The 72,089-nt window shown below is 39.0% G+C and overlaps 1 protein-coding gene across 1 annotated transcript; it reads left to right on the top strand.

The window, feature by feature from the left end:
* The first annotated feature begins 34,841 nt into the window (after window positions 1–34,841).
* LOC149312698 (uncharacterized) lies at window positions 34,842–38,256 on the top strand. The gene is made up of 2 exons (XM_089526959.1): window positions 34,842–35,381; window positions 38,133–38,256. Exons 1-2 carry the CDS (start codon window positions 34,844–34,846, stop codon window positions 38,198–38,200), a joined length of 606 nt encoding a protein of 201 aa, XP_089383085.1. The 5' UTR covers window positions 34,842–34,843; the 3' UTR covers window positions 38,201–38,256.
* Window positions 38,257–72,089: the final 33,833 nt, after the last annotated feature.

Here is a 72,089-nt window from a genome sequence, read left to right as displayed (position 1 = left end):
GCCTTGTGGATCACTAGATTTGTTGGACCATGGCTCTAATAATATATGGCGGTCCTTTATTGTATGTGCTGTTGGAAAACTGATAAGCAAAATTATAGATTTCCTATTGATTAAATCCTCATATTTCCTGCACAATTGATTTGCTGCTTGGTTTAGTTCATGCAAGATTAATTTGCTATATAGGAAGTTAGCAGTAAATCTGACTGGTTAATGATATGCTAGAATAAATGCCATGTCTTGCAACTGATCATTTGCAGAGATAGTAAGAAACTTTAAAAAAGAATTATTGTTGCCTGGCCAAGATTGTGGACAGAGATGGGGGGGGGGGGATTCAATCACAATTCCTAGAATGCCACTGGTCATGCTGACTGGGGAATTCTGTGCTGGTCTATGACTGTAATAAAGATGAACTGAACTGAACGGAACTGACTGGGGAATTCAGGCAACTGTAATAATAATAAAAAGGCCTCTGACTATTCTAAGCTCTGGCCATGGAAAGCAAGTCATGGGCTATTTCTCTGTTTCTCTTTGTAGTATTTGTTCTTTTCCTCACATCCAGTCAAGGTTTATTGATTCTCAGGTTTTTGTCATTTGACTAGAAGGCAGGACGAGAGAACATGGCAACAACTTGGACCCAAGAACAAGATATGCCAAGAGTAAGAATTCAAGTAAACGATATTGCTTATTCAAAGTTCCACGAAACAGGAAGTATGAATATTGCAAACACAGTCCTAATGTTGTAACCAATTTACAATTTTATGTACATTTTTGGGTGGGGGGAAACTAGCAGCAGTGCAACATATTATACATAGTATATACTAAACTGAACACATGTCATTTGTCCCTAACTTCCATGCATCAGGTGTTATGCCAGTGCAGGACTGAACTAAATGAGTCTTTTATATATGCTGCTCTGCAGTAATACAATCTTAAAGTCCTGAATAAAGATACAAAATAAGTATAAATATATAATAGAAATTCCAATATAAGGAATTTACCCCTTTTATCTCCTCCTGAATTTGTTGCTGTGGGCCTTCATGTTGTTACCAACTGTTGGTAGCACTAAGTTGAATCTATCATTGGGTTTTCTTGTGAAAATTTGTTTAGGGGGATTTGCCATTGCCTTCCTCTGAAGCTGAGAGAGTGTGATTTCCCCAAGATCACACAGTGGATTTTCATGGCTGAGCAAGTATTCAACTCTTGTCTTCAGAGTTGTAGTCTAATACTCAACCCACTACACCATATTGACTCCTCCTAAATACATAACTAAAGTTCCTACTACCTAAATCAAGGTGGCAAGGGCCTAATCCTTATCCACAGTTGTAGTTTCTCTACTTGTCAGTTTTTCCTTTCTCTCTGAATTTAACTAGTAAGTACAACCTCTTCTTTAGGGTATTCCCAAACACCGGATCAAACCAATAACTCATAGTCGTTAGATCTTCTTATATATAAATCTACAGTGCTATATAAATAAAGCATAATAATAATAATAATAATAATAATAATAATAATATATCTTTCTGTCTCCATATAACTTTGACTGAGAAGAGACTCAAGATTGACTCAGTCTGAAACGTTCTTAACTGAGATGCTGTAGTAACATGGCTCACCACATGCAACAATTTATGATATATTACAGAGAAATTGTAATGATAAATCTTATCATATGGGATAGCAGCCAGCAAATCTAATCACATGCTCTCCAACTCTCCTAAACAAATCAGTGGGTTTGAGTAAATGCCATTGCTGATCCATACTGCCTGTTCCTATTCATTGTCAAGGCCAAATCTCTTTACATTCAAAAACATATAGAGAAGACCATGTAGCAGCTACCCCTGACGCAAGTGTTGAAGGACAGGTAAGTATTTGAAATGGGGAGGAGATGAAAAACCTGACCCCTCTTACTCACAATGATCACCCTTCATATAACTTTGACCCATACCCATGTTAACATGCTCCAGTTCAAAATGAATATATATCTCATTTCTTCCTCCAGTCATTATCTTTGCCCCAAACAACCAAAAAGAACTCTTACCATGAAATAAAAATCTTCCTTGTGCAAAGGGGTAACACTAATCGAGTCTCGAGCAGACAAAAAGAGCTACAGGGTTTTTTCTGACTATTACCGCCAGCAAGAAATGACACACAGAGTCTGCAGCTTTTAAACTTATCAGGATGATGACCCTCATCTTGTAATTAAGTTTCTCTCCTATGTGTAGCCATCCTTCATGGTGCACAGAACAGGTGATCTTTCAGCAACTAAATCACTTAGCATAGAACACAGCAGGACATAGTGAATGGAGTGTGTCATTTACAGCAAAAGAAAGGTTATGTGTAGCCTCTACTGACCTCTTCTCATGCCATTCACTGAGTGACTCATTCTCCTGTCTTCACTGACCCTTCCCCTCCTCCTAGTTAAGGATATTTTTCTTCCCTCTTGGGATTGTGACAGGGACAGGGAAGAGGACTGCTAGAAAAAACTAGAGAGCAGAGTACTCAAACATTTTGTAGAAGCATTTTCTCTGTGATTGCATATAAATGAAACTTTACATACAGCAGCACTGCTCAATAGCTGAGAATAACTATATAGTCTGCAAATCAGATATAGCCATTTCCAAAATATCTTGCCATGTTTGTTGTACTTTTACAAAGCTGTATTAGAGATAGAAAAAAATTAGTCTGACATTTTCAGTGTTGGAACTATAATGTATTGTCTTACAGTTTGATAGTGTCCAACATTTGATTTTTAAATGCTCACTCAATTCAGTTGATAATGATTTTTACATCCATCAGTATACACTAAAATGTGGGGAGTTGGGTGTTCAAGCTAAACCAGACACAAGAAGAATATAACTGGTCTCTGTACACTTGGCTTTTGTCAGGACTGACTTCTAAGGAGATTGAAATAAGATTCCCCTGCAATTTGAACAGGGTCCATAATTCTTGGGACATGCTGTTTAATGTTTTGGTTTCATTATAGTCCCAATCTGTGCATGTTTGCCTGTGAGAAAATGCCCCATCAACATCAGTGGTGGCTTTCATCCCAGGGGAAATGGCATACTAGTAACAGTTGATAGGGGGCATCAGGATCAGGATCACAAACTTCTCTCCCTTCATAATTCAGTCTTTGTTTAAAATTGATATTGTAATAAATAGTGGAAGACTGCACAATTGGTTTACATCATAGACAGGATACAGGGATCATGAGTTCATGAAATCTATATTCACCAAATCTATATTTCCTTTAATGGATAATAAATAAAATTGATTGTTCCTTCAAAATGGTTACATCCTTCAATCTCTCTCATACACACACACACACACACACACACACACACGTAATATACAAAGACAAGTGGCATACTTAACTTCATATCTAGTTTGTTCCTTAAAGGTAAAAGGTAAAGGTAAAGGTATTCCCCATTGACAAGGTTGTCAAGTTGTGTCCAATCATAGTGGGTGGTGCTCATCTCCATTACTAAGCCGAAGAGCAGCATTGTCAGAAACTACTCTGTGATCATGTGGGCACCTTCCCACTAGAGTGGTACCTATATATCTACTTGCATTTGCATGCTTTCGAATTGCTAGGTTGGCAGTTTTTTTTCCTTAGTTGTCCATTAACTGTCCATTATGGGACAAATGTCTGAACCAAACCATCAATCTCACTTTTTCCAATACAAAGGACTGAAATTGAAAACACTGAATGAAGTAGGTGACCATCAAAGCATTCCCTCCCCACAGAAATGTGACTGAAAGTGACACAAGCCCTGCAAGTGATTAGATATTTATATGCAAATATCCTATTTTATTTCCACAGAGAAATCACCACCATTATATTTTTTAGATTAAACAATTTATCTCTAATTACAGTTCCCAACGGTGACAAAGCTGGGCTTGTTTTACTTCTATATTCATCCTAGAAAGTGTATTGCATAGGACATCTGGGCAGCAATCATTTGGTTCCCTGGAGGATGTGCCAGGGAACATAAGATCTAGCGTCATTCCTTATCCTGCTCCCAAAGTAGCATGCCCATGGTTAGAGAAAAAGGTTCACTCTTGGAATATTCTATGCAGCCTCCCACATCCCTGATGTGATCTCCAAGCATACCTTCACTTTTCCCAACATTACCCCATCCACCAAACACATTAATTCCTCCCTAAATGGCCAGTCAGGCTCCCAGTAGTAATTCACCATGTAAACTTACTGTTCCCCATGTCAGACCTATTTTATCCCTTAAAAGACATCTTAGGAAGGAAGGAAGGAAGGAAGGAAGGAAGGAAGGAAGGAAGGAAGGAAGGAAGGAATTGTGAGTGGCTAGTATATTTCTTAAAATGGCTCTCTATGGCCTAAAATAGTCAAAATAGGCAAAATTATGTTTAAATGGCACTTTGTTTCCTCTGAGGTTCTGGGAGGTTTCTGGACATTTTAGATGCAAACCCAGGGCCCCCGCTTCCTTACTTGAATCAGTCCACCTGTAATACAGTTCCCCCACCACCACCATTATTATCTTTGCATACTTTTTTTAAAATGTGAAACCTATTGACACATTGTCTTGTAGAGCTGCTTCCCTACATCTATGAATTCTGCAACCATGGATTCAGCCATCTAAACGGTGAAATTTTTGTTTAAAAAATCCAAAAAACAAACTTAGAGTTTACCATTTTCTGTAAGAGACACCATTTTATTATGTCGTTGTACATAATGGGGCTTGAATATCCACTGATTTTGATTTCCATGGAGACTCCTGGAACCAAACCTCAGTGGATGCCAAGAGCTTGCTATAAAAAAGAAAATTTATTGCAAGATATGAACCACAGACAGAACAAGAAAGTAGTTGAGATTCAGAGTAATGTGAAGACATCATGAATGAAGGAGATTTACATCTCTAGTGAAAGTCAGGTCTGCTACCATTGCCTTTTCACTGCTCTAAAGGGAGGGTGCCACAAGCAGAATTCCTTCCCTCTTTTGAAGTCTCCCTGGGCCATCTCTGGATCCATGATAGAAGGTGGAAGGAGAATCACTTTTTAAATCAAGGGAAATGAAGATTCTTTTTTAAAAAAGATGAACTACTAAATTGTTTATTGTATTTAAGATAGGATATAGTGGAACAGCTATACCTAGAACTAGGTACCCATTCTTTTATTTTTAAAGCTATTACTATATCTTTTTCCCTATCCAAATAAAGTGCATGGTACACCTGTCTGCTTCTTAAGATTTTGTCCTAATATTGATTAAAGGAACTTAAAGGGAAAAGGAAAACCTCTGTAAACTGGAATTTTAATTGCAGAAATTCTTTCAACTGGGAAATGTTAATTTATTCCAACTTTTTAAAAATCCTTCTAGTTAGGTGGCATAATTGTCTGATATATTTGATTTACATGAGCTAACTGACCAAGCCCTAAATAATTGGTTGGTTTTATAGTCTATTTTCATTTCAGTTGTACAGAAATGTTTAAATTATTATCTCATGTACTGAATGTGAGTAATTCTTATTTATCTTTATTTAATTTAGAACCCAAGTTTTGACCATCATGACCTATAGTTCTCATAAATTGAACTAGTCATTTCATGAGCTCTGAATAACAGAGTATCAATGGGAGATCACAGAGCCCCAGTGGGAGAAAAGGAGGAGCTGAATGATTTTTGAATACCAAAAGATCACAGTTTGATTTGGAAAAGTATAACTCTTTCTGATCGTTGTTTTCAGGAAATGGATTAATGCAAGAAATAAGGCGAACTGTTTCTGACTTTTTGGAAGATGGATTGGCCGAAGAGAATAAGCTGAGCTATTTCTGGCTTTTAAATAAACCCAGCTATTTCCAGCTGTTTGGCTGATTTGTAAGTCAATCCAGTTTGTTCTGAGGAGGACTCATTCAGTGGCTTTCACAAGACACTTTGTTCTAAAAGCAAATGGAATTGTTCCATTGCAAAAGATATTAATGGTGGAAAAGAGTGCAATCTGGGATGATACCAAAGTTTGCATGCTGCACTGTCAAATGCTTTAGCACCATTTAAAAAGAGAAAACCTGAAGAAGTTCTAATAAGTCAGGGTTGGGCAACATAGGGCCTTCCGGATGTTGTTGGACTGTAATTCCCACCAACCCTAAAAAGCATAGCCAATGGTGTGGGGTAATGTTAATCTCATTTCCACAAAACCTGGAAGTCTGCAGGTTGCCCACACTTGTGTGTTGTCAGTAATATTAATCCTCAGGTTGAGCACGCTTTTCCTTTTCTGTGAACACTGAGGCAAAGAAGGTGTTGAGTAATTCTGCCTTTTCTCTATCCCGTTAGCATTTTGCCATCTTCTCCACACAGTGGCCCTACCATTTCTTTATTTTTCCTTTTGCTGCGGACATATCCAAAAAAGCCCTTTTTATTGTTCTTAACCTCTCTAGCAAGCCTGAGTTCATTCTGTGCTTTAATTTTTCTGACTTTACTCCTACACATGCTCGCTATTTGTTTGAATTCCTCTTTGGTGATTTCCTCGTTTTTCCATTTCTTATACATGTGCTCTTCCTCATTCTCCTTGATAAGGGAAAGAGCTTCAAATCGATTCTGTAGCTGCATGCTCCCAGAACGATCCCTGGTTTCCCTACTTCTCTGTGTGACATTCTTCCAGCTGTCTGCTTCCTTTGTATGTGAAGTGACCTTCTCCTCCCCAGCAACTTACTCTGTGTGGTCCCCGTCCAAGACTGTTCATTCCGTTCTGTCCACGAAAACCTCTTGCTCCCTAATATGCTGAAGTGTAGCTACTCTGGACTCCAGCTGCTGGACTTTCTCCTCCAAGAGGGCTACCAACCTGCACTTGTTGCATGTGAAGTTCCCCACATCTGTAGGCAAGAAGACAAACATCCCACAAGTGTTTCAGGTGACTGCAACATCCCTCATTGTCCATGCTGAGAAGTCTTAAGTAATCACTGAAACAGGACAGTGGGCTTCCTCCTCAAAAAATCCTCCAGTAAACACCAACGTTAAAGGCCCATGATGACCTGGCCTTATCACCAATCTCTGCAAGTAAGATCAATCTACTGGGCATATAAATTTATAGAGATGTCCAGGCTGCTAGCTCGTTCTGAAGGCAAGTTTCTGACTCACTTCCTCTGAGCAAGAAACCTTCAAAAATTCTTTTTTAAAAAAGGGAAAAATTTAAAAGAGAACCTCTAAAAACAAAGTTTGCTGGTCCCCTACTGCCTCTGCTACACTTTTCCTTGGTTGAAAAAATTCCCTCCCAAGTTTTTTTTGAAAAAATTCAAAATCTCATCCACTCAAAATGGCTGCCCATAAACTGCTCCCCTTCTCCTCTCTGGCAGGGACTAACCTGGAAAGGCTCTGAGAGGAATTATATAGAGCTAGGCTCTTAGCTCCATCCCCTAGTGACTCACAGATGTGACTCACAGAAGCTCCACCCCTTCAGCAACAAACACACTCTCCCAGGAGTTTTTTTTTTTTAAATTCAAACACTTACCCATGCAAAATGGCTGCCCAGAAACTGCTCCCCTTCCCCTTTCTGGCAGGGACTAGTCCCTGGCCCTCAGCATAATCAACTACTCTAAGGCTGCTGTAAAGACAATATGGGATGGGAAGTCTGAACTATTCCACTGTGAGTTTCTTAAGCATAATCGATTGTAAAGAGGTCCTCCTGAAAACTATCCTTGACCCTATCTGCTTAATGTTCTGGCTCACGCTCGGCAGGTGAACTACCTGCTGGTATATTTTGATTTGATTATCTTATTCATGAGATTCTTCAGGCAGAAACCTCTATCAGTTCAAAACGGAGCTTTTTGCCACCAAAGGTTTGTGCTCATAAGTTCACAGAAGTGTCTTGTTCTCAGAAGGATAGATAAAAGAGCTGTGCTAGACCCCATTTATGTGTTAGGCCATAAGCAACTAAGGAAGGAGAGCTGCCCTTGAATATTTGATGGATCAGAAACCAGGCTTGCCAGAGAGACCCAGAAGCTCTTGACCCAAAGCTCAAGGCACCACTCAGAAAGGATCTGTACAAAGCACTTCAGTGGAAGAAATGAAAGCCTCTGTATTCATTGGGAGGAAGCAGGGAAGGAAGACCCAGGAGGCAGAGAAACAAACAGCCCAAATGTGGAATTCAAAAACATAGGAACCCAGGCAGGACTGCTGCAAAGGCAAAAGACCCCATATGAGCCTTTGAAGCTTTCATTTCATTTTATCTTATTCAAAGCATTTCTATCTTGCCCTTTAGCCAAAAATGCTCCCAAAGCAGCTTACAATGGTCAAGGTGGCATTCTAAATAAGAAACAACACAGAAAGGGAAAACAGATGGGGAGAGAGTTTGTAGTCAGACCAGAGGAAATGACTTATCGATATGTGCGGTGATCATTCTGCCATTATAGAATCCGGTTTTAGAGTATGGTTCATGGTTCCTCTTTCTTCCTCTGCTCTGGATTCTAGGGTGGCTCATAAGAAGGGATGCCTGCCTAAAAGCCAGAAGGTTCCTGAGATGAAGTATTGCCTGATCCTGACATCTTGTCATGATCTTCATTTGAAATCATAACAATTCTCAACACAGTAATGCTGCCCTTAAACATTTCTACAGTTGAATGCTCTTCTGGGCAGGTTTAAGTAGCCCTCTAGATGTGGATGGACTGCAATTCCCCATACCCATCACCATTGGCTATGCTGTCTAGAGTTGATAGGACATGCAATCTAACAGTGTCAGGAGGACCAGATGTTGCCAACTTACGTGATTTACTTGTACTCCTTGCAAAGACTTATTCTGTCTAGTTGCAGTCTAAATTATAATTATTATATCCCATATTGCTTCCTGAGTGGACTGAGGCTAAGAGAAAATAGATCCTCTAAGGCCTTGTAGTGAGTTCGTGCCAGATGTGATATTCAAATCCAAGACCTCCAGTCACTCCTCAGTCTTTCAGATATTACAGGACACCAGTTCTTGCAGGCTTATAATAGAGCTAAATATTTTTTTCCAAGAATCATGTGCCAACCAGAGAAGGGACACACTGTTGTCTGTGTCACTCTTACTGTAGCCTTGGGGCTGACAGAGGTAGATTTTTGAAACAGCCTTCCCAATTCTTCTGGATATAAAATAGACAGTGGAGCATTGACCAGCAGCTCCCAAGAAGGTGGCTAAGAAATAATGAAGACAGGGAGGAGGACCAGTGATTGCACAACCAAGCAACAAGTAATTACAAGCCTCACTGATTCAAAGGGAAAGGGCTTTATGAGAAATGAACAGAGGCCCTAACACCCTCCCCCAGCAATGCACTTGTTTGCACTCCTTCAGTTACCTCTTATTTCCCTTCAGTGGATTACCATTGGTCTGTTGGCATATTGAAGAGTATGTCAGTAGCTTCAATATACTGTACTGGTTCAAGAGCTGCAGCTGGTTTAAGAGCTACAGCTACAACCATGCCATATATGAATGCACCTTCAACCATGAAAACTTCCTTTTCTTAAAGTAATGACAGAATCCAGCAATGGAGAGTGACCAAAGAGATGGGGGCAAGGTCCTTTTTTGAGTGTTTCCTCTTGAACCTCCTCTGGTGCATCTTGTTGATAAAAAGGATCATCTGCCCATTACCAAACTCAACCTTTCCTAGAAGGAATTATTATCGCTTTCTTTGGCCATCTTGTGTAACAGAACAGTATATGTCTATTTTTAAAAATACCTATATTTCTATGGAAACAATCTGTTTGTTTCACAACACCCCAGCAGAGAGAGAAAAGTGTGTGGGGGGGGGATCACGGTGACTATCAGGGGGCTGGGGGGACGAAGAGGCTGCTGGTTTTGCTGCTGCCTTGAACCTTTACTTCCTTAGTGGGACTTCACTCTTTGCAGGACTGAGTTTGTACTGGATGCAGAGGGCAAAGGCCTGTCCATTTTCGATGAGCATGCCGACCTAGGCTGTATTAGCAAGACCTGGTTGGATGAGGCCGGAGAGGGGTTGATCTCTCTCAGCTTTGCCTACCAGGATTCTCTGTGCAGAGTGCTCCTGGTCAGTCGGAAAGCAGATCTGGGAATAGGGATCCAGCCTGTGATAGATGAAGTTACACTCCCCCTGAAAACACAGGTTCACAGATTGGGGGGGGGGGGGGTAGTCCTGGACTCAGCTTTGAATCTGGAGGCCCAGGTTTCTGTAGTGACCTGGAGTGCTTTTACACATTTAAAACTTAAGTGCCAGCAACTTCAGATACCTCGGTGGTATGTGCCTTGGTTATATCCCATTTGGACTTCTGCAATGTACTCTACTTGGGGCTGCCTTTGAAGAGTGTTTGGAAATTTCAGCTGGTCCAAAGAACTGCAGTCAGACTGTTAACTGGGACAGGTTACAGAGACTACACAATGCCCCTGTTTGAAACAGCTCCACAGGCTTCCAGTTTATTTTCAGGCACAATTCAAAGTGCAGGTTATGACCGATAAAGCCCTATATGGCTCAGGTCCAGGCTGATATCCTCAGGAGAGGCCCTTCTCTCAGTCTCATCCCCATCACAAGCATGTTTGGTGGGGACATGGGAGAGGTGGCTGCCTCTAGACTTTGGAACTCCCTTTCCAGGGAGACCAGAATGATCCACTCTTTGTTGTCCTTCCACCAGCAGGTTAAGACCTTTAAAATGTAAGGTTTTTAAAGAATGTCCTGAGGGTGTTATGTTATTTTAAAGTGTATGGTTTTTACACGCTTTTATTTTTTATTACTTGTATTCTATTTTTAAACATATGATCTGTTTTAATATTGTAGTAGTTTTTAACTGTTATTTTAGTAAGGTTTTAATTGTACTGTGTTTTTAGACTGTAAGCTGCTTTGAATCCCAATTTTTTTTTGGGGGGGGGATACAAATAAATGTAATAAATAATCTGTCTGTCTGTCTGTATCTCTCTCTCTCTCTCCACCGCACACCCCACCACTTCCGAGCTATCACCAATCTATTTTATGACATTTATAACACTCCGATATTAGGGATCTTTACATCAGAAACCACGGAGAGTACAGAAACATTTATCTTTGAGGGGGATGCAGGGTTTTTTTCCCTTGCTTGAATGTGCTATTATATAATATCAGGGTCTGGTATAAATCTGGGACTGAATATATCATTCAGTTAGCTGCTATATTAAGAAACTCAAACCATGTTTCATTCCTCCCTTGTTCCATTCTCTAAAGCATCTCTAACTGCCATTGAATTGGGTATTTGATTATTTCTTAGAGGAAAGGATAGCATATTAAAATATATATCTCTTTTATCTCCCTTCCAAAGAGAGTAAGAAAATGAAAGCCACCTTGAAGCAATCTTTCAGTGAAAATGAAATGAAACAGCTCTGGAACTTTTAGCAGAATACTGTACTTTTGATACTAGATGATGAGAAGAGGAGGGTTTAGGGCCTAAACGTTAGGCCCTGGTTGCATAAAGGTTTAGAAGGATGCTGATTTTTAAACATAGAGGTATTTTCTCTGAATCCCAAAATACACTGTAGTACTTTTCTTTTGCCACCTACATTTTAATATATCAGAGTTAGTATAGACCCCAATAATTCAAGTTGTAAAAGCTTGCGGGGATATGAGTTCCTAACCAAGCCTTATACACACTGCACAATTTGAGCACTTTGACACAAGCTACATCTTGTGGAATCTTGGGATTTATAATTGTTTGAGGTGTAACTTCTCTCTGGCTAAGCATTCTGAATACTTCACCCAACTACAAATCCCAAGTTTCCATAGAAAGAAACTGTGGCAGTTAAAGTGGTGTCAAAGTGCTATAATTATGTCATGTGAAAAGGGCCTCACAAATAAGATCAAGGGCAGAGAAACAACTCTTGATGGAAGCTTCAGGACAGTGGAAGGCCACCTTTGGATCCTGGTCATTGTCCCCCTTCTCATATTGCACTGCTTGTCTTCCAAAAGCTGCCTTTTCCAGAGAACTTTCCATAATGTTGTAGTCTTGTTGGCAGAAAATGGACAGGGGCTACTGCTGAATCTACTCTTGGTTTTAGAGTCAAACTTTCCACAGCTGCTTCAGTTTGTATGGTGCCAAACCTCTGTCAGGAATAGGATGCAGCACTTGAATGGTCTCTACACAACTCGGAGCAGATATGATAGGAACAGTCCCCTCTTGATGATATGGAGATAAAGAATATTTAGGAAATTTCTTATCCACTACAAAAAAATCGTATTTTGACATGTTGAGACATTCTGCTGAAAACTTGGTGACTGCCATGAGGTGTTTTTGTCCTCTGCATAAGAGTGAGAAGACCAGCATTTAGTGGGGAGGAGTACACATTCTTCTAAGGATTGCAAGAAACCTCTGTCCCAAACTTCTCTCTTGTTTTCCAACACAGCAAATGCATAATACATCATGTGTAATAATAAAGCACATCTTCAACTGCAGACTTAGAAAGCAAAAAGCAAAATTCCAAAAGCAAGGTCTGTAATCATTCTGGGTTCAAGCCAAAGGGTCAAATAGTCAGTGTAGTCAAGAAGTCCAGAAAGGGTCAAGGGTTTCAGCAAATCAGAATGGTCAGTCCAAGATCCACAGGTCCAAGCCAAGAAGAGTGTTCATGAACAAGGTGCTTTCAACAGGAGAATTAGTTAACCTTTGACAAAGGTTCTGGCATTCCTTCCAATCTTTTATCTTCAGCTGTCACTGGTGTAGCTGTTCCTTAATTGCTCAGCATCTCATACAAACCCTCTGAGACTGCTGCATTCCCACGCTTACAGATCTCCTCTGGCTGTAGGAAGGCACGGGTACATTGGCCTCTGTCTCTGTCTCCTCCTCCATGCCAACACTGACATGGGACTCTGCTGTCTGGACGCTGGGCTTCTGACCATCCTGTTGGGCCACAGTCTCTGTTGGTATTGTCAGGGGAGAACTAGGGCCAAACTCAGGCTCAGACTCCTCTCCTGAGTCCTTAGCCAAGCTGGGCATGACAGGGTCAAACTACACATTTTAAAAACCTGGTCCTCCCCCAAAGCAGTGGATTAAACTGAGGTGATTTTTTAAAAATCACCTCAAAGCCCTCAGAGATAGAAAAAAAGTGTTTTCACATTGGAAGAAGAAATATGTTGTGTTTTCAACAGGCCTGCATAAATTTAACCAAACATTGCAACCTTCTGACACATTTGGCCTATCTGGAGGAACTCTTAACTGCCCTACATATTTTGAATTGAGTCATTTTGGGGGGCAGAAATGTTTTGTTTTATGGATGTTTTATTTTAACAATTGCTAGCTGCTTCACAAACTGTGATAGGAAGTTGGGATATCAATGCAATGCAATACCATAAAAGGAGTAATCTGTAGGAAAAAAGGGTAGAGCACTCTGTAGCACTGAACATTATCTGAATCTCTAAGGCATTGTCAATAGCATCCTGTTGATCGGAACAACTAGATCCCCTGATATGTTTGTTTTCCCCTGCATTATTTGTAGAAATGGGGTTGATACAAAAACTAACAGTGACATTCCTTTAAAAATGTATCCATTATTTTTAATCACAAAATTGCCCTCTAAATCCAGAATAAGATACTAATAAACTTGCTTTTCACTTTGGACAAGGAAACATATTGGGAGCCAGCCCTGGTAGCTGTGCACATTGGGTGGCCATTTTCTCTATGCTCAGCTAGGAACCAGCACTGCATTGTAAGGGACAATATGTAAGAGAAGTGATAACATATTATAGGCATAGTTTTTTCCTTGAAAATGGGACAGACATGATGGGAGAAGAACAGCAGTAGGAGAGGTTTCTATCTGGCTGGAAATGGGGAAAGGGAAAATAGAGATGTTTGACAGATGAAAGGTGATGAAAAGCAATAGTCCTTACCCCATTATGTAGTGCTGAATTGCATCAAATAACTGATTACTACAGAATTACTTTGTTTCCTTATTCTTAATCTACTGCCTATCAAAAGCATTAGTACTCAAAAGCTGAGCTCTCCAGTGGTTTCAGAGCACTTGAAAAGCCATGGAAAACACTTAATGCAATCTAATTAAAATTTAAGGGTAATTCATTAACCTTTGAAGCCTATGTAAAGCCCAATAATATTTAACCCAGCAAAAAATCCAATTACATGTTGTTATTATCTTTATAAGTTGAAATTACCATTGCTTCCATTAAGTGTGTTTACGTATCTTCACACATTTTGCTGCTTTCTCCACATTAAGCCTCCCCAAACGTCACTGTAAATCCCCTAGTGGCATCCGGTTTTACCATCTATATGTATATTCTGAGTTAAATCCCACTGAGACCAATGGGGCTTACTTGCAAGTGAGTGAGCATAGGTATTAAGCCTAAGTCTATGATTTTTCAAATAGTTTAAGATAATAGATGCAGGTCAGAATACTAGGTTTTTATCATACTTCAGTTTTATAATATGCAAACCAATGTGATGGTGGTGGTATTTAAAAAACAGAACTTTATAAATGGCATTGTTTTCTCTTTGCTTTCCAGTCTTATCACATTTTATTCTGTGGTGAGTGAAGCAGTTCACAAAATAGATAACATTTAGACTCCAAATTGGCTCTTAAAGGGAGTGTCATTTCTAGGGTATATCAATGGTATGCCAATAATATTAGGATTCTAGAGTATATCAATGATGACACAGCAACCACACACCAGTGTGTAGAAATACACCGCAATGTTTCCCATATTTTATATATGTGTAGTAGTAGCAAACATCCCTGAAAATTGCTATTGGCTGAAATAGATTCATCAGAGTTTAATTCCAGGGAAGTCTGGGTTTCATCTAAACTCTAGAGATATCTGGAATTCCAGAAAGGTTGGGCACAAGACATGAAAAATGAAGATGTACTGGTTTCTGAACCCTCAGCTCAAAACTCATCAATCCCTGATTTTGTTTCATAGCTCACCAATTCATTACCTACCCATCACTTTATAGGCCTGCTGAAACCTACATGACTGCTGAGACTACATTGGGCTCAGTAACAGTATGTTCACATTGAGTCAAAATTTAACAGACTCAAACCACAATTTAACTTAACTGGTCAACAGAACTGGAAAATGGCAACCTATCACACACACACCCCAAAGCAATGAATGGGGGTTTGCATGCATCCTCCACTTCTGATCATTAGAAACAAAACTGCAAATGTCAGATTCTTTTTCTTTTTCCCCTTTTGAATTATGTGACAGAGAACATGTGGAGGCAAAATGCATAGATTTGGAAAAAAGTGAACAAACATTTGAGTTAATAGGTAAAATGCTTACAAAATATAACATGAATGCATAAGCAAATTAGTATGTTGGGGAAATTGCTTGTCAAAATACACATGGAATTCTGTTCAGAACGAATATCTTCTTTTATATTACCTTGATATGAAACAAGGAATGGAAAAAATGTATGTGATTTAATATAATCCAATAAAATTGAAACTAAGAGATGTTCACAACTCAACTATTACTGCAGACTGGAAGGCCAAAGGTCATGGTCTCCTATAGATTAACCTTATAGAATATTTTTTGAGTGTAGCAGAATATCTGAAAGCAAAAGATATTAATATTGCACATGGTTTTGGATGGTATGCAACTTTTCAGCACAGTCCCATCTAGACTAATGCAAAAATGAGCCCCATTAAATCCAGTGGATCATTCTTCCAGGTAAATGTACATAGGATTACAACACTTAATTTACAAAGCCTTCTAGTTTATTAATAGCATTAGAAAAGACACCATTACATTCTTGGTAGTAGTATAGACTCAAGCTTAACAAGCTGGAACATCATGTCTGTTACTGAATTGATATGAGCACCATATGATGTTGAAATCTTGCCCTTTGGATTGCTCAGTTTTATAAATGGCTACAAAAGATGCTAGCCTGAGTGTTTGTCAGATAAGCTCAGCATATTCCATCACTGTTTTCTCAACCCAGCCATCTCCCCTTTTCTAAACAACCTCTTCAAGGGTTGCATAAATAAGATTTGACACAAGCTGGAAAAGCTGATCAAGAGAAAGAGAAGGCCAAGGTTATGTAATATTGACCCCTTTGGGCTGTTGCTGTTTTTCCCCATTTTATAAGTCAAATATACATAGTTGGATGACTTCTATGTATGTCTGTGGCAAGCTAAAAATTAAGCAGCTGAGACACAAACAAAACAAACGATATCTAACTTGACAGCATTACAAAGATGAGCATTGCCTAGACGTGAAGCACATTTGTCCATCATGTCAGCTAGATGAGTGTGTTTAAACAGGCTGATGTCTTATAAGGCCTGTATAATACAGCCATCTATTACCCAACAGTGTCTTTTGATTTTCAAATAATGGGTGACACTTAAGCCCATACAAAGAGAAAGAACACAGTGATGTTCCCTTCTAGTATCATGACTCTATGCAATGACTGTTGACAATGCTGTAAAGATGAAGTTCACATGCTTAGCTGTTTGCCAAACTAAATAAGAACCATTCTGCTTCTTGATGCAGTTTTTCCTCAAGAAAGTGACAGCCCTCCCCCAACATGATTTTTCCTTTCCTTTCTGGAACAAAAATATTTCTTAGAGCGTTTTTTACTTCAGTTCCTCATACATCCTACTGTGCATCCACAAAGAATCTTCTATTTAAAAATGATATGATGTGATATGAGAAGAACTTCACAAAGTTTTTTGAAATCCAAAACTTTAGAAAGAAGAAACCTATAATCGGGTTTTTTTTGGGGAGGGAGGATGATATTTAATCAGTACATTTGAAACAAAAATCCTCTTCTAGGACACAAATAAGAACTTTTAATCTGCTTGGGACACAGGATGGCTGGCATTCTATTAGTGTCATATGCTTGGCTCCATCTCTTAATATAAACATTATCCTGATTCTTAATGGCCCATTTTGTTGTTTTGTATGCTGTCATGAGCTTTGATTTATGATCGGACCTTCCAAAATTAGGGCAGCCATGGCCTCCCTGCTTGATTCCTTGTTGTTATTGTTAACAGCTGTTGAACTGACTTTGACTTAGGGTGATCTGGAGATATCTCATTCATGGGGCCAAAATATTATGCCCATCTATGACATTTTGTGGTCACTGCAGAGGTATTAATTCTCTCCCTCCTCTTCCACAGTGACCAAAGCCCTCCTCCCCATCATGGACCTATCACTAAGCTGTGGAATTCCCCCTCCCCCTACAAGGCATTCAGTAGGGGATACAGCATCTCAATGGAAGTCCAGGGATATTGACTATCCAGCTGTAGCATGTGAAAATACTACATTATGCTGTGACATATGGGATTCTGGCCAATGTGTGTACCCAAGATTGATTATCCAAAGACATATGTTCTCCTGATCTGTAAGGTACCAAACTCAGCATAAGTATCAGGACATATCTCTGTGAATTTGACAGGGCCAATTGGAGGGTCCTCCCAACCTAATCAACTCATTCATTCCATGCCAGGCTATGTCCATAAATTAAGTATTTATAGGCCTAAAATCAGTTCTGAATGTCAACTAGAGTATCTCCATTGAATCAATGGAAACCTAGTAAGTCAAAATTTAAATATGTCCTATTGGGTCAACAGATTTATTCTTCTAGAGCAGTGATGGCGAACCTATGGCATGTGTGCCAGAGGTGGCACACAGAGCCCTCTTTGTGGGCACATGTGCCGTCGCCCCAGCACAGAGTTTGTTACTAGAAAGCCAGAGGGACATGGCACTTTGCAATAAATAAGTGGGTTTTGGGTTGCATTTTGGGCACTCGGTCTCTAAAAGGTTCACCATCACTGTTCTAGAGACTCACAATTGGTTTAGGCCATAATCTATATTGTTGTTCTAGGTTACTATATGAAACATGTGAGATTATCATACAATTAAAAAAACTGAATTACTGCTGCCAAATTCAATTCAAATTCAGGATACATCCAGATTTTATCGCACACACTTTTGCCGCTGACACCACTGGGCAGGTGTATCCCAAGTAACATCCGGCTAGATTCCGAGTTCAGCTGGCCCATTTGCAAAGCCAGGAGCTTTGGGATGTATCCCAAATTTGAATTCAGTAGCGGTAATTTGGTTTTTTAAACTGTGTGATAAAATCCACACTTTCACCAACTAGACTAATTATTATAATGCATACATGTCAAATACTGCTATTATGGTTGAGTCTTAATCACTTAAGAGGGCATTCTTTTATGGCAGGGTGGGAAAAATGGAGCCCATGTGCTGCATGCAATCCCTTAACCACACTTTTTGTTGCACTTGAAACCCCCATTTAAAAAAAAAAGTTGTGGTTTTCAGGTAAATTTAATTTGAACCTTCTTCTTCCCACCACATACCTTTCTCACAACCCAGGGAGTGAACAAGCCTGTCCTAACAATGCTAAACTGATTAATCATGTGCATTTTAGTTAATTTCATTTATAGAGAAATATAATGCACACTAGATGATACACAGACAGAGGAATGTTTAATGCATAATTGCTTAAAAGTATAATATTTTTAAATTCATTTAACATTTTAAAGCCAAGTATAACAATAATACATGAAAAGCAGCAATTAGCCAAAGCTATAAAACAATTATATACAGCGGACCCTTGTTATACACTGGGATTTGGTTCCAAGATCCCCCATGGATAACAAAATCCATGGATGCTGAAGTCCCATTAAATATAATGACATAGCAAAATGGTGTCCCTTATAAAAAAAATGGAAAATCAAGGTTTGATATTTGAAATGTATACTTTTTTTGAACATTTTCAAACTGTGGATGCTTGAATCCGTTTATAAAAAATCAGTTTATAAGAAGGGCCGACTGTAATATCATAAAATCAGGTAAACCATCAAAACTATTTCAGCACTATTTAATTACCAGCATGACATTTTAATGCCAATACAAATCAATAGGATCACAGTACTTAATTAGAATAAATCAACTTTAAATAAGTCTGATCCCTCTCAGAAGATCTATGAAAGGAGGAGGTCATGCACAATGTACCTGGAAAAATATTCTGAAATTGTGGGGTCACTACCAAAAAGGCCATCTTTTTCATGCCCTCCAGTGTAACTAATCCCAGGGTTTAAAATGCCTCTGAGGGTGATTTTAAAGCACTACTCCATCTCTCTCTCTCTCTCTCTCTCTCTCTCTCTCTCTCTCTCTCTCCCTCTCCCTCTCCCTCTCTCTCTCTCTCTCTCTCACACACACACACACACTCCCTCTGGGGTGTGTGTGTGTGTGTGTGTGTGTGTGTGTGTGTGTGTGTGAGAGAGAGAGAGAGAGAGAGAGAGAGAGAGATTCTTCAATGTTGTCACTTTGTACCTTCAAGTCGTTTCCGATTTATGGCAGTGACAAGACAAATCTCCCTCTCACCACCCCAGAGTGTTTTTGGCAAGATTTGTTCAGAGGGAGTTTGCCTTTGCCTTCTGAAGTTCAGAAACTGTGACTTGCCCAAGGTAACCCAGTGGGTTTTCATGGCTAAGCAGGGATTTGCATCCTGATCAGTTATAATACCAGTATATTTTTATGTCTCTCTGTGTATGTATGATTCTACTTTCAGCAGTGCATTTCTCGTATATGATAAAATAAGTCTACACTCACAGTTGTGTGCACAGTCATCTCAAGGGCAGCATTCCAGTGTGCATTTTCAAAAGAAAAAATTGAATCTTCTGTTAGATTTTCACATTCCACAAGCACTCCCATTGCAGTTACTGATGTCAGAAATTGGGTTGTTGTTGTTGCTGTTGTTATTTTGAGAGAGAGAGAAATATGTCACAAAGAAACATTATCATATACACATACAGAGACACAAACACTCAAGTCGCAGCAGGAAGGCCCATTGACAGGTAAATTGCCTTGTTCTCACTGATAGACTGCAGAAGCTGTACATATACATAGCTGAGCCATGAGGGTCCCTTTCTTTAAAAAAATAAGGATAGAATATATATAGTTAAAGGCCACATTCGTATTAAGGTGAGCATTAGAAAATTAAGATTAGACCCTGAGAATGGAGGTGTGAAAATCAGAGGAAGGTGCGTCAACAATTTAAGATATGCAGATGGCGCCATATTACTAGCAGAAACCTGTTATGATTTGGATCTCTTAACAGGTGAAAGGGAAGAAATGCTAAAAGCAGGGTTACAGATGAATATCAAGAAAACAAAAATAATGACCAAGGATAATTTGAACGACAAGCTGGGTGATGAAGACATCAAAGTATAAAGATTCTTTTTATAAGTTGGCTCAATAATTAATCAAAATGGATACTATAATAAAAAATGATAGAGAAAGAAGAGTTGGAAAGGAAGCTACAAAGGAACAAGGTAAGATTCTCAAGTAAAAAGATATATCCTTAAATACCAAAGGTAGATTCACCCATGCCATAGTCTTTTCTGATTGTATGTATGGACAGTGAAGAAAGCTGTCAGGAAAAAGATATGTAATGTAGTGGTGGAGGAAAGTTCTATGGTTGCCATGGACCACCAAAAAGACAAATGAATCAGTCCTAGACAAAACCAGGCCTGAACTCTCTCTAGAAGCTAAGATGCTTAAATTGTACTTTGGATTTATTATTTGACTCACTGAAAAAATGTTCCATAAAGTGGAAGACAGGAGGAAAGGGGGGTGATGGCACTACAGGTGGATTGATTCAGACAAGGAAGCATGCCCCTGAGTTTGCAATGGCCCGAGCAGGGCTGTCATTGACTGCAACCCATGGAGGTCTCTTATTCATAGGGCTACCATAAGACAAAGTAGACTTGACAGCAAATAACCACTACAATAGTTAGTACACTCAGCTCCAGGTCAAGCCAGGAATGCACTATTCAACAAGAAGAGTAATTTTACTAATCTGATCCTTTGCTAATGCAAAGGAAACAATAAATTTCTTAAAGTAGTGTTCCAAGCTCTAGTTTGGATTAGTTTTGGATACATTTTTTAGGGAGGTGTAGTGGATATTTACAATTCTTCATATATTTTTGTAGCTTCATTGCTGATTCAGTGCAGCATGAATAAAAATAGCAGTCCAGTGGTTTTGTTCTAAAATCATGCTTCTTGACCAATGTTGAAAAATAATTAGCCTTGAACTTCCAAACGCCAAACTGAATTAGATGAAATTGCATGAGAGTTGAATGCCTGGTATCCTCAGAGAATTCCATACTTAATTATCAAGAAATAAGACTGCAAGCTGTGTTAATATAGAGCAGCCATGTCTAATAATACAAGAACAGGCAAATCAAATACTACTTGGATTAATACAATGAAAAGATTTGGAGAAGACTTACCCACTTGTTAAAGTAAGACTTGCTCTTTGTCTTTGAACTTTACATAGTGAAGAAAAAATGAATACGGAACTCCCACTTCAGGGTCTGAAACATGATTGTATATAGGTGGCTACATGAGCCTTACCAAAATGAGAAGATTTGCATAATATCATGTTTGTTAGTTTATGCATATATAAATAAGTGTGCAAACAAATAGAACATTTTGAATGGAAATATAATACATCTCATCATAGTGAGGAATCAGGTGTTCCTTGTTGATGATCAAGTCCAAGGTCCAATAACAGATGTGATACAAAAAAAGGGCACAAAGGAATCCAGTAGTACCATTGAAACAAATGTGGAAAAAGAAGTTAGAAGAAGTTAAAATTTCTTGCATAGGTTTTTCTTGACCATTTCATCAGCTCATAAAAACTACTGCTACTGCTACTTCTTCTCCTGCTTCTGTTTCTTCTTAATTTAGATTGTTTCCCCAGAATTGAGTCTCACCATCTAAAAGAGCAATACAATTAACATACAAAAAGAAAGCAATAAAATAGAATCAAAATGTTTACAGTATTAAAACAATTCAAATTCAACAAAAGAATTAAAACACAAATTGATAGATTTAAAAAAGCTCTTAAAAACAGTTCAGTTAAGATAATACTTCACCACCCAGAATGTTCTTTAAAAACTCTCTATTTTAAATAATGTTTGAATAAAAAGGTTTTAGCCTGCTGACAGAAGGAAAACAAGGAAGACCAGGGGCATAAATGACATCTCTTTTTAAGGGAAGCAATTCCTCATTAAGCATCATCTCAAAGATAGCAGCAAGAAATTTTTAGCAATTTTCTTTCTTCTGTGAGAAGGACTTTGGAAACCATGTAGTTTTCAAAGGCTAATTGCAGTTCAGGACTTCTTTTACACAAAATTCTCGTATGGTTGTTTTGTTCAGAAAACAGCATTTTCTGCACGGGGAATTGCAATGACTAGTTTTTCGTGCTTGTGTGTGTGTGTTTGCGCTTTCAAGTTGCCTGTTGTCTTATGGATACCACACAAACTTCATACAGTTTTCTTAGGTAAGCAAACCTCTGGCTGCATCCTCACTACAGAAATAATCCAGTTTGACACCACTTTAACTGCCATGGCTGAATGCTATGAAATTCTGTGATTTTTAGTTTTGTGAGATATTTAGCCTTCTCTGTCAGAGAGAGCTCTAGTGCTACAACACACTACAATTCCCAGAATCCCATAGCATTCAATCATGGTAGTTAAAGTAGGGTCAAACTGGATTATTTCTTGAGTGCAGATGCAGCCCAAGAGGTGGTTTTGTCAGTTTCTTCCTCTCACATATAGCCTATAGCACCTGATTGGTCATCTCCCATCCAAGTACTAAGTAGATCTGACCATATTTACCTTCCAAGATCAGACAGTAACTGATGGGTGGGAGCTAAATATTAGAGAATATTAGAGCAACAAGACTTTTTCTCAGATTTCTCTCATTATCTGGATGTCCCAAATGTGGAGAATTTTTCTGTGGAAAAAAAATGGCTGTGTGTGTGTGTGTTTTTACATGCATGCGTGCAAATCCCATATTTATTTTCTACATAGGAAATGTGAGTTTTGTGCCCAAAACTGTCGTCCAGATCTTGCATCAGGAGACATAGCCATGGAGATGAAGCAACATCTCTCCCCATCAAAGTACAGCACAGTCCCCATGCAGACATTTCTGTGTTGTTACAGCAGGGAGATGAGTTTAGTGCACACTACAACAGGCTGAATGGTGGGTTTTCGAAGAGAAATTTTGTTATTGCATGTGCAACATCCATAAAAGTGAATTATGATGTTATAGGGAAGACCTGTAATGTCATAAGATAGACTTAAAATTTCACAAGTGCACCAGGAAAAGAACCCACTTTCTGCGGGTTCTTTTTTTGCCAGCGGGAAACCACGTGGTTTATCTGCGCAGCTTCCCGCCAGCGGAAAAGGAGGCACCAGCCATCCGTCCTTTTTGGGCGGCCTGTATCCTGCCATAATTACTGAATTTGTAAGGAATACGTGCTAGAGTTGCCTCGAGGTGTCGCTTACAGACGCCCCACAACCATAGTACGTATTCCGTACGTCAAAGTGGCAGCGTCCTGTACACATGGACACCACCATTTTTATGCGACGGACACTTAGCGCCCGCACATTGCGGCACACTTGTGACATCACGAGCGTGTCATTGGCGCACTCGGGTGTCACAAGTGCACCAGGAAAAGAACCCGCTTTCTGCGGGTTCTTTTTTGCCAGCGGGAAACTGCATGGTTTATCTGCGCAGCTTCCCGCCAGCGGAAAAGGAGGCACTGGCAGACCGCCCTTTTGGGTCGGTCTGTATCCCGCCATAATTACTGAATTTGTAACACTGACTATCTCTTACAAATATAACACAATTTCATCCATATGTGCAGCCTTATGAGTCACAATAGGTGCTAGGGGAGTTGAGTTGCATTTTCTACTTGAGAAGGTTTCAGAAAAGACTTGTGTTTAGAAAAATGGGAAGACTGATTGGTGATGGAAATGGAATAATAACTTTGTAACTCATGGCCTGAAGGAGAAAGAAAACATTGTAATAAGTAAACTCAGTAAAGTCTGGAACATTGCTTACAAAGAGTCCAAATGTCAGGAGTCAATAAGGGGCAGCCACAGATTGCAGATAATCACCTGACTATGATAATCAAGATAAAGGCTTGTTTGTGTTCTGCATCATGCTTTCAGAGACATTCTTTGAGTTGTGGAACAGAAGAGTTATTTTTGCCTTTGTTAAAATTACACTAGGAGAAGATTTCTGCACAGATATATTGATTTTCAACATGCTGTCATGTTGCATCATTGTAAGCCTAGCCACTTTTTCAACAACAATATAGACAACAAATTTTGGTCTTCCATGTGGCTAAAATGAAGAATATAAGAGAAGAGAGAGAGAGAGAGAGAGAGAGAGAATGCTTTGTTGGGGGGGAGGATAGCTCAGAAGTTTTTGCTAGAAAATGTTCACCTTCAATTTAGAAAGAAAGCAAAACTAGGAGGGCCTGAAAAATGGGACAATTTCAGGGTGGGGGAGTGAAATTGCCATTTAGAGTCCTATCCATCTTGTTCTCAGGCTTGATCAATTTGTTAATCCCTGGTATGTGAAAGCATCCCCACAACATGATGCTGCTATAATCTCAGGGAAATGGGCACTGTAGGCTTTAAAGCAAGACAAAACATTCCAGTTTGATCTCATCGGATCAGAGAACTTTTTCCACATGTCTGCTGAGTTTCCCGCATATTATTATGAGTTATACTTGTATTAGATTTGATGCATAAGGCAAAAAGGCTATCTGTTGCCAGAGTCTGCATGAATGGTTAAGAATTCATATTGGACAAATAGGGCTGTTGGCCTGGACCCTTGTCCATCATAGGAAGAAAAGTCAATCCTCATTTCAAAAGTATAACCTGAAGTTGTACAGCACTCCCCTCCTGCTGACAAGGAATTCCATTGTTGAGCACAATCAGTGTTTAACTGTCTTGTCTACCTCCATTGAATCGAAACAGGCCAAACTGGCTAAGACTACTACACTCTCATTGTTACATATTGTGCAGCTTCCCGAGAGGTTGAACAACCCACCTGGATTTGAAAGATGTAAATATCTGTACCTAATTGGTTTTTCTCTTGTGTACACAGTCCATTGTTCTATATGGCCCAGTTCACTTAAGTGTCATTTTTAGTACCTGAAGGGCACATTGACTCTGTCCTTTGCAACCACATGTCTTTGATATGTTTGAACCCTCCATAGGACATAAAACTTCACTGCAATCATGTTTAAGAATTCCTTTCACTCTTAGGAGACAGCTGTTGCCACATTCTTGAACACGCCGCTGGCAAGAAGCAGCTTTTCACTGCTCCTTTTCTGGCTTCAGGCCACCTTAGGCGGCCACAGTGCGGCTTCTGGCCACATTGATGGCATGCATCATCTGCACACCATGCTCTCGAAGTGGCTGGAAGCCACACTTTTTGGCCCATCTATTTTGGGCCTGAATTAATACATTCTAATCTTGCATTTTGGAATCCAGTTTCTTGGAACTGGTATGCAAAGGCTAAAAGATCCCTGCTTTTTAAAGGTACCAAAAAGCCTTCTCACTGCTCCCTTGAGCTAATTAATTAATTCCTCTATGAAAGGCCATTTGGGAGCAATTTAGGTAAAAATATCCATTTTAATTTCAGCTTGTGATACACAAACACACACAAAATGGAAAATTCAAATGGCAGTGGGTGAATACATTTTCAAGGCACCGTGTGTGTGTGTTTCTTCATAATTTTCATCAGTCTTTAATTATTTAATTCAATACCAATATTGGGATCAACAAGACAAAAACATTTCTGCCTTTAATACCTGACCTAAACTGATCACAAAAGAGTTTTTATAGATGAATCAGCCATTCGATTTTCCTCAAACTGTCCAGCTTTTCATTTCCTTTTTGATCTCCTACAGATTCCTCCTATCCTTTATTCTTAGTTACTTCATGTTAAGAGTTAGTTAGACGGACACAACATGACTGATCCAATTAAAAGACATCAAAAGGATTGTTTTAGAGAACAACACAGTTAAAGCATCTGTGCTTCCCTTTAGAAAACTGTTTCAAACACCCTGGTTTCATACTCTCTATTGTTTGCTCAATTCACATGGTGCCTCTGTTATATTTTAGGTTGATAACCATTTTACATTTTTAGAAGATCTCCCTCTCATGGTTTGAATGTAGGAGGGAAGAAAAAGAATTTGAAAAACTGTTTTTGGGCTCTCTGGGGTCCATATCCTTATTTGCATTAATATATTTTGATATAGCTTATTCTCAGATGAAAATTATTCCGTACACAAGGAGAAAGAACGAAGGTTTCTTAAATTCTTGCTAGTAAGACAAGCTCATTAAATAGTAGGGTAAAACTCATGAAGCTCTATTTAGTGGTGCACTTGATTTCCCAAACTAAAACTATTGGTCTAGCATAAAATAGATTAAATTCAGAACAAAAATTCCCATTGGTTTTCAGATCCATTCATTTCATGATTTAAGTAATCTTTGTTATCCCTCAACAATGATAAATTCAGCCAATAATCCTTAATGAAATCATATTTCCCTGTCTGCCAGGATCCTAGAGCTACTTTAAATGGCAGTCTTGACAGTTTTCATATGAACAAAACTCTTCCATGCTTGCAGGTCATCAGTTTCTTGAAAATACATGTGAAATTCTAAACAGATTTCATCAGATAGCAGTTTTAGCTGAGGGATTCAACTACTCCTATACTTTGTTCATTATCATTAGCAGCGGCAGCATTACCACCCTAATCTATTATAGAATAGGAAAAACATTTGGTTGTTACAATGAACTAAAGGTGGGTAACACTGGTCTATGGTTTGCATGCACCTTAGAAACAAGGTTTTGTTAGACCCCAATTCCACCACCACCGCTGCCACAAACTGCTCTGACAACATTGTGGCCATAGCAGTAAGGGATATAATGTAGCTAAATCCAAAATGGAACCTAAAAAACACCACGGAATGTGATATGCTCTCCCCCACAATCTCATAAGATTTTGTGGTACTAGAGGATATGTTGATACATGGCAGGAGAACAATGTGCCTCCCAAATGGTTGCAGGAAGCCTCCAACATGAAGAAGATACACACAGCTGCAAAAAATTAAACTGCATTCAAGACATGAGTTGACTGGCAATTACTAGGGATATAAAGATTTCTCACAGATTTTCTCCTCCTCAATGACAAAATTGACACATCAAGAAAGCACATGAGAAAACTGTTAACTGTCCGGGCCTGAGTTTTTAGGATTTCATAATCAGCATTGAATTGTAGGCAGAAATGGACTGGCAGCCACTGAATTTCCAGGAATATGCAAATGAAAAAAAAATCAACCTTTGGGTCAAAAGCAAAATCACCATGGGAGGTATCTAGAAACTTGTGATCGAGAAAGTAGCTGGTGTGCGTATGCCATCCAGGATTCACTTTGTCCATTCCTGCCCTACAAGATAGAGTAGCCAATATCGTCTTTCTCTTTTGGCTTGTCTGTAGAAACCTATGACATAACTCAACAAACTAAGGAAGAGGAATTACTGTTGTTTCCTCCACGTGGGTTCAACCAGCCATGATTTGAAAATATTTAAAAAATATAAATCTAAATTCCAGTTGGCAAACTTTAATTTTACCAATGTGAAGTCGAAGGCTTTCATGGCTGGCATCCATAGGGTTTTTTTGTGTTTTTTTGGGGCTATGTGGCCATGTTCTAGAAGAGATGCCAGCCACAAATGCTGGCGAAATGTCAGGAATAAACTCTTCTAGAACATGGTCACATAGCCCGAACCCCCCCCCCCCCGACACACACAAAAAAACTATTTAATTTTACCATTTTATATAAGGGGCAGAGCTTTATTACAGAACTGTATTTAATGAGTCTTGAGCAGGTAAGGACCCACAGTAATAGAGATGTCCAATAAGGTTTGTCAAATTCTTGTGCTCGCTCATTCAAGAATACAGTACACTTCAGCTACATGTATCACAAGCATAAAAATAATGCATCATTCTATTTTTAGATCTTGAAATCTTTTAACCTTGTTCTCAGAGTAAGCCTTCATATATTATTAGCTTGCATTCCTTCCCTCCCACCTTACGCTCTTTTTAATCATGGAATGGGAAGTTTTTCAACAAAAATACATTATTGTCTAATTTTCACAATGCAATGGCTCCCTCCCAGTTTTTGTTCATTGCTGCTAATGGAGGTTAATTTGACTGACGTAATTCATGAGCAATCTTTAAGGCCAAGAGGTAGTGTAAGCAGGAGTATAAAGTACACAGGGAGTCACAGCACAGGTTCCCGTTGTAAATAGGTGTTGCAAAACCTTTTAGTTAATGCAGTTATTTCAAATATACAATTTGAGTATTTCAAATAGACAACTGGTGGCTTTCTTTTGAAAGAAAAAAGAAGAGAAAATATTTTAAAATATTCCTTTTTTATTCTAAAACAAATGATAAAGAAATACAATACAATCAATCCAAAAGAAAAGAACTGAAGGATGTAAGGCAACTCTAATGTATAGTAGGCCCTTCTTATACATGGATTTTTTATACACAGATTCAAGCATCCACGGTTTGAAAATGTTCAAAAAAAGTATAAATTTCAAATATCAAACATTGATTTTCCATGTTTTATAAGGGACACCATTTTGCTATGTCATTATATTTAATGGGACTTGAGCATACACGGATTTTGTTATCCACGGGGGATCTTGGAACCAAACTCCAGTGTATAACAATGGTCCACTATATATGCTAAATCTGTACATACACACACATACACATATATGAGAGCCTGTGTGATGGAGTGGTTTGAATGCTGGACTGTGACTCTGATGGGAAGTAGGGTTCAAATCCCCACTAGGCTCTGAAAAGCCACTGGGTGACCTTGGGCAAGTAACACTCTCTCAGCTTCAGAGGATGGCACTGCAAACCCCTCTGAAGAAACATGCCAAGAAAACCCTGTGATAGGTTTGCCTTAGGGTTGCCATATGTCTGAAACAACTTGTAGACAGACAACACAAATGCACGTACGGGGCATGCACACACACACATTTCAATACAATTTAGAAAGAGCAGTAATAATCAACAAAGAAAATTAATTGGATACAAAAAGTGAGAAAATGGTTACAATAAATAAAGGCAACTGAGCAAGATAGTAGAATGGAAATAATCAGTGTAATACATCACCAATAAATTAGCATGTATTTGCAGAGGACATAGTTCATTATTGTGCACTGAATAAAACGCAACTAAATGGTGCAAAATTTGTCATATATCTGTATGTAGTTGTTGTTTCAAATTTGGGAAGTCAATTTCTCCATTGCAGCGGAATGATGTGTCTTGTTTTTCCGACAATCTAATGGACCATGATGATATTCTTTTAGCTTTTTTTTTGCTGCTAGTAATCCAGCAGCCAAACATTGAAAGACAATTAATTCTTTATGTGCTAGTTTAAATTTTAAACAGTTCAATTTTTTTAATATAAAAACCTTCAAAGCCCTATGTTTTTTACTGGGACAAGTGAAGTACGTATTTACAGTTCTATGGACCATGATCCTGCATTGCCCAGTGTAGTGTAAGAGCTGTGCCTGCAAGCTCCCTGCTCACCATCCCCAGGATCTAACTATCTAAACTAATCCAGGGAAGTATCCATGCACTTTTTGAAAACTAAAGGACCTCAATACATAAAATATGGAAAGAAATCTATTGACTTCCACAATGCTCCCCCCCCCTTTCCTCACATGTAATGGAAAATAACTGGATTACAGAAATGTCCCACACCAGAAGAGATGGTTTGCATTTATGTCACCAGGATGGTGATTGTGTTTCCACTTTTAGTCCAGACATGAACAATGCTATCCAAATTGCCAATGCTAATCCCTAAAAGGAGTTCTACACCTTGGATAGTTCCTGGAACAAATTTGGCCCCCACTTTGACACCTCTTCTCTTCCCATACAATTTTTCTAGCAAAATAAATAAATAAAAATCCAGAAATGATCCAGTATCACCTATTTGTTTTGGAGACATTCAACATCCCTAAAATGTAATAAAATTTGGCATAAGAAAGTCTCCTCGGTATTGTTTAAGTAAGTACCTCCCCCCATCATATGCTGCATGTAAGGAAGAAAACCCTATCAAATCAGCATCATCCCTTTCATCTGAAAAAAACAACAACGCTGTGTTTATTGCATATTATAACATGAAGGCTTTTATTACCCCACTGACAACCATTTGGGAGACTCATCCTTCTCAGATGCAATAGAACAAACCTGAATGATCCTGTGAAGGTTAGAGCTTCTTATTAATTCACCATGATCTGTGTATTAGTAGACTTTAGTTAACCTGTCTGCAGCATTTAATGATGTCTGAAAGGCATGGTGAACCTCTAATGAATGCATTTTATTATATTTATTTACACAGGTTATAAATAGTTCATTTCTGATATAGTAATAATGTCCTTGTCCTTCTTTATAAGAGGAGAGCTCACTATAAGTCTTGACTGATATGAAGGCCTAAATATACACATGTTCTCTATTAAGCAATTTGGAATGGTGTTTTTGGCAGAAGACCAAGCAGAGTGCTGGGGAGGCTAATCTGCTGTCAATATTTGTTTTCCTTTGTCCCCTGGGGATCTACAATTGTGTCACTATCAAGAGTGTAATGTTGTTGTTGTTGTTTTAATATGCTGTCTTTCTCAATCTCTCTTCATTCTTTGACCTCATCAACTAGATGATCAGTTTTGATGCAAGTTAGTTGAAACTAATATTAATAGATGTCTGTAACTATTGATCCAGGAGCTTTATTTTGATACAGTTCCCAAGTAAATAATGGAATAATATGGGGAACTCTGAGAAGTTTCAGAGGGATGCCAGCTTACCATGGCTAGCACTTTGTTAGTCATGTTTGCCCATGTAAGATTCATGTCTATGTACCCCTGGAAGATCTAGATATCTAGAAAAAAAAGAAAATAATATAACTAGAAAATTGCAAATGATAAATGCAATGTGTGAAATGGTTTAAGGATTTAAAAAAGTAGTCCACACTGGCTTAAGGAAGAAAGATACACATTCACACACACACACGCACATATATTCAAATAAAGTGTATAGTTTCTTTATACTAATGTCTAAAGGGGGCAGTGTAGGCACCACAAAAGAAATTCCACACCAAAGTAGGTTGGGCATGGGGAATAAGGACCACTGGCCATTAATATGTAGCCACTGCCCTCAACAATAAAAAGGTAATTATTGAATACACTGTTTTCTCTATCACCTAAAATCTTGTTTTTCCAATAAGTCCTGACTGTCTGAGGAGTGTTCAGACATGGCAAACACTGAGGTCAAAGTGATCTACTTGTAAGGAAGTATGCCCAGTGGGGTGTCACCCCAGTGTAGTAATCTATGGTGTCACATACACATCAAGCATAAAGTTGCCAGACCAATGGTCCCTCAGGAGTACATTGGGATGCCTTGAAAAGAAAAGCTCCAGTAGGCTTGCTCATGGCCACCCCACCCCCTTCTGAGATGTCACCATGTTCTGTCAGCACACTCCTTACTCCCTAGAAATACCCCTGAGTATGCCCAAAACATCTCAGAAGAAAATCAGTCTGTGCTTTATAGATTACAACACAGCCATTGATTTTTTTAGATCAAGAAAAACTACGGATTGCTCTAAAAGAAATGGGTGTGCCACAATATTTGATTGCCCTTATGCAAAATCTATATTCAGAACAGGATACCAGCATGAGAACAGAATACGGAGAAAGAAAATGGTTTCCCATTGAGGTGTTATCACCCTATGTGTTTAATTTATACAGAGCAAGTCATATGGAAAACTGGACCAGATTTGGAGCATGTAGGTGTGAAAACTGGAGGTAGGAAAATCAACAATTTAAGATATACAGATGATACAATATTGCTAATTAAAATAGCAGATGTGTAAAAGCAAGGTTACAGATAAACATAAAAAACCCTCTCAGAAATAGAGATCACCAGTGATTTACATAACTTTAAGATGAATTATGAAGACATCAAAGTAACCAAAGACTTTCTCTACTGTGACCCAAGCATTTATCAAAATGGAGACTGCAGGGGCTGTACAGATGGGCAGCATGCTCTTTACTGACTGGATTGGGGCTGCAGCAACCTCATGCTGTGACCCCAATCCAGCCTCCAGAGAGTGCAGAAAGAAGCCGCAAAAAGCAGCTCCTTTTTGCACTCTCCAAGAGGCGTCATAGCCGAGCCGGCACAGCTTTCTGATGCCCCTTTGTTGCTGCATCATGTGGATTCAGCACCGGAGGGGCGTCATGATGGTGTGTGCTGTGTAGACCGGTGCATGCCAAAATGGTGCCCTAGGGGCAGACTTAGCACATTCAGCATGTGGGCACTGTGCCCTAACTCCACCCACAGGCCAGCACAAAGTGCCAGTCTGTATAGGCCCTGCAGTCAATAAATCAGAAGACTAGGTTTAGAAGCGCAACTATGAAGGAACTAGTTAAAAACTTCAAGTATAAAGATACATCATTTACCACTGGAGTCAAGATTGTCCGTGTCATCATATTTCCAATCTCTAGTTGTAAACATTAGAGAAAGCTGAAAGGAAAAGAGCCAACTATCTTGAAATGTTGCTGGAGTAGAGTTCTACTAATATTATGGACTGCTAAAAACACAAGTGAAAGGGTCTTAGAGCAAATTAAGCCTGAACACTCACTAGAAGTGGAAATGATTAAAGTGAGGCTGTTGAACTATGGATGCATTATGAGACAATGTGACTCAGTGGAAAATAGGATAATGCCTGATAAAGTGGGAAGCAGTAAGATAAGGGGAACATCACATTACAGGTGAATAGATTCAATCAAGGAAGCTAGAGCCTGAGTCTGCAGCACCTGAGCAGGGATGTTAATGGCAAGGTATCTTGGGGTCTCTCATTCATAGGTTTGCCATAAGTTGAAGACAAATTGACAATAGTTATAAACAACAAGTTGTTCTTGGTCTATCCAATCTGACTTATTTTAAATGTAACGATACAGCCATCTAACTGAATGCCAAAACATAATACATTCTTATATTATATACATCATTTAGTGTGCTACTGATGATTAAGACTCAAAATGAACAGTTAATCCCACCTACCATGAGAATTAATAACTCAACAATTAACCAAATTCCACTGATTCATGAAGCATATTCTAGTTGTCTCGAACAATTAGATTTACCCTAAATATGTAAGCTATTAAGCTATCAAGGTAAAATATCAAAATACAAGGGGATATGAAAAATTGGAAATGTCAGATATCCAGTATAACATTAAGGAGGCGGCGCAGCAGCAGCAGCAGCAGCAGCAGCAGCAGCAGCGAGGGTGAGAGAGGCAGCGTCCTTGGGGCTAGGCAGGCCCCTGGAGTATCCCCCCTCCCACCTGGCAGCCCAGCAACAGCAACCAAGGTGAGGGCACCGCCCAGGGCCCTTTAAAAGAGGCCCAGGAACAGCGTCCTCGGTGAGGCGGCGCAGCAGCAGCAGCAGCAGTAGCAGCAGCAGCAGCAGCAGCAGCAGCGAGGGTGAGAGAGGCAGCGTCCTTGGGGCTAGGCAGGCCCCTGGAGTATCCCCCCTCCCACCTGGCAGAGAGTGTGTGGTGAAATTACTGATATGGGCAATAAAAAACGTTCTAGAACAAGCCCTGATACAAACAAGCAGAATAAAGCTTCCAAACAGCTTAAAATTGATGACTTACTTGTTAATGAGGAAACTGCGAGTACTCCATCTAAATTGGCAAATACAAACTTAGAATTTTCAATTCCAACTGCTAACAACTTTCTTGTGTTGGGGCAAGAAAATGAGCTTTTATCTGAACTTTTAGTATCTTCAGGGAACGAACCGGCTAATATTGGTGGAGGGGTGTCCCTGGAACTAAATGAGTCTGTATGGGAGAAATTGCCAGATACTGAGAAGGAACAACTCACAAAGCAAAACAAGTTAAATCCACCGGATTTTGTGACAAAACAATGCCTTTTAACAGCTCACACTGTCATTTCAATTTATGAGCGCTTAGGGAAAATTGTTAATCAGGTAGAGCTTCTCAAACACTCCTTTGAGACTTTTATGCAGAAGCAATTAGTGGCAAAAGAGAATTTAGATCATGTTAATAGAGAAATACCCTGTAAAGCGAGGACTTCCACTATCAATAACCCCAGAGGCAATCTATCAGCAACTTTTAAGGAGATGGGGGAAAGAAACCATGGTAGGACTTTACAGGTAAACCAAGTTATGTTGCAAATTGCCTACAACAATATAAACAACGGTAGATGGAGATCCAAGAGAATTATTAGATCCTCGCTGAGCCAACTTCTACAGGTGCCTTTCTACGACATTGATATCCTTGATGTGGAATGGCTTCCTAATACATCAACTTATAAACGAATCTTGTTATCTTTTGAACAATCTACAATTCCTCTCATGTTGCTGAAAATGAAACCTTTTTTATTCAAATTCCAAATAATCCCAGCACAGGTTTTTCGGGATCAAATTATATCTCCTCTGTTCCCTAATAAGTATGATAATGGGGGGCCTGCAGTTCAAAGTAATGCCCACCTGACAATTTCTAAAGGAATCCCTAAAGGGACCCCGAGTAAGACCACACCGAAGCCCAATTCAGTTAAAATCTCCAACAGCACGGCAGAGAGGCAACCCACAGAGAAACTGGCCACAGATTTAAGTGACTTAATAATTAATATAGAACAACATGACATCACATCCAGAGTGGACGACCTTAAAAATATGCTGCTTACTACAAAGGATTTGGCCATACCACTGTGGAACTCAATAACTACCGCTGAGGCCCACGATGTAGAGAGGGCTTTAGATATGAGTTCTATTGATGCTCTCTTATCAATGAATAAAAAGGATTTTACAACTATAAACCCAGTACAACCTTTGGAACCTAAGAGAGTTAATACTGTACCCTCCCGGCACGAAGCAACTAACAAACGAAAGGGTCCAGTTCAAACAGAACTCTTGAACATTGATAATGATATGGACTTTACATCAGCTTGACAACTAAGCTTATTAAGTTGGAATATCATGGGCTGGGGAAATAAGTTCCATGATGCAGATTTTGCAAATTACCTCCAAACTTTTAAAATTCTATGTTTACAAGAGACATGGGCCCTTGAAACTAATTTGCCATCTCTTTATGGATTTCAAGCATTTTCTGTCCCCGCAGCTAAAAGTTGTACAAGAGGCCGTGGTAGTGGTGGTCTTACAATATTTATATCGGTAGATTTGCAGGCAGAGATTCAACCAATAACTAGTGCTTTCCCACATTGTATACAGGTGCTAGGTATCAAGAGCAGGAATTTTGGTTTTTTAATCTGTATAAATGTTTATTTCCCCCCTAACTTAGCAAAGAACGTAGGTCCTAATAATATTTGGGATAGTTTATCTGAAACCATATTTTCCTTAGAGAGCCAATATCCCTCTACAAGGCTTTTACTTTGTGGAGATTTTAATGCTAGAATCGGAAATGACTCAAGGCAGGTGGAGAGTACTAACCAAAGATCAATTGCTTATACTGCACCAGTTCCTAGGGTCTCAAAGGATATAATTACCAACAAAGCGGGCTCTAAACTTATAGAAATTCTTTCTTTGCACGGCTTGCTGTGCCTTAATGGAACCCATTATGATCGGACATCGGGTTCATATACGTATGTTACCAACAGGGGAACAAGTACAATAGATTATATAATAGTATCTGCAAACCTGGTTCCTGATATTTGTAGATTTGAAGTTATTAGTCGTGTTGAAAGTGATCATTTCCCTTTGTCATTATTATTTAATACTGGGTTATTTCATCTCCCTGGTACTCCCCAAAATTTAAATTTAAACTTAAATTTAAATGGAATTCATATTGGGGAACGGAGAATACGGTGGTCAATTAATCTGGGTAGTTCAGTCCATCAGATGCTGGAGAGTATTACTTTTAAATCCCTACAATCAGCTATTTTAAATTCCACTTCAGATATTCTACATACCTTCCAAACTATCATTCAAATGCTTAGGCCCAAGTTGGTGAGTAACAAACAATTTAATCCCAACACGGTAGCAACTAACAGATGGTTTGATTTTGAATGTCAAAGAGCTAGGAAAGCACTGATGAAGTGCTCTCGGCAGGCACTTAGAAATAACGACAATATCTCTCCTGAAATCTTAGCCTCTATGCGATCAGCCTATAAGGCACTTTTAAAACACAAAAAAGATGAATATATTAGAACGCAATGGAAACAACTAGCGCAAGCGGTTACAGAAAAAAATGAGAAACAGTTTTGGGATATTACTGCCTCTAGCATGAATAAGATTAGACCGGTTATTATGGGGCATATTACACCACAACAGTGGTATAGCCACTTTAGTAAGCTCTATGGAGCTACAAATGCAGCGCATTACTCTCCTTCTGTTTTAAAAAACACCGATCTGCCTCAATGGCCTCCAGTTTCAGAATCTGAGATAAAAAAACTGATTGCAGCTCTGGCATTGAATAAAGCCCCAGGAGAAAATATGATGCCCCCAGAAATATACAAAAAATTTTCTGATTGGTGGGCTCCAATATTAGCTAAGGTATTTACCCAAATTAATAACACTGGGATAACTCCAGTAGGCTGGAAGCAGAGTGTAGTCGTCCCCATATATAAGAAGGGAGATAGGCAAGATCCTAATAACTATCGGCCTATAAGCCTGCTGGATGTGGATTCTAAGTTATACAGTAGATATTTATTAAACAGGTTGGAGGATTGGGAATTTAATAACCAGATTATTTATCCTGAACAAGCTGGATTCAGGGAAGGCCAGAGTACTATTGACCACTGTTTGACTCTTTATTATTTAGCCCAGAAAGGAATCGAAGGCCCTACAAAACATCTATTTGTTGCCTTCATTGATCTAGCAGCAGCCTTTGACTCAATTGACAGAAACTTGTTATGGCTTAAACTGGCCAATACCAATATAGACAATCGCTTATTGTTTCTGATTAAGGAACTTTATACCAATACAACAACAAGGATTAGAGTTGGTACTTCTGGCTCATTAACTGATCCCATTCCCACAAATAAAGGAGTTAAACAAGGATGCCTTTTGGCACCAACACTTTTTAATTTATTTTTGAATAATATTATCCCAGTACTTTCTGGCCCAGAATTCTTCCCGCCTACACTTGGATCTAAAAAGATATCTATTTTGTTATATGCCGATGACATGGTTTTAATCTCACTTACACGTATAGGTTTGAGAAGGTTACTTTCCAAGTTAGAGGCTTTTTGTTCCAAGGAAAAGCTTGTTATTAACTACAAGAAAACAAAGGTAATGGTTTTTGGGAAAAGACACGCTGTTTTTCGTTGCTCTATTAATGGTCATCAGATTGAACAATGCAGAGAATTTAAGTATCTCGGCATTTACTTTACAGAAAATCTTTCTTGGAAGCCCCATATAGAAGCCAGTAGAGCAGTAGCTGTGAGATTAATTGGAGCAATCCTTAGATTCTATAATCAGGCAGGGGGCCACTTAGTAGCGCCTGCTGTTAAAATATTCCAGAGCAAAGTTATAACCCACATTCTTTATGGCGCGGCCGTATGGGGGTGGGATGATTCCCAACTGGCCAAACTGGAGGCCATCCAGAATATGTTTCTTAGGAAGTTACTCCTACTCCCACCTGGCACGCCTGCAGCCTTGGTTCGGGCGGAGGTTGGCCTTCCTTCTATTAGAGCTCGAATTCATTTTACTTTATTTAATTATTGGAGATCTGTAAAAGACTCTACGGTTAAGGTTTTTCCTAAGTTGTGCTTTCATTATATACCAAGCTGTAAAGTATGGAGCTCAAGATACCAGAGGCTGCTTGAAACATATCCTGCTTTAACTGAAAATCCTTCCAGTTGGAATACAAGAGAGAAACTTCGTGAATATATCTTTAACCAAGATATGCATCTGGATAGACTGACTATTAATAACTCGAAATTTTCTAAATGGTTTAGATTATATAAATTGGACCATCAAATGGCTGTTTATTTAGGGAATCTTACATTTTTAAAGCTTAGACAGGCTTTTACAGCTCTCCGCTTCCAAACAATGCCCTCAGCTATGATTGATGGTAGATATTCACATACACCTAAGGAATCCCGTTTATGTATTTGTGGAGCCCCAGAAATTGAGGATTTACCTCATTATTTGTTTTCTTGCTCACTATATACTGGTCCAAGAACTAAATTTATGGGATCTATTTTGTCCAATTTACAGTCTAATACCATTTCTGAAAAAATTTATTATCTTTTGTCTGATATCGATTCTAAGGTAACTTATAAGGTTTCACTATTTGCTTCAGCAGCAATTAAAATTCGGGCAAGGGTAATGGCAGACATCGCAGTTGATTGCCAGGGGGATGACCTTATCTAAACTTTGAAGCTTTTTCCTTTTTCTTTTTTTTTTACTTCTCTTCTCAATGCTTTTAATGGTTGTTAGGTGGATGATTTTACCCAAACTTTGAAGTGTTTTTTTTCTTTTTTTCTTTTTTTCTCTTTTCCCACTTTTTTTAATGTTGTTCTATTTGACTGATTGGAAGTATATTATGTATTATGTATTAAATCTGGATGTTATTTGAGGGGATATTTTATAATTCTAAATTGCTGTTATTGGTTTTATATTTTATATTTTATCATGCGAATGGCCTTTGGCTTAAGCATCAATAATAAAGATGAGATATTTGATCCAGTATAACATTAAAAAAACCAAATACTATATCCCATCAAATATTGAACACTCAAAAACAAATTCTAAGTACCATCAGTTATCAAGTATCAAATAATGTCATATATAAAATATCAAGTCAAATATCAAATGCCATCAGTTATGAAATATCATATTTGACTGGATAACAAAGGGATTTCACACATTGTAGCCTATGAGCTGTCACTTATCAGACACTGATGAGGATGACCAAACATGTCAAGCACTGACATGGAATTTTTGACAGAAATTCAACCACTACATCCACAGTGGTAGATTTCCTTTCTGATGCTGAAAAAAGCCCTGTAGAGGATGTTCCCATCAATCTTTTATGTCATTAAAAAGCACTTACTAGCCTTCCCTTTATCTCAGACTGTACAGGGTGTCAGTGTCATTGCTTATATAGCCAAAACTCTACCACCCACACTCAGGAGGGAAGTATTAGCAGGCTCAAGCGAACCCCACATTAATATAAGTAGAAAAAAATCAAGAAGTCATAAGGGGAAGGACCCATAAATCAGTGCAATGAGATGGCTAACAAAATGCCTTAGGGATATTTCCAGGGCTTTAAGTTTAAAAACTTTATGAATGATTTAGATGATGAAATAGAAGGCAAGTTTATCAAGTTTGCAAATCACACCAAATGATTTTGGTGGGCTTCTATTTCCCCAGAGGACAGGACTAGAATTCAAAAGAACCTTTAGAGATTGGAAAGCTTGGTCAAAACTAACAAATTGAATTTCAACGGGGATATATGTAATGTATTATATCTAGACAAGAAAAATAAAATACAGAAATACAGGGCCGATTGTTACAAATAATGCCCAGTAAATATGAAGAAGCCATGCTAGAAGGGTTAGGCAAGAGAGCATGGTTCCCTGCCCATCTTGGAGAAATCAAGTCTCATTTTAAAGTACAAACTGGGATTTCCCTCCCTCCTGCTAACTAGAAAACAGTCTCATTGATTTGTCCAGGAGAGCAGTCAGTCCTTAACTGTCTTTTTTACTTCCACTGAATGGAGGCCCTTCCAAGCTATTTCAGACTGGTACACCCCTCATTGTAATGTATTGTGCAGAGACGTTAGGCAAGCCTACCTGGATATGGAACAGGATAAATGTCTAAACTTAATTAGCTTTGTCTTATGTAAGCAATTCATTTTTTTCAACTCCTGAAACTATGTAAGAGTCCTTCTTGCTGCCCAGAGGTTACGTTCACATCTGCCCTCTGCATACACTATAGAGGTTAGATTTGAATTGGAATGCTCACCTTCCCTGCTACTCCATCTCTGGGCTTTCTCCCTGGGGAGGAAGAGCAGTGATGTTGGAGGAAAAGGAGGAGTAAACACTCTACCTTCTGTCATGCCCAGCCTGGAGGACGGCTTGGAGGACTCAGAGGATGAGCTAGAGCCCCTGGGACCTGAACCTGTAATGGAGGAGCCAGAGCCCCTGGGGCTTGAACCTGTAATGGAGGAGCCAGAGGCTGGCCCTAGTTCTGCTGGAGCAGAGTCTGTGGCCCGTCCAGAGGTTCAGCAATCAAGTTTGCCTGGTGCCGAGGCTGTGGACATGGAGGAGGATCTGGGCAGTGTGCCTACCTTCAAGGAGCATTGAGCAGAAAGAGAGGGCCTTCGCAGATCTCAGAGGCTTTATCAGAAGCGTGTTCATAATCAGACACAGCTGAAGGCCGGCTCCTTGCCTTCTTAAGCACCTGGAGCATGTGTGGTTCTTTGCCAGTGGATATATGACTCTTTTAGAGGAAAGACTCTGGCTTGTTACAGACTGCCAAAATAAAGCTGCTTTGGGTCTCTTTGGAGGTATGCTGTTTAAGTGATGCATGGGTCCTAAGAGTCCAGAGGTTGCGCCAAAGCCACACTCCATTCCTAAGCACTGGAGTGCAGCTTTGGTGCAACTTCCGGATTCTTAGGGTGCATGCATCGTTTAAACAGCATACCTTCAAAGAGACCCGAAGCAGCTTTATCTTGGCAGTCTGTAACAGGCCAAAGTCTTTGGCTCCTTTGGCTTCTTGTCTTGACTACCCGGAAACCTTGACCTTGGACTGCTTTATCGACCTGCGTATCTGTTACCCTGAACCTCGGACCGTCTGACAATTCTCTTGGTAATCCCTTTTGGTAGAACTACTGTGAATCTCCAGGACTGTGTAGCTTACACTGACTTTGCTGTGCTGGGAGGGGGTTTGTTTGTTTGAGAACTAGCTGCCTTATCAGCCCTTTGGCTGCTTTCCCGGACACCTTCACAGCTGCTCTGTCAACAGGCCATTTCCCTGGGAAGAAAGCCCAGTAATGGAGCATCAGGAGGGATGAATGTGCACCCTTCCCACAGATGACTGGAGGGCTTTGAACATGGGGATGCTCAACCCTTACCACACCCACAAGCTGGTGCTTTTTGCCCGTCTGTACCGGGCCCAAGATGATCAAATGTCTGGAAACCAAATCTTATGTTGAATTATTGAAGGAGCTGTTCGTGTTTAACTTGGAGAAAACTGAAAGGTGACATGACAGCTATATTTAAATATCTGAGGGGCTGCCATGTGGAAAATGTGGCAAGCTTGTTTTCTGTGGCTCCAGAGACTAGAACATGAACCAATAGATTCCAGTTATGAGAAAAGAAATTCCACCTAAATATTGGAAAGAGCTTGTTTACTTAAAAACTTTTTGACTGTGGAATACACTGCCTCAGAGGGATTGGGCTCTTCATCTTTGGAGGTCTTTAAACAGGGTTTGGATGGGCTTCTTTTAGTATTGCTGTGACTGTGTATTCCTGCATGGCTAGAGCTGGGTTAGATAGCCCTTGTGGGCCCTTTCAGCTCTAAGATTCTATTATTCTGAAATTCTATGGTGGTATGATTCTAAGGCCTGTTACAGACAGCCAAAATAAAGCTGCTTCGAGTCACTTTGGAAGTATGGTATTTCAATGATGCATGAATCCTAAGAGTCTGGAAGCTTCACCAAAGCTGCACTCTAGTCCTTAGGACTGGAGCGTGGCTTTGGTGCGGCCTTTGGACTCTTAGGACGCATGTATCATTGAAATAGCATACCTCCAAAGTGACTCGAAGCAGCTTTATTTTGGCTGTCTGTAACAGGCCTAAGACTGAGCAAACTGAATGACCAAAGGGTAAATGTGGTTTATAAAAAAAGAAGAATGTTTTATTATTTTACCACAGTGGAACTACTTAGGATATAAATGCATTTTACAATGACACAAAGCTATGTTCAGTTACATCCTACATTTACAGCTTTATCTTTATGGAGTTACATAGTGGTTACACAATATGTCTCTTCAGTGCATTTTAAAGTTGTACATCTGAATGCACATCCAAATTTGCCCCTATACGTGCATGTGAAATGCTAGTGTATGTCCATGTGCAATGTGCAAGCATAAACAATAACACCACATGTGAAATTCAGTTTCTGCAACCTTGAACTGAATGTGCTGTTTCTACATCAGATAAAATTGTCCAACCAATTCCATAGGGGAATGTATGAATGTGTAAAACACCAGTGGGATTGTAGACCTTTCATAGAATCACAGCATGAAAAACATATACTACCTGTTTTTACTGTCCTTGGAATGGCAAGACAGAAGGAACAGTAGAAAACATCTTAATCTCTTCCTGCTTACTTTGGCCTTTTGTCATTTTTTTAAAACTAAATTTTATATTTTCCCCTTTCCTGATTTTATAATGTTTGAAGAGGAATGTGAAAGGGCAGCATGAAAGACAGTTTTTTAAAAATGATTTCCATTTGTAATCAGAGTTCTTCAGAAAGTTTCTGAATGGATGCCTAACCTCTTGTTTGTTTGTTTCTCAGATATAATATTACATAAATAATGAACATTTTAACAAAACTAAAGAAAACTATTGCCCTGATATAATGCTGGATCTGATCGTGGATGAAAGAAGGAGAAGAATACAGACTGAGCTCTTCAAACTTCAAGAAAGAGATGTGCAGCACCAGAACTTATTCCACCAAGTCCAGCCCTAGAGCACCTTTACACTAAACAATTACAAAAACTGCCATGCTATTACCCTAGGGATCCTGGGGATTTGTAGTTTGGTAAGACATAAGAGCTCTCAGGCTGAGAATTTTAAGTGATCCTCCCTAAACTTCAGATACCGAAGTTCCATTGGATGGAACCATGACAGTTAAAGTGGAATTGTAATTGTATCAAAGGACCCTCTCTAGACAGTCTTCTTATTAGAGGTTCTTGAAGCTACCTGTAGTTTAAGGTAATACTTTGGGATGTGAAAAGAGATTCCTCTCAGGTTTCTTACACATTTGGAATATATGAACAGAGCCACAGATGAGTAGGGAGTGACTGTTGATGGTGACATCAGGTACCTGTTTCTATTTTTATCACAAGTTCACCTAACACCAACTGCCCTATGACTAGGAATCCAGGAGAGAGAGGATGGGGTATTCTATTTTGTTTAATATATGCTTTTGCATCTATTTATTACATAGCATTAATTTTGCAATATACTTTTATGGCCTCCCTTTTTAAAAAAAAAATGGATACAAATTTACAAAGCAAACAAATACACACTCATAATTGTAATCACTCTGCTAGGAAGCAGATCAAATAACAGTATGAGTACATGCATGGACACATTGATTTGTTCTGCATGTAACTGTGATCACATTTATTTTTGCACTTTCCAAGCTTATATATGGATTGAAATACTTGTATCTTTTGGTGACCACATTTTTCCAAATTCTGTGATGCAATTCTCCAGTCTGAAAGAAAATGCAAAGGAAAAGTGCCCAGAAAATAAATTTGAGGAAGGTAACCATATGGCGCTACTTCTTTCCAAATGCACTGAGTGCTACTTTCTAAGTCTGCGTTAAAATTAGAAGATAGCCCACACACAGCTCAATTTTAACTGGCTGTCGATATGGCTGGTATGTTGGTGTTTTATTATAACGTGCCAACTACCCCCGTTAAGCATTAACTGATATGTGATAACTTCTCTCACTGAAATTTGTTCTGGGTTTTCAAGTTTGAATGGGAAAATGTGTATAAATATAATTAGTGTATTTTTTTAAAAAAAATTAGAAAATTTAGTACTAGTTAAATAAAACAAATACTTCCTCTGAAGTCATTTTAGCACACGTCCTCTGCTTTCCTCATGTTGTAAAATGCTGCAGACACTATGAGACAAATGTATGCAGCATTAACAAATTTTCTGAAGCCCACTCTTTTCAGCCAGAAGCTGCTACAGCCTATACAAGTGTGTAATTATTGTCACTATTTTGGCTCATGTCTTTCCTGGAGAATAGTTTGCAAAATGATGGAAATGTGGAGGGGAAAGAACAACCTTTTTTTAAGTGGAGTACTGACATGGTCATGGCTGTTTGTCTCCCCTGACCAAAAAAAAATTGCTTTCTTTTTTACTCATCCAACATCTGTTTCCATGGAAACAGAAGTGAGAACCAAAAAAAGGAGAAAAACCCACCCAGCAGCAGAAATTGACTCATCTTCTAGTGGGCTGCTTCCATTACCAGTTCTGCTTCCATGGAAACAGATGTCAGACCAGTGCACACAACATAATGGTTTTTAAATGCTCCCTTAAAAACAAGGTAAAGCGTATACTGATGTCTCCAACTGGTCTCCTAAAATCTTATCAAATCAGTATTGGCAGGGAGACGATACAGTTGTTGGAAAAACTAAAACTGATTTCTCATTGAGAAGGCGAGGAATTAGTGAGACCTAAGGGACTACACCGGTGAAAGCCCCAGGTAGAATTCAATACAGTGGATCCTTGTTATACGCTGGGGTTTGGTTTCAAGATCCCCCGTGTATAACAAAATCCGTGTATGCTCAAGTCCCATTAAGTATAATGACATAGCAAAATGGTGTCCCTAATAAAAAAATGGAACATCAAGGTAAATTTATACTTTTTTGGAACATTTCCAAACCGTGTATGCTTAAATCCGTGTATAAAAAATCAGTGTATAAGAAGGTACACAAAGATATTACACTTTGCTCACTGGCATCAAACAAGAGGGGGATCATCAGTTCCATGCCCTCCAGAGCCAACTGTTTCCTCACTGCTGGAGACAAAATGTTGGACTTGGGAAAACTTGGGTTTGATTCATCCAAACAGTGCTTGAATTCCTAAGTTTTCCTCAACGTCCCTTTTTCGTATGTTGATAGCTAGAGCTGTTTGCCAGCTTCTCTTTGAAATTCCCCAGACTGGGAGAGAAAAACTAAGACCATTTCACTGAATTTCTGCAAAGGGATTACAAATGCTTCAGTGCTTTCCCATGAATGGGGCTTGCCAGAAGCCAAAGCACTTCATTGACATTGCAGAGGAAACACACACATACACACACTTGTGAAAGCACTCCAAAGTGAGTTTTTTGGGCTAAGAAATTTTTAAAATCTTAACATTTTCTGAAGAAAAAAACCCACTTCTGCTTCTAGTGCCTCTACATGATTTTCATGTATCTTAAAAAGCTCCTCTTTGGTCTCCTTTCTGGGAAGTTTGTCTACCTAGATCTGCTTCTGTTTCTGCTGAGGTATTTCAGAGATATAGTCCTTACTGGCAGCGCTGGGGGCCTTCATTGAAAGCTGTGGTCTAACTGGATCTTGTCACTGGTTCTTCACCTTTGATCTTGTTATCTGTACAGGAGGTGCCTCCATACTTGCCATTTTTACCACCATCTCCTTTGGCTTACTCAGTACTGGGATCTGTAGTGCTTTTGGAAGGAAGGCAGGGGCCTCTGGCCTGAATTGCCTACATTTAAATATAGGTTTCTCTCTCTGCTCCTTTAACTTCCGTAGTTCTTTCTCCTCTTTGTAATGCTGGAGCATTTCCATGTGCTCCTGTACACAAGTCTTAGCTGGAGCATTTGTAATCTGTTCCCTCCTCTTGGGTGAATGTTCTTTGCCTGTCTCCTCCAGCTGAGAAAGTTCTTTCCTTCTTGATGCTTGTGTATTCACATCAATCGGTCCAAACTGCTGGCCCATATTAAACTCCTTGTGCCTGCTCTCCTTCTGAAGAAGAGACTTTCAGCGGCCAAGTTTCATCTTGAGCACATCAGTACTCAGCTCCTTTTTGTACCGAGTAGCGAAATTTGTGGGCATCTTGTCTCTCTCTTTCTCTTTCACCAAGTCTGCGGTTTTTGGACAAGGAAATTACAAATGGAGACTAGAAAGAGAAACAGCTGAATGAATAAATGACTGGGTGGCAAACCAAGCCTGAATGCCCACTAGAAGCAAAGATGGCTAAAGTGAGGCTGTCATACTTTGGATGTATCATGAGATGACATGATTCACTGCAGAAAATGATAACACATGGTGAAATGGATGGCAGCAGGAAAAGAGGGAGATTTTACCAAAGGTTCATTGAATCAAGGAAGCCAAGGCCTTGAGTTTGCAAGATCTGAGTTGAGCAGTTATTACCAGGGCTCCTGAGGTCACTCATTTTGAGGGCTGCCATAAGTTGAAGACAACCTGACAACAAATAGCAACAACAGCAATGAAGCTACTCCACCATACTGCCCTGTGCATATCTGATCTCATTTGACTTTGGAAACAAAGCAGAGCCAGTTCAGTTTAATGAATTGTACATTACCAGGCTATCCAGACAGAGCTAAGAAAGAATCCTGCCTGAAATATTGGACAGCAGATGCCAGTTAGAGTTGATAATATTGGGCTGGATGGATCTATGATATTGACTCAGTATAAGGCAATTTCTTGCACTCTGATTTCTTTGACCTATTCTCCAAACTACAGCATCCTGATTAAAAATTATTCCCATTTTTGTCTTTAGGCGTCCATTCTCTCCATGGGTTCTGGATGCTTTCCTTTTCCCAAGGCAGAAATATTAGCAAATGGATATCTTTTCTTGCTATTTATTCACATGAAAATAGATAGATATCTTGGGAATGATAATAACAATTAGAGTACTATGCTATTGAGGAACCTCCTCAGTGCTGTTTATCTTATTTGGTTCCATCTGGAAACATCAAACATAGCAATGAGATAATTAGGAATTGTAACAACTAAAAATAGAATTCAATTAATTCTAGAAAAAAGCATTGAAAATATTTTTACATATCACGATGAGATCATATTAAAAGGACAGGGGACAAATATTGCAACTTGTATGCATGAGAACCACTTCATGTTCAATTTTGTTGAATTTAACCATGTAGCAAATTGTTTTCATTCTGCCATCTGTGCACAGTGGCCCCAATCCAACTCATCTTCCTGCATCTGTGTTATATAGATACATACACAACCGCACTGGTAGTACATGGGACTTCCAGAGCAGGAACAGATCCATATGGCTTTAAGGGTGTATATTTACAGAAGGACTTAGGCATGCTCACATTTCCTATCATTAATGGGATGAACTGAACAGTGAAGTCAGTTTGATTTCACTGTCATATTGGGATTGATTTTTATGGGGTTGTTCCCCTGATGGAACTGATTCAATAAATGGAAGCAGGGGGACTTTCATACTACACAGTTACAGCATTATGATTCCACTTTAACTGCCATGCCAACTTCCTATGGAATCCTGGGATTTTGGTACGGACCCTCCCTAAACTGCAAATCCCACGATTCCACAGGATGGAATAAGCAGTTAAAATGAAATTATAGCACTATAATTGTGTAATGCAAAAGGGCCCTTGAGCTAGACTCTAATGGTATAGTTCCATAGGATCATATAGCATCTGCCAAAATTGTCCTTCACCTCTGTGCACCCTTTAAAAACTGCACCCACAGAGCTGATACAACACCTAAAACAGGTGTTCTTTGTCTGTTTTTTTTTTTTTTTTTTTTTTTTTGCAGGAGGAAGGATCTTGGATCTATGCAATTCTAAAATTATCCATATATTTAGGATTTCCTTCCATATATTTGGATGAATAATAAAATGGCATAATTCAAAGACATAGCTATGTTAGTTTGGAAAAGTAGTATGCAAAGGGATCTCGCAGCACCTTTGAAACTAACTGAAAGATAGAAGATGGTAGCATGAGCATTCATATACCTGAGCTGACTTCCTCCAAATGCATCAGAGGAAGTAGGCTCAAGTCTATGAAAGCTTGTGCTACCAACTTCTGTCTTTCAATTCATCTCAAAGGTGCTGCAAGATCCCTTTGCATACTAATATGGCATATATCCCGACCAACCCATATATATCTTATTACCCTGCAAACTTTAATTGATAGATTAATCAACTTGAAAATTAGTTGATTAATTAATGGGGGACCAATTTGAAATTGAAAAATAAATTAAATTGGAATGGCTCAGAGCAGAGGGAAATGTGGAGAGAATTGTGCAGTTATTTTGATTATAATAAAAGAAAATAAGACATTAATAGTGGCCATTCCTTTTAACAATGAGTGGCATCTGGAAAATATCTAACAAACCTGACATATCTCAGGGAGGTACTTATATCTAGATCCTGGTAATAAGAAGTAATTAATGCAATTGGTTAAATGGAAAATAGTTCTTTTGTCAAGTGACTGGTTTAATGTGCACTGAATCTTCAAATGGCTTTCCTGTTGCAGACATATCCAAAGGAGTCCTGCTTTCTGTTATAAAAAAAGCAGGAGGGATGAAAAATGCTGTGATGTCCACAGGGAAAGCCTTCATATGCATTATGACTCATAGAGGCATGTAGCACAGAAAAATCCAAAAATAATACAGTAAGGCCTACATTGGGTCACTGTTTCATAACAATGTAGTTCCTGGCATAGTCTAAGGGAGCAAAAAAATAAATAAAAACTAATAATCCCTATCCTTATATACTTCACCCAGAATGTGAGAAATACAAAATTTCTTGGGAGACAAGTTATCATATGGAGTTTGCTTCAGAACAAATACAGTCACAGGGATTGGGGTTTTTCTTTTTTTTCCTCATGCAGATTGCAATCTCCTTTTTTGTGCCAGTGAACTCTTCCAGACTCACTGCTTTGCTGCAATTTATTTCTTCTATTTAGATCAGCTGGGTAAATATTTGGCATTAATGCTTTTTTTAAAAAAATCTCCTAAAAGCTAAGTCAATTTGCTATAAAAGTTTATGTTGGGTAATGTGTTCTCAGGAATTCAGCTCAGGGGGAAACTACATGCCATGTTACATGCAAATGCATGGACTGAAGTCTCAATAAGCATTTTAAAAGGAAAACTAGCCTCAGGATGTTACAATTTTTGGCACAAAGGGATGTTGGGGAGAGAGGGCTTGTTCAACCTTTGCTTCACTGGCCATTTTCCCATAAAAATATCCTTCAGCTGTCTTTGCTACTGTAAGGTACCAGATGAGGCTGTGAGGGCAAACACAACTCCGTTCAGCTATTTATTTCATATATTTGGATATATATGTGAGGGGAAAATTAAGCATGTTAACTAGCTTTACTATTATCTTGCACATTAAACAGAGCTTAGAGAAGTTCGTTCATTGAACCGCAACTCTCAGAAGTTCACACCTCAGTGTGAACTGTTAGGGGTGAAACTAGTCAGTCCTAATAACACATTGATCCAGCATGCAAGGGAACATTAGAAGAGAATTCAAGGGCCCGAACAGACAGGCTACTTCAGGCCACTTTGGAGATATGCTGTTTAAATGACACATGCATCTAAGAGGCTAGAAGCTGCACCCAAGCTGTGTTCCAGTCTTATTTAATGGTCACTAAACTCCATGATGGAGGAGTTGGATCGCGGATGGGCTGTTTGCTGTCCTCCCCTAAAATGAGACAGACTGGTTTAAGATCACTCCATGGCAGTTATGCGATGGCAAGAGGCTTTGGGGCAAAGCCTATAGGCAAGTTGGTGCCAGCCACTCCCCAAGGCTTCATTGTGCCTCCTTAAATCAACCCGCCTGCCCACCACTCGTATAGTGTGAAGTTTTCTTGGTCGTTTAGGGGCCATGTGGGATTTCCCCCCCCCCCCTCTTTCCATGGGTTTTTCGCCTACCCCATACTATGTCCAGGCAGCATATGGGAAATTGGCTTGGGCAGAGTCTAAATAGGAAACATTGGCATAAATACTTCAATTCTAATTCGGTGTGCATAAATAATTGAATTATATTTCGGTGAGCACACTGTACACGGTTTGGGTGGAAGGGATGTTTCTGGAACCACCTCTTTAGGCCTTGTGACCTGGAGAATTGGCAGAAAGAAATTGCCCTTAGGTCTGGCTTGAAAGATAAATCCCCTCTTTAATCTTCGCAGATTAGGAGAGGAACTTTCTGGCTAGCCTTTCTGATGCAGGCTGGCCAACCAATAACCCCAAATATCATTTAAATAAGCTGCAGAGGTGGTCTAGGGAAAGACTCCATCTGCAACTTCTCCCACACTTGGCTGTTTTCTGTCCTGTTAAAAAATAATAAAAAAAATTGGTCAATTAATGAATGGCCATTTTTATCCCATTCTTGTGTCTTGTCTCATTATTTCTGGGTTGTGTAGCAAAACATGTATCTTACACACACACACACACACACACACACACAAAGAGAGTGTGTGTTCTTCAGTTCAAAATCTTGAAAGCATCTTACAGTTCACATCCCCTGACAGCTTACGTGTAGGTTTTCATTAAAAATAACAAGAATGTGGATATCTGTGTGATATAATATGACAATACCTCCACTGCACGAGGCTCTAAGATGGTTTGGAAGAATTTTCCTCACGTTTCCTATATTTGAAGAGACTAGGAAATTTCAAAATCAGTTTTTGTATTGAAATATTCCTTTTCGGGGGGGGGGGGGAAGAAAGTGGCAAGAGCATCTGCAGCTTCAGCATTCTGAACACTAAACACACACACATATAGACACATGATGAAAGCATAGGTGTGAGCATAGTGTTCAGAATGATGAGGCCTCAGATGCATCTCCTAGCATTTCACTACAAAACTTGTTCAATGCAATACTCTGAATATGGTCGCCATTAGCTGCTCCCACATTAGTGAGGCAGCTTTCTTCTGAACCTCAAAGGAGCTATATGAGGTGTTCAACCCACCCCCGAAATTGGTTCAGCACCTCTTAATTTTGACTAAAACGCAGAGCAGATTTGTCACTTCACAAACATTGGAGCCATTTTTTGCTGCTGAAGGTGGGTAGATGAAGAATAGGTACAGGTTGAGTGGTTCAATATCCCTGATCTGAATTGCTTGGGACTAGAAGTGTTCTGTGTTTTGAATTTTTCCAGGTTTTGGAATACCTGTATTTGCATATACATAATGAGTCTGGGGAGAGACTGAGGATAAATGAAATGATGGAAATCCAAGTGTAGTGCTTGGTGTGAATCCACATCTCCCATCATTTCACAGATCCTTACATTTCTCTCCAGTACAGTGCAGGTACATGGCTCAAAAAGTTTTTGATTTCGGAGTATTTCAAACTTCAGAATCCCAAATAAGGGATATGCACCTTGTAATAACACTCTGTAGCTCTTAAAGTATAGTCTACAATTCAAGAAATCATTCTTACCTCCACCTCACTCCTTGGTTTCTTCAAAGTATCTGAATCTTAACTGCATTTCAATAACACAGTATCCCAAGCATGAGAGACAGGAATTTCAAGGCCTTTGCCAGAACAGAATATGCTTCCAGCTATTTCACTTGGGAAGCTGTAAGCTGTCACTAAAAAGTGTTTTCTGTTTTAGCTCCCAAGTGCCTTTAAGCTGTCGACAATTCCCCCCCCCCCCCCAGAAGTGGTAAATGTTGACATTATTACATGAAAGTATAACAAGGAATAAGATTAGTTGAGAGTTGGCCCCAGTTCAAACATTGCCAATGCAGTACTGGAGCCACTGGAAAGTTGGAGGGGGAACAATCTCCTTTCTAATACTCCAGGTCCACAATGCCATAGTACAATATGGAAATTCTGGTAATTTCTGGTTAATATTAAGAACAGAGATGGGCAACTGTCAAGGCTTAGCAGGCAACATTGGCCCTCAAAAGATGTCTGCAACTCTTCATTTTTGACCTCTCTCCATTATTCCTTGTCTCAGAAGACATGAGCATCTCAATAGCCTCCCCAGAAGCCTCATACCATTTTTACCTTCTCCTCACCTGATTCAGGCAAATACAGTCCATTTTTTCAAAACTAGAAGTTATCAGGCAGTTATTATTATTTTTTTAATGAGCCCTATAGGTCTGAAATAGGGCCTTTGTCCTTTCCAAATATCTCCAGCCATACCAACTACGCAGCTGTAGAAACGTGGTTCAGAAGCTTTATGCCACCAGAACTTAGGGATACCCAAGGGTTGTTCTTATACCACATTTCAACACAAACATACCTGGTCTGTGCTTTCAGGGCTAATGCGTAGTTCAGTATGCAATTGCCCTTCAAATTTCATGTGATACATTTCTCAGTCCAGAAATGTCAAAAAGCACACAAACCAAGGATTTTGAAATAAAATATGTTTAGAAATGTGGATGTAGAGAGAAAATACACAGACATGAATTTCTGCAGATTGTTTTTTAAAATGCAAAAATGGGATGGATTGGATCAATTAATGAATACATATGAAATTGCTATAGCTCAGGAATAAACTGATCCATTCGTATATAAATTATCAATATGATGTATTCTGTGCTATAGTGAAAATGTTTCTGTAACTGCTTTATAGACTAACATATAAATGGCTTATTAGTATCCCAGCGGACAGAAAGTTGAGCTTGGTTCTTGATACATATGAATATGGCTTAGACCATTGATCCATCTAGTCTAGCCTTGTATGCTTTGAAAGTCATTACCACTATCACCTGGGCTCTATTTGCAAGCTAATTCTTTTCATAACCCATAGCTATGGCTTGAACCTGATATTTTCTGTATTACAAAGTATATTATTATTATTATTATTATTATTATTATTATTATTATTATTTCCCTGACCTATGGTAGCACTGTAATGTGGGTACACATTCTCTCTCCATCCTAGAATTGCTGTTCCTCAATTTGGTCTGTCAAATGGAAATGATAAATGGATAGGAAAAGTTATTTATTTTGAGTCAAATTCCCAACATGGCCCCAAACTCTTCAACAACAACAACAACAAAAAAATCTATCCCACAGTTTGTGGGAGAATGAGAGAACATGAAACTGTAAAGCATTTTGTAAATTAAAAGTTTTATAAATGATTTTGGTATTATTTGTTTAAACAAAACTTTGTATACCCAGCTGGAGTCAAGCTGCTCCTATAAGACAACGTGATTGAATTAAACAGGCTCTTTAATATGACAAAATAAAATTTGCTTCATGGCATTTTCACAATAGATTATGTTGAATATGGATTGAAGGCAGAGAGCTTTACTTTCATTTCAATTGGATCACATTGGTACTCATGATCCAACTGTAATGTAAAAGGGTTTTGGGACATTTCCAATAATATTTTATTTCTACAGCCAAAAAGGATTTCCCATCCTCAGTACAAAGGACTTTTTTTCTGTTAAAAATGAGAATTTCACAAACTGATTATTATATGGGTTCATATTAGGGGCATTGAGGTAGATACGAACTATGTAAAAGTAACAAGAATGACAATCACAACAACCTGCATCCTTTTGTTGGGACCATATAGTTGTGAGGACTGACTGTGTATTTGGGCTTTTGGTAACCCCCGGGCTTTGGTTCCAGCCCCCCCCCCCTCGCCAATGGATACCAAAATCCATTGGTGCTCAAGTTCCATTAAACACAATGATATAGTAAAAACAGTAGCAAAATCAAAGTTTGCTTTTTGGAATTTGTATCTTCTTTTAAATATTTTCAAGCTGTGAGTGGTTAGAGGGCTGGCTGCAGTAGTGAATTTTTCTGAGGTACTGAAGACTAGTCTGCTGGAGTTTACACAAAAAAGAGTAAAAGAAAGTGGGATAACATAATACTGGGAGAAGGTTGTTATTATGTTCTGCCCCAAGGAAAATGCACTCAAACAGTCTCTGGCAAAGAAGGCAAGCCTTGCATTTCAGTCCTCTCTTGCAATGAAGTTTAGAGCTGCCTTGTGTATGTATGTATGTTGCCTGTTGATTTATGGTGAATTTCATTGGAGTTTCTTAGACAAGGAATACCCAGAGGTAATTTCCCAGTACCGCTGGAAAATAGCCCGTTATGTGTTTGTGGTCTCCCACCATAGTACTAGCAGCATCTGACCATGCTTATCTTCCAAGAGCAGATAGGATCTGGTGCCTTCAGGGTATTTACACATCCCATAGGTCTGCTTTACTTGTATATAATTGTGTCCAAATGGCTGAACAATTGCTGCTACAGTTGATACCAAAATTGGCTCTCTCTGTTGTAGCGTGCTGTTACACTGTCCCCTTTGGATCATGGAACCCTAAGAGAGACTGCAGAAAATTAACTTTCCTACCATAAGTTAAAGACAGGGAAGAATAATATTAGTAGCACGGATCAAAAGAGCCACTGCCACCAATTCTAAAACCTTGGGGACATATTGAGGGACACAATATAGGAATGTGGGCACTGCACATATCTCGCAGGCATCCCATTCCTGCTTTACTAAATCCTCGTTTCTCCCAATCTGTTCTCTCTAATTTTCCACAACATACTAGAACTACCATAATACAGAATCAGATTAATAGTACCTTCCCCCATGTACAAGAGCAAAAAAGAATATCTGCACACTGAACAGGCCAAAGTCCTACTGAGGAAAAAAAAAGAAGAAGAAAACTGCAGAATGGTGACTCAACAAAAAGGCTACTTGAGTGCAAAACATTCTACAAACTGGGCATCTCACAGCAGAGAAGATCTTTCTCTTGTTAGTACTGACTATACTTCTGAGGGTCCTGGGAGCAGTGGAAGGGCCTCAGATGCATGCAGGTGGCATTGCAGTTAGTGTGTAGTTTATGAGTTTTCATATATCCTGGGTTTATATTGCTTTTCAATTACTCTAAGAAACCAGTTTCATATATGAATCATTCCTTATTGCTGTGTTTGTAAGCTTGAGGTGCAAGGTTATGATACTAATGATACTTATGTGGAAGCAAATTTCATAAAGAAATAGTGGTGTATACAGAATGTCCCACATTCAGTCATGAATCTCTGGGAAAAGGATTTCTGAGAGCATCCCTGGCCGAGACCATGGGGGATTATTATTGGTCAGAATAAGCAGTACTGAACTTTATGGACCAATGGTGTGTTCCATAAAGTTTCATATGAGCAAATCAATAGGATATCATTCTAAATGATATATTTATCTCAGTAGTAAATCATTTTAAATCTATTCTATTCCCAGCTAGAGAAGACCCACTGACTTATTTTTTGAAAAAATTAGTTAAAACCTATTTAAGTTAAGTTGATTTAATGGGTCTACTCTAGTTGGCACTAGTAATTAGATTTAGACTAGCATACAAAAGAATGGATTGCATTAGGAAGTCAGCTACAGTTCTGTCCTCTTTCACGCTACAACTCTTAAATAGATATGGCTGCGAACTATATAAGAGCTTTAAAGGAGACAGAATCAAACATTCTTAAAGTGTCAAGCAACATAAGTATTGTGCTATGATAATTTGGCATAGTTCAGCATTAAACTATTCCCATTTTGAAAACGTATTCTTTATTCAAAATTAATCAAACAAATAGTGGGATAGTTATTCTTCCAATAAACATCTTCTCTATGTATTTGTACTTCATTTTCTGTTTCTACAAAATAAATAGTTCACTGCTCTCAATTGGGTGGCTTTTAATAAATGCAGTGGTGGCCAGAATATATAATGTGAGCAGCACATGCGTTTACCTGACTTAATACTCTGAAAACACTGGCTCCCATCTGATTTTGGAAGCTAAGCAGTGTCAGGATTGCTTAGTATTTTGAAGAAAGGCTGCCAAAGAGTACCAGGAGCATGAGGCTATATTTCAGAGCAGGGCAATGGCCAATTACCTCTGTGTACCCCTTGCCTAAGAAAATTCTATGAAATTATGAAATTGCCATAAGTTGATGGGTGAATTAAAGGCACCTTCATTACAGTCGGCCCTTCTTATACACGGATTTTTTATACACGGATTGAAAATGTTCCAAAAAAGTATAAATTTACCTTGATGTTCCATTTTTTATTAGGGACACCATTTTGCTATGTCATTATACTTAATGGGACTTGAGCATACACGGATTTTGTTATACACGGGGGATCTTGGAACCAAACCCCAGCGTATAACAAGGATCCACTGTACATTGCATGCATTTACACTCACTCATCCACTCACTTACTCACTCAAAAGTGATTGACGTGCATTGCCTTCATAATGGGGCAGCCTATCCATATATCCTTGTGTACTAAGCAGCTTATCAAACAGAATTTTGGCTACATTGAGATGGTGAGCTACCCTCGGCTTGGTGGTCTATCTTCAACTTGATGAGTCACTTCTGCAGACTTGAGGTAGTGGTTAAAAAAAGAAAACTGAAATAATGAAAGCAGCGTATTGCTAATTGTTTTATCCAACATGTTGCAGTGGTTTGAGTGTTAGAATAGGACTCTGGAAGACCAAGGTTTGAATCCCTGCTTGGTCATAGGCTACCATGGGAAACTCACACTTTTCAGTCTAAAAGGAAGGAAATGGCAAACCTCTTCTGAGTAAATCATGCCAGAAAATACCATGAGTCAGAGTCAATTTGAAGGCACTTAACTACAGCATGTAATTGTACATAACATGAAGAACTGAGTGTGCTGACAGTATTCCAGAAAAGTGCTTTGTTAAGAAAGATTTCAGTGGAGAGAATTACTGTATATACTCATGTTTAAGTCTAGAAATTTAGGTTAAAAAATTGACCCAAAAAAGCCGAGTCGACTTATCCAAGGGTCAATGTAAGTACTGTATTTTAATTCTGTCTATCTATCTGTCTGTCTGTCTGTCTGTCTGTCTATCTATACACACACACACACACACACACACATATATGGTGAAAGGCAAGAGTTTAATCTGCCCTGGAAGCACTGATCCACCTCTACTTTTTCATCCATCCATCCTTTAGCCCAAATAATTATGCCTGCTGGAATTTTGTTAAATTCTTTGGCAATGTTTTCCTCTGTTTCATCCTTTAGATCCTTTATTATATGCCCCTAGGTTTTACCCTCAACTTATCCATGGGTCGTATCAAAATGCATAATTTTGGCCCCAAAATCTGCCCTTGACTTATACGTGAGGTTGACTTATAGTCAAGTATATATGGATGGTTGTTCTTTCTAAGAAGATGGTAACAAGGCTACTGGACAAATTGATGAGAAATTTGGTGCCTTCACGTTTCAATGAAAGTCCAAGACCTGAAGACAGATACAAATAACAATTGGAAATCTATACATTTTGGGGCTTGTGATAAAATTCAACAGTCAAAAAACAAAAGCACTAGAAAATGTGCATATTTTGCAAATTTGCAAAAAAAAAGCCACATGTCCAGTTTTAAAATATACACAGAAATATGTAAAAATTCCATAAAGACTTACAGTATGAAGAAGACCAAATTCCAACAAAGAGTGGAATCCTGGCTTGGAAGAAGTTCAGTGCTAAAAACAACAACCTTGTACAATTAAATTTGGCAGATTCTTGCATCCTGACATGTAACATGACAGAAGAAACCATATTCAGAAAATGAAAGGAGAAGAAAGTTACATGGGGCCTACTATCACATGGATGTGCATGCAACAGAGAGAATACAAAGGGAAGCAAGTGGAGATAGCTTAGTAAGCTGAATGCATGACAATATGTACACTGCTAACTCTTGTTGGCCTATGTGATATTCTGTAAGTACCCATCTGGCAAATTTTATGTTACTTCTGAACACTGAGCAGCATATGCCCTCCCTCAAGCCATATAAAAATGGGGGGTAAATCCAAGAAAATTGTACAATCCTATGGCTTGGAATACGTCCCTAAGGGCATAACAGTCTTCAGATATTGTTTTCTTTACTGCTGCTTTTAAAAAGACCAGAAGGGAACCATTGAAATGCCAGGGTATGGAGGCCGATGATACCTAGTTAAAAATTTCTTACATGTTTCCAAGGCTGTCTCCTTGGAAACTGGATTTTCAGCTCATCTGCTTATCCTTTTCTTTAGAGCTCAGGTACATAATGCATTATAGGAATTCATTAGCAACCAGAGTATGCTGGTAACTCTTGTCAGCTTCACCTTATTAGTATTCCAGAAGGAGTGCAACAGGGGAAAAAATGTATATAATTTTCTGCTTGTTCTCCCACTCATCTCACTGCAGAAGTGAGCTGTTAGTTGATAGGAGCTGCAATAACAGTGGCCTTTGAACATGCACAGAAAGCAAGATAGGGGAGCTGAAATACATATTGAGCAAGGGAAGACAGACTAGTCAGATGAAGATGACCTGACTTGTCAGTATTGTATTTGTATATGAGATGGAGGAGTGGAACATAGATGCTTCAGTGTCCCTAAATAGGCAACCTGAGTGGAGCTGGCCACATAGTTTGGAGGCAAAGTTCACAATTTACATACAGAAGGTCTCAGGTTTAATTCCCGGTATCTGCAAATAGGGCAGGGATGTACAGCGTACTGTGAGCCATGTAGCATTCAGTATGCCAAATAGTAGCTCAGCTCAGTCTTCTTAAAACTTTAATACTGTAACAGCGGAGTTTGAAAAAAAGTTAATTTGGGGGACTACACTTACCATAATTTGCTCAGGGGGCATTTCCTGCTTGTTCTTTGACTGGCTTGAGTGAAGAAGTGACTTGTTTACTCAGAAAAGCTGTCATAGCAGCATGCATGGAAAGGAAGATAGAGCAATTGAAATACATATTGTTTGATGAGTCCTCCTCTCAGATGCCAACAGCTTCTCCACACTACTTATTAATGGCATGGCAGGAAGCTGCAGTAGGAGGAATTTATCTTGTTTACAAGGAAAGATAGTGACTTAAACACAACTTGGCCTTGCATTCTATCTGCTTTGTGGGGGTGTCATGTGTCGTGTATGTGGAGTCAGTGGCTACCCTACTAAAGTTATCATTGGCTCTTTACATTAGAGATTGCGCAGTTTTCCATAGTCACATTGGTCCCTATGGAACCCATTAGACTACATTGTGGTCTAAATATCTGCTGCTGTGGCTGCAACAGGTAAATTTGCAACCACTCTCACAGCTAAGCAACAGTTTTTGTATCCACCCAGATCTAAGTTTCAGTGGGACTCTCTCTGTCCACTAGATAAGTATGAGCTTAGGATATCATGTTACTTCCTTTCTTCCACACAAATAAAGGAAGAACTTGAAGTCAATCTCACTGCAAAAGAGAAACTCCTTTCTTGCCTTTCATTTCTATTCTTTTCCAGTTATCTCCTCACAGCACACCCTTGTTCATGCATCTCCTCTCAGCCTATGGAGATTAGCTGCAATGAAAGAACTGATTGGAGATAAACACCAAAATGATTACATTCTTATGCACAGGTCCATATGGTGTTCTTGTTTCTACAATCCAGCTCACAATTTTTGGATAACAGCAACTACATATATAGAAAAAGGACACATGCACCAGAAAGGTAAATAGCTTCAAACCCATATAATTAAGGCAATCAAATTAGTTCTTCAGGCACACAATTAATTTTATTAGCTTCACTTATGCAAACAGAGGCACCTCTTAAGATTTTTTCCAGAAGAGGACAAAGCTACATATGTGAGGGTATAAACTGTATACATAGTGTGTGCCACTATAAGATACCTGCACACTGTTTTTATTTACTGCATATACTTACTGCATATGTATAAGTGTAGAAATTTTATTCAAAAAATTGACCCAAAAACCTCAGTCGACTTATCCACAGGTCAATGTAAATACAGTCGGCCCTTCTTATACACTGATTTTTTTATACACGGATTCAAGCATCCATGGTTTGAAAATGTTCAAAATATATATATACATTTAAAATATCAAACCTTGATATTCCATTTTTTATAATAGACACCATTTTGCTATGTCATTATATTTAATGGGACTTGAGCATCCATGGATATTGTTATCCATGGGGGATCTTGGAACCAAACCCCAACGTATAACAAGGGTCCACTGTACTGTACTTTGACTCTTATCAACAAAGGATTGTTCCTTTTTTGATAAGACTCAAAGTACTGTGCAGTAGAAGCACTGACACACACACACACACACACACACACACACACACACACACACTTTCATCCTTCCAGCCTTTAGTTATGCCTGCTGGAAGTTTGTAAGTTCTTTGGCATTGTTTTCCTTTGCGTTATCCTTTAAATCATTTGTCACATACCACTAAATTTAACCCTTTATTTATGCATGAGTCATATCAAAATCCATAATTTTGGCCCCAAAACCTTGATTTATACATGAGGTCAACTTATATACACTAACTGCACATATGCTTTGACCCTTAGAATCACATTAAGTGACATTTAGGAGCTTACAGTGGGAAGAACTCCCCTACACACACCACAAAAAATGCAGTTTGCAGGCTCCCAACACAGAACATAAGAGACTTCATCAATTCAAACAACATTTCACAGGGCATGAGGAATATTTTATTTTTTAAAAAAAACAGCTGGAGAGAACCCCAATGAGCAAAATACTTACAAATCTTGGGAGTTATATTTGCCAAATATATTACTGCCCTTATAATAAGACTGACAACTTCACCACCCTTGTCAAGGAATGGGTTCCTATGATCTAGAATGATTTTTTTCATCTTGGAAACCATGGAAAACACCCTGGAGAGTGGGGTCTGCAGGGATTATCTGTGGGGAATGAGAAATTGTTATGTTTAATCACAACTGTGGATTCTTGAGGCTGCATTGCTTATTTTACTTTTCATGTTTTTATTAGCCACTGGTTGCTCCTGGAGTATTGTGGCCCATGTGGACACAACCATACTTTTCTACTTGCAAAGATTTCAAAAAAGGTACCCATGTCAGTCTGCCGCAGCCACAAAAATAAATACTTTAGCGGCTAAGCATTTTGTTTGTCAGTAGCTTCCATATACCGATTTCTTTATCACACTGCATTTCAAAAATGCCACTGTACCTGCCATGGCAATATCCTGAGGATTTCTGAGGCTTGTAGTTTAGTGAGGTCCAAGAGCTCTCTGGCTGAGAATTTCCAATGCCCCACTAAAGTGCATTAGAAAAAAAACATCCCACACTACAACTTTTTAAAAGTCCATGCAACAAGGTGAGATATATCATAGTTTTATATTGTGCACATTTGCAACTATGCCTAAAAATCCATCTGAAAAGTATGTAAAATCTCTTCAATTTTGATTAAAAAAAAACCCACACACATTTTCTCATTTACCACATGAAGGTTAATCAAGTCAGGTTATGTATGCCTATCTTGATTTGTAGGTATATTTTAAAACTTTATGATTTTTTAGGAGGTGGGATCAGTCATATCCTCACACCATTCTTGTAGAGGTTGTGTACTTTATATTACAAAGTTTTACTGTGATGTCTTCACAACTATAATGCTTTAATGAAAAAAGAAATTCCCAATGCAGGTATGATGGTTTCTCTTGGATACAGTATCATGCTTGATACAATCCCCCAGATATTTTATTTTTATGGCTGTCTTGGATGACATTTAACCCCAAAACTAGATTAATACAATAATTATTTTCTATCAGTGCAAGGTTAAAAATTCTCAGATCTTTCCCTTTTTTAACACTTGTGAAATCATATTGAGGAAGCCAGGCAAATGTCAGCACCTAACCCCCCCAAAACAGTATATATATTAAAGGTTATATCTAAAGGGCATAATTGAATTTGGTGTGTATTCAAACAATGAGGTGAATAAGTAAAAAGTCTGTTACTCTGGCTGTTGCTGAAGTGACTTTGGAAATGATTGCATTCTTGCTCTTTCCCAAGGTTAGAACTATGTTCATTTCCATTTCTGTGTGTGTAACGCTTACCAACCAATTCAAAATCTTATATTGCCTTCCATTTCAGATAAATGTAGTTATACGTCAGAGTGATACAATATGTAGGTGTAAATTCCTCATAGTGTGTATCCTTGAGAAAAAGAATATTGTACTCAGTTAACATCCAAGAGTTGTTTGCTTATTTTTATATTTCAAAGGAATGCCATGCAATCACAGTTTCATGTGAACAAAATCTGTTAGTTTATTTGTTTGTTACGTCTGTCATTTGCATCGTCTACCTACCAGATATGTGGAGATGGAAGGATGTACAGACAACGTATCTTAAACACATCATTAATTGATTTGTCCACACCTAAGAAACAAGATATAAAAATTATCAGCCAATAAATATGAAAACTACAACCTTCACATTAGAGACAGCCATCATTTGAATTATGATTTAGTACAAAAATGATGTAAAAATAGTAATGAAAAAGTTCACAATTGTTATATGAATCACCTTGTGCTCCACCATGCTCAGTTGTCCACATATGCATTGTCACACACAACACAAAATGCTCTATTGCCTAAAAATGCTGCTGCCACACTGCAGAATTAATGCAGTTTGACACCACTTTAACTGTCTTGGCTCCATCCTGTGGAATCCTAGGATATGTAGTTTGTTATGGTACTGAAGGTCTCTGACAGAGAAGGCTAAACAGCTCACAAAGCTACAAATCCCAGAATTCCATAGCACTGAGCCACGGCAGTTAAAGTTAATTCAGTCTAACTGAATTAATTCTGCAATGTGGCAGCAACTCATGTTTGCCAAAATTTAGGCCTAATACAAACGGGCACAAAGCACTGTCCTGGTGCCAATTATAGGGTTTGGGAGCACACAGTGGCCGCACACTCCCAAATCCTAGTGCACGGCAGCAGTGCCATCAAGGTGGCCTCCCGTCCATACTGGGGGCCGCCATGATGACACAAGTGCGGTGCAGCATACACATGTCATGGCGTCAAGCTTGTGTCATCAACATACCACAGTGTGCCAATGGCACACTCATGGCAGCTGCTGCACGGCACAAAAAGAACCCACTTTCAGCGGGTTCTCTTTGCTGCGGAGGGAGGCCGCGCGGTTTGGCTGCTGCAGCCACCCTTGAAAGCAAAATTGGGCAGTTCCAGCCCGCCCTTTCGGGGCGGTCTGTCGAGCCCCTTAGTCCACAAATGAGGCAAATGCAGTGCCTTCCTGAAAAAGTTCACCATTAATTGTGCCACTTAATTCTAAAACATATCACCTTCTAATCTTCCAGCAATAGGGATCTTAACATGGTTGGGGCTGCTTTTTCCATTTTTGATTTACACTGGTCCTATGTATAGTTCTTCCAAGAACACATAAGTTTCTGGTGACCACTCCAAATCTCACCTTGGTTCAAACAGAAGTGGGAATTCTCACATACCCCTTCCAGTATGTTATGACTTCACTTGTTGTGTGTTTAGATTAAAGTTGATTTTGTATAGTTTTGGTTATTTTGCTATGCTATTACAAACGCATGTGTCATTCAACAAGTATCAGGGGACAACAGAATGTCTATTTACCATACTGGTGGAAAACAATGAAGTTGTTGGTTATAAGTCCAAAATAGATCAACTCTCAGGAATTGTACTGTAAATTGCATGGAGTGGTAAAATGGAAATAAATCCTCTTCTCAAATGGTTAATCCATGGCAGTCAATGTGAGGGGGGAAATATAATACTTCCAATCGGGTGGAAAGCAAGGTAATGGAATGGCACAAGTAACAGACGGCTACCTCTGGAGGTATACAGCCATTTCGACTATGTAGTACAAATACCAAATATCTTCTTCAGTTGTATTAATTATATCTCAGTTCTGGATATAAAAAAACAATTTATCAAAAATGACAACTTTCTTTAAAGACAGGGTGAGAAAAGGTGAGATGTGGGAGAAAAGAAAACTGGAAAATTTGTCTGCCCAGGGAGCACATTTATCTTGCTTGTTGCTGTTATTGTCTGCAAGTAATGGTGACCCTAAGCTGAACCTATCAGGGGGTTTTCTTGGCAAAATTTGTTCAGCGGAGGTTTGCCATTGCATTCTTCTGAGGCTGAGAAAGTGTGACTTGCACATGTAGGTTTCATGGCTGGATCGAGATTCAAACCATGGTCTCCCAGAGTCCCAATTCAACACTCAAACTAATTCATTTGTTGAATTAGAAGACATTTTTCAGATTCTTTCCTGAAGAGCCACAGAACTCAACACCAACTTTATCCAGTGCTCATTTTTATCAAAGGAGGATGATAGTAGGTTGCATTCCTATTATAGATGCTGCCATTAGGATGTAACAGCAGACTTCCTCCTGGGATGTTCCGGCTGCCATTTTCTTCTCCCTATAATGCCCTCTATGTAGCATTGCAACAGACTGTTATAAGCGGGGGAAAGGGAGTGAGGTATCTATGAGAGCTGCCCTGTTTTTTGTGACAGTTACCATTGTATCCCTGCAACACATGAAATGATATTATAATTGAGCATGATGGGGGACGTGCTAACTGCGCTACTGCAAGAAAAGGAATCATGCTGCTGTTGCAAAGGGGAAAAAATAAGATGTTAGTGCTGCTCTGCCAATAAACCTGGCAGCAAAATGTATCCCTCTCTCCACAAAAAAAAAAAAAAAAAAAAAAAAAAAACCACTATCAAAGAATAGCCTCCAATTTTCAATGTGACTGGATTTTGATTCCCCCACTCTCACTCTGAGAGGAATGTTCCCTTGTGAAAACTTTAAGTTTGGCTGAGACAATTTACTTCCCATTGTCATTTTTTATTGACAGTGACAAGAATAGTGCCTAAAACATTCAGGCACAATACAAAGATTTAAAAAAAGAAGACAGTACACAGACTTACAATTTAATCAAAAGGAGGATGCATTAGGGAGGAAAAGCAGTATACCCAAAGGACAACCCCCTTGTTAACATAATGTGAATGAACAAATGCAAGCTAACACAGTGAAGAGCCAGAGTTTTTCCAAGCTCATAGTGTTAGATTGGAGAAAGGATGCTATAATTACAGGATGATACTATATGGACCATTATTCAAGCTGCTAACTCCCTGTAGCCGCTGAATTTCCTGATACAATCATTTCACTTTGACAGGAGTTTCCCACCTACTCCGTAGCAATGACTTTTTGTATGCGTCTGTGAAAAATGGATTCCACCATAGATTTCTTCCAAATAATTTCATTCTATTACTAGCATGATGCACATTTCATTCAATTTGCAGTTTGCTCCTGCTTTGTCATAAAGATCATTTTCTGCTCTCTTAAACCTCATTTTTTTCCTCCCTGACTCTGGCACCCAGTGTTGTGGGAAATGGAACTAGTAAACCATGGAGGCATCTACTAAAGGAATCTTGAATACTTTTCTAATATGCCAAGAGCATGTGCCTCCTGTCTGTCCACATGGATATATTTTTACAGGAGCAAAGGGGAAACGACACTGAAAATATAGCCATAGAGGCTTGTATATACCAAAATTTCTTCTGTGCAAGCCTTTTCACCTCCAGTACCACATCTCAGATGGCAGTAATTTTCCATAATTTGTTGTTTCACTTACATAAATTGTGTGGACAGAAAGAGCCACTTATATTCCTTGAGCTAATAAGCTCTAATTAACAAATGCATGATTAAAATGAAATGGGGGGGGGGGGGGATGATGCAGCCCTTTGGATTCATTATTGTTGTTGTTATTAACTGTGCTCAAGTCAGCCCTGACTCATAGGAAGTCTGTGACTGAGACACCTCCAAGACTTCCTATTCTCAACAGTTCTGCTCAGTCTTGCAGATTTAGTGCCATGTTCTCCTTGATTGTGTCTATTGTAGCCAAGAGTCTCTCTAGGGGAATTTTATTTAGCTCAATGTACTGGGTCGGCTACAAGGACCCTCGAGACCATTTCCCTTATGTATACTAAGAGAAAAGAGATCAAAGGAATATTGCAGAGGCAGATTTCTCTAGATGAAGCGTATCTTTTATTAAGGGGGGAAATCCCACAACAATCCACATTCACTCACACATATATGCCAGGACTAAGGAAATCAGAAGTTAGCTTGGAATAGTTGGAGGCTAAACTAATGATGATATTTACACAAGATGAGGCTTGACTCAGCCAGGCTGTGGACCAAGCAGCAACAAGCAAGCTCTCATCAGGCCATTTAAGAACTGAGCTTTCCTAAGGCAAGTGCTGGAAGCAGCTCTTTTGATTCCTGGCCAGCATTTCTCTCCCTGATACCTGTTTCCAGACTCCTGCATTTCATACTTTTGACTTCCTGGCTTCTTCAACCCTTGGACCATGTAACCTTGATTTTTTGTTGCCTCCTTTGATTTGGACTGCATTTCTCATAATGGACTCCCACAGGCAAGGATACTTTCTAGTGGCTGGTAATTTACTGCCTCTGCCTGCATTATCACTTGATGGTTCACTTCCTGCCAGCCTGTATGAGTATTTGGTGAACCAAGACAATAGGATGGAGCCATTACAGTTAAAACCATGTCAAACTGCATTATTTTTGCAGTGCAGATGCAGCCCTGCTCTTTTATGAGGCATACAAGTTGAACAGACAGTGTGATACAATGCAGCCTTGACTGACTTCCTTTCCAATTGCGAACCATTCTGTTTCTCCATATTCTGTATTTGTCCTGAGTATAGTTTATGCGTCAGGACAATCAAATGTAGTGGCACACCTAATTCTTTTAAAGCAATCCATCATGCTTCATAATTGATGCAATCAAAACATATGCTGAATTTCTTCTGGAATTCTCTGATACATTTCATTATCCTGCATATGTGTGCAATGTGATCCCTAGTGCTTCTTCCTTTCCTATATGGTAGGCAATTTTTCTGTAGATTTTTTTTCCATTTCATATGGTTTATTTACAGCTATATTACATACTGTATAGTGTATTTTATGTACTCAACCATATCGTTATGGTTTTTTGATTGAATTTTGACCATGCATGGGAGATTAATGCAGTGGTGCTGTGGTTACTACAATCTCTAGTGTCCTCTTTCTTGGGTATAGGGATCGTTTTTCTGTGGACTATTGTTTTGTTTTCCACATTTGTTGGAAATTTTAGTTAAAACTAAGGTCAGTTCTATCTCTGTAGACTGTAGCCATTTTATTGTTATATCATCTGTTCCAGGTGATTTATTCTTTCCACTTTCTCTGAGTGAAACTTTCACTTCATTTCCCAAAATTTGTGGTTCTTCATACTTTTCTTCCATGTAACATTCATCAATTCATCTCTTTTATATAATTCTTGTGTGTAATTTTTCCATCGTCTTTTTATTTTATCTTGGTTGTGTATTATGTTCCTCTGCTAATCATAGAGCATAAAATCCTTGGTTTGAATTTTCATGGATCTTGAGGAAGATGTCTCTTGTTCTTCTTTTTTTGGCTGTTGTTTTCTACTTTGCTGAAGATATTATTATAGTAATTTTCTTTGTCCTTTGTCCTTTTCTTATCTCCCTTTTCTTTTGCTTGTCATCTGTCCTTTACTGTTTGAAGCATTTTGTCTGTCATCCATTGATTCTTCTTTCTTTCTGGCTACCAATACAATCTTTCTGCATTCCTCTTTGACTATGGCTGCATCTGCTTTCCAGAAACAATCCACGTTGGCACTACTTTAACTGCCATGGCTCAATGCTAGGGAATTCTGGGAAATGTAGTTTCTTGTGGCAGCAGAGTTCACTGAGAAAGAAGGCTGAATATCTCACAAAACTACAATTCCCATAATTGCTAGCATTGATCCATGGTAGTTAAAGCAGAGTCAACCTGGATTATTTCTACAGTGCAAATGCAGCCCATGTCACTGGCTTCTGTCCATAATTTATCTAGTTCCAAATCAATTAGGCTTATTAGTGCAAATCTATTTTCACATTACATTTAAATTCTGCTGTGATGTTCTTCAGGTCATATTTTGGCATGATGGTTCATTTAGCATTGTTCTTTAGCTTTATTCTGCTTTTTATATTAGTAGTTCATGGTCTGTGCTGCAAACTGTGCCTGTTCCAGTTTTTGCCGCAAACACAGGGTTTCTCCATTTTCTGTTGCCAATCATGTACTGTAGTCTACCTGATAGTTGTATGGCTATCTGGTGATGTCCATGTGTACAGTCTCTTCTCCAGTTGTATGAAGATAGTATTTGTAATGAATAAATTGTTGGCCTTGCTAAACTAATTATCCTTCATTTCTTGTTCCTGGTTCAAATTTTCCTACAATCTATTCTTTCCTGCTTCCTACTTTTGCCAGTTGCCTATGACTAACAAGATATCTTGTGTTGGTGTGTTGTCAATCTCTTCCTGGACTCCATTATGGAATTCTCAATTTCTTCTTCCTCTGCCTCAATGGTTGGTGCATGTACTTGGATTATGGTGATGTTTATGGGTTTTCCTTGAATTCTTATTCTTAGTTTCTATCCAATTTTGCATTATATCCTTTGACTGATATAATCTCTCAACACTACATCTCTCCACACTATTATTGCCACCCTGTTTCTTCTTGTCTTTTCATTTCCTGAGTAGAACAGTGTGTAATTATCTGACTCAAACTGTCCCATTCTTGTCCATTTTAATGCACTCACCTTAAGTATTGCAGTGTTTATACATTACATTCCATTTCTTGTTTTAATATGTCTAATTTCCCTTGATTCATGCTTCTCATAGTCCATGTTCCTATAACATATGTGTTACAGCTTCAGGCATTCTTTTCATTTTTTAACATATCTGTTGCTTGATTTCCATTCTGGCTACATCTCAATGTGGCCTTGACCACAACCCCCTGTTCTGCCTTTTTAGCACATTGATTGTGTCTTATCCCTACCTCTTATTTCCTTTTGGATTGTCTTATTATAGGGTTATCTTGGTGAGAGGTTCTGGTGAGGGGGCTCACCATTGTCTCCCTTTGCACAGTCCTAACATGTATTAGCTATGGTGTCACTGGTATGGTCTCTGAAAGATCTTCTGCCAGTGTCACCCACCACTATCGCTGCTGCCCACTAACTACTTCATGCTCTAGTACTTCACCTAAAGTTGTTAAGAATAAATTCAGTTAATCTTTAATGTCCTCCTTCCTTCTGTTGTGCTGGTCTATATAGAAATAGGCATTATCAGAGCTTTCTTCCATCAGTGTTGTGCTGGACTAAAAAAAAAAAAAAAGGCTTTATGAAAACCTTCATTACCCAAAGGCTTTTCTGCCTGAAATCACCCTTCTCGTTTACAGCTTGGTATTATTAGAATGAAGGGACATGGTGGCTTAGTGAATAATATGCTGACTCTGATGATCGCTAGGTGGGCAGGTCAGCACATTGAGACGCAGTCCCAGCTTCTGCTAACCTAGCAGTTCAAAAGCATGTAAAAGTGCAAGTAGATAAATAGATACCACTTCAGTGGGAAGGTAACAGCGTTCTGTGCAGCCATACTGGCCATATGACCATGGAGTCATTTTTGACCATGCTGGCTCCCTCGACTTAGCAACGGAGATGAGCACCACTCCATACAGTCAGACACAACTAGACAAACTTGTCAAAAGGGAAACTTTTACCCTTAGAATAGCAGTGGCAGTGACATTGGTCCAGCCAACTTCCATTGCAGCGGCTAGCTGTTCCCCACTCCCATTGAGGTCAACAATGGCATGCATTCTTGGTATCCCTGAAAAATGATATACTTTCACTCTTTTTTGTGCCTAGATGCTGATTTCCTGGGAAGGGAGGGATCCTTTCAATGGATGATCTTCTTTGCAGCTTGGTTTTACTAACTGTGAACATTGATCTGCAAAGGAAAAGCAGGATACAAATAAACAGTTTATTATTATTATTGTTGTTATTATTATAACATGAAATTTAACTAAATAAATTTTAATCAAAGGGATCTAGTAGCAATGTTGAGACTTTTGCTACCAAATTCTTTTTTTCTCTCAGTCTCAAAAGGTGCTACAAGCGCCCTTAGCATACTGTTCCAGACTAACATGTCTATGTCTTTGAATTCTACCACCTCTAAAGAAATTTTAGTATCCTTAGGATTTCTCTCACTTCTGAACATCTCTCTTTGAAGGAGGAGGCAGATGAAAGATTGAATGGAGCAATTTTATGCTGTGTTTTGCTCATTTCCCCAGCTCTGAAATTCCTGGCTTTGAGCACTGGGCAGCCTTCTAATTAAAACCTGTACAGAGTAACAGAAAATCATTTGATAGCTTTCCCATTTACTACAAAGCATAATAGGAACTCACTAACAGTTATCTCCACAATAGAGCTTCAGTCACACACTGGGTCTGTTCAATCAAAGCATTTTGCTTGGCCAAGCTCCTATCATTGTAAATTATATTGGAACTCACCAGTGGCCCCAGATAGCATCTAAATAAAAACATAGCCAACTTCATGGAGAGCTTTTTATTCCTCCCTCAAAATTGGGGATTATCTCATTGGAATGCAAATTAAAACACCATGCATCCTAAAGTTTCTTGTCAGAAGGGACTCATCTAGCCCTCAATATCACCAGATTTCAGTCACCCCCATTCACCATCAGCATCATTACTATATTCTTTGCTATGCTGGCAGCCTTCTGCTAAAGCAGCAGTCCTTAAAGGAGAAATATTAGGCAGGTAATACACACATATGGAAACAAAAGCTCCTTTGAAAATGTTGACTCTGTAGTAGATTTAGAGTTTAGAATTATTGCCGGTACACTGAAAATGATATGCAAAATTCTTTGGGCTGGGAAGCTATTGAATTTTTGCCCACATGACAATACAACAGTCAAATACAAATATTGGCTACAACAGCATGCTCAAACTTCAACTTAAGGCTTTTTAAATTGACAAATTGGACATTTTTTTTCCTTTAGCATATGTTGTTGTTAATTGCCATTGAGTCGGTTACAACCTATATGAATGAGAGACCTCCAGATCTTCCTGTTGGCAAAAGACCTGCTCAGATCTTGCAGACTCAAGGGCTGCCTTGATTGAATCTATCCTGTTTCTTTATATTCCTTTTGTAAGTATGTTACATTATTATTTTGATTTAATTTTTTGCTTTGTGCACATGTCACTTCAGCCATTTTAGGATGTGCAAAGGAGAAGTCACTGGAGATTAATATGACCCTTTGCTATTCATTGTTTACAATTTTTTTACCTCACAATGTTTTTTTTCTTCTAAAAAGTCGGGCAAATATTGCTTTCAAGCAACAAGAGTTCAAAAGAGAAAAACTGTTGCTTTAAAGACTTGCCCATATAACGTCACAGTTCAAGCACTTGAAGTCATCAGAGCAACAATTACGATTTGTAACAGTCCGTTCTCAACATTCTCTGCCTCTGGCATGACCAAGAATTTAGTATGGGGCTATGCAGTTGAAGCCTAGCATGACGGAGTGGCTGATGGGGTTCATACTTCAGGCTGGGCCCTAACCAATCTTCAGAGCTCCTTGGGTCTACTTCTCATTCTTGCCCAAGGAAGGAGTAGTGAAAACACAAAAGGAGAGTAGTATAAGGCTCCACTCCACTCCACTCTTTTTTCCTCTGAGCAGTAGGCATAGAAATCCTTGTTAGTTTATTTTCATGGGGGAGAACACAAAAAATCTTCAGTATTTTATTGCTTTATGGGTGAGGGGAGGATCACATTTCTGTGAAATATTTACATGGGGAAACCAACTGTTTCCCAATGATTTTTGTGCAGATTATGCCTGTCACTGTCTTGTTGCATGGACTTTTAACAACAACAAGCTCAGGATGAGTTGTTTGGATCCTTTTGATCAATCAGCCAGTCTTCTGTTCTTGCTGTGCATGCTTTGCTTTACAAAGTGGGAAAATGCCAATTTTTCACACAGGCCTCATACAAATTGCAGGAAACTGAGGGGAAGAAATGGTTGGCTTTGATGCGGCAGGTGAAAAATCCTGTGTGGTTGCCAGATTTTATTTTATTTATTTTTTACCCAACAAGGTATCTTGCTATATTGAGACACCCTTTCTCTTGGATGGTGAACATTATACAAATATTCTCTGCATTCCTATCTTCAGAGGAGTATCCAATGGCTTCCATGTCAGGGATATGGTGAATCTATTTGAATTTGATTTTATTCTGGACCTTAAAAGAACTATCTAAGGTGCCGACCCCATGATTAAAATATGTTCAACTACTTAGATAGTTCCTTTAACATCTGGAATAAAACCCAGAGTGAGTTTATTACACTCCTGACAGAGTGGCTTCAGGCTGCCCAAGATACAAGGCAGAGATGACTATAGCGCTCAGATGAACTGGAGAAGTGACTGAGCAGGAGTAATAGCTAAGAGGAGGAACTGAGGTGACTCATGGGGATGAGGTGCTTAACAGCTTCTTGTTCAAGTTCCTTCTCCCTCAAATACTTGAAGCCAACTTTGGATGAAGAGGCAGAATTATATAAAGAGGAATAGATTTCCTACTGCTTGGATTACTATCTCCAGTTATATTTCCAGTAGTGTCTCTATGATGGAATCCATATCCAGACTGGTCCCACAGGTATAACACTTCGGCTCCTATCACTCACCATGTCCCTTTACCCCCAATACCTCTTCCTTGATGTGGTACTTGGGCCTCAGGGTGAGCACTAGACTCTATTTCTACCTGTCCCAATCTCTTTTTCTATATGATTCTATTTTTAACTGACACTGTCTTGACTGTTTTAATGACAAGTCTCTGGCTTTTATATTTATCCCTC

The sequence above is a fragment of the Sceloporus occidentalis genome, unplaced genomic scaffold (assembly GCF_023333645.1).
Source record: "Sceloporus occidentalis isolate IW3139 unplaced genomic scaffold, rSceOcc1.0.p SCAF_5, whole genome shotgun sequence".
In the NCBI taxonomy this organism is placed as follows: Eukaryota; Metazoa; Chordata; class Lepidosauria; order Squamata; family Phrynosomatidae; genus Sceloporus; species Sceloporus occidentalis.
This window is presented reverse-complemented; position numbering and strand designations above follow the sequence as displayed.

What these genes read in the sequence shown, in the direction of transcription:
- LOC149312698 (XM_089526959.1), top strand. Translation starts at nt 34,844, where the DNA reads ATGGGCTGGGGAAATAAGTTCCATGATGCAGATTTTGCAAATTACCTC. An exon ending in TATAATTACCAACAAAGCGG is followed by an intron (nt 35,382 to 38,132) that starts GCTCTAAACTTA and finishes TTGCTTCAGCAG; the next exon opens with CAATTAAAATTCGGGCAAGG.